At 37.9% G+C, this 72,089-nt stretch overlaps 1 protein-coding gene across 3 annotated transcripts; it reads right to left on the minus strand.

The window, feature by feature from the left end:
• Positions 1-23,931: 23,931 nt before the first annotated feature.
• LOC132167513 (basic helix-loop-helix (bHLH) DNA-binding superfamily protein) lies at positions 23,932-26,714 on the minus strand. 3 transcript variants are annotated; one of them, XM_088513814.1, is made up of 7 exons: positions 26,398-26,714; positions 25,621-26,140; positions 25,332-25,481; positions 25,170-25,235; positions 24,943-25,008; positions 24,635-24,673; positions 23,932-24,223 (listed from the first exon to the last, which is right to left on the minus strand). In XM_088513814.1, exons 1-7 carry the CDS (start codon positions 26,685-26,687, stop codon positions 24,056-24,058), a joined length of 1,299 nt encoding a protein of 432 aa, XP_088369940.1. In that variant the 5' UTR covers positions 26,688-26,714; the 3' UTR covers positions 23,932-24,055. The 3 variants fall into 3 exon arrangements, with proteins under 3 accessions (XP_088369940.1, XP_059434493.1, XP_059434494.1); XM_059578510.2 differs by having other exon boundaries at positions 25,170-25,241; XM_059578511.2 differs by lacking the exon at positions 24,635-24,673 and having other exon boundaries at positions 25,170-25,241.
• Between the last annotated feature and the right edge of the window lie 45,375 nt (positions 26,715-72,089).

A 72,089-nucleotide genomic window follows, 5' to 3' on the forward strand; every position in this document is an offset into this window, starting at 1 on the left:
ACAGTGTAACTCATGCTTAATCAACAACATAGCACAATTTTTTTTTTTTTTTTTTTATTTATTTATTTTTTTAACAAAACAAATAGACAAAATAAAACAAACAAACAGACACAAACAAACAAATAGAGTGTTGTTCCACACCCCTAAACTTAAATGATACATTGTCCTCAATGTGTCAAGAGATACAATACCGTGGGATGAGTAAACCTGAGTGTGCAAAGGCCAGGCCATCCCCCAAACTTGAACACCAAAACACTATTTTCTCACAGAAACACGAATCACAAGGTTAATTGCCGTTAGAAAGAAAAAGAAAATGACAAAGGAAAAAAGAATTCTAAAAATGAAGTGCGAAAAAAAAAAAATACCGCACTTTCCCTGATCATTTGGATGTCCGTATTGTTCCATATTACCTACCTAAATTAATAGGCAAATAATTGTGTGTTCTACCCACAAGTGCACGAGGTAAACACAGTAGTATACTGTGCAAATACAGAATCATTCCCACGAGGATTGCTGAATCTTGCTTAAAATCAATTCCAAAAGTAAACTAAAACAAAGATTGGGTTGAGTTGATAATGATAAAAAGGTAGGACTTTGATATCCACCACTAATTATATTAAGCTAATATATCAATATGCCAATGTTTTGATCAAGTTATGTCTATCTAATGTTTGTCAACCTAAGGGCATGGGTGTATACTCCTTAAGCTATAGATTTCCCTAAGCAACGAGTTACGCATGGGTGTATACTCTAACTCTTTTCTTTCCTAAAGGATTTAGCATGGTATATACTGAGTTGTTCTTGAGAAAAGCATATGTTCTATGTAAATCGACAAACACATGAGGCCTAGGGCATGAGTGTATACTCCTAGTTCCCCATGTTGATTAACCCAAGAATCCGGTGTGGATCTCTTTTGTTACTTATGTTAAACCCAGGACTCGGTCATCCAAATTGATTTAACTAACTAGTCCATACGACATGCATATGTTGATCAGACACACACATATGAGGAATTCATGCAAGCAGGTAATAATTAAGTTAAATAGCACAACAAGATCATCACAAAGGCGCCAATATTGAAATATTAACAAAACATAACTAGGGCTTCAATCAAGCCCTACTAATTAAATTAGCTACACATAGATTTGATGTTAAACATCTTCATAAAAGAAAAGAAAAGAAAGGAAAAGAATAAACCCGAGACTTGAACTTGAAGAGCTCCTATTCTTCTCCTTACAAAGCATATCTATTCTAGAGGCTTAAGGGTCTATTTATAGGCTTTAGAAGTCCTTGACAAAGTAGTAAACCTAGGGATTTCATAGGGTTTCAAAACCTATTAAAATTGGGAGTTGGAAAACCCTAATATGGAAAGAGAGACATTCTGGCCGCCACCGGATATGTCTCCTGCGCACGGGTGCGATCGATCGCAACCCGTGTGCGCTCGATCGCAGGTCTGCGATCGATCCTTCTCTCATGTGCTCAATCGCTCCTGGCCTAAATTGTGCTTTGTCTTCTCGGGTACTGCACTTGATCGCAGGTACCCTGGGATCGATCACAGTGTCAGAGAGCTCCCAATTTTCCCATCTTCTCTCTTTGAGCCCAAATCATCTAGATTTACTTCATTTTCTTCCAAAAGCCTACAAAAGTATGAAAAACACAAAAAGGAATTAAAATGACCTAATTAACCAAAACCAAAGGGTTAAAACATACAAGTTAAGGGCTAAAAATATGAATATTTTAGCACTTAACAATGGTTAAGTTGGTATCGTAGCCTTTTTGACTCGAGTTAGTAAGTCCTTAGGCGTGTTTACACCTTATGCCCTAAAACCATCTGGTTTGGGAGTCATTGACTTAACACTCGCTACATGGGTCAATTAGAAAGCTTAAGGAAACCAAACATTGCACTGCCTAACCAAAAAGAAAAAAAAATAAAAAAGAAAATAAAGAAAATAAAAAGAAAAGAAAGAAAAAGAAAAGTTATGCCATAGATATTCATTCTAATGGAGATTTCAATGAACTTTGAGATATTGAGACTTTGCACATTATAATTAATTGGAAGCTTCATATTTATGTGCTAGTTCACTTTACATTATGTCGAACTTGTGATGCCTTAGCCTGTCTTTTGTAAGTGATAAGACTTTAAAATTCCAATTCATTATGAAGATGGAATTTATCTTTTTAAGCTTGCTAATGAATGAGAATCATGATTTTGAATAACACTTGAGTTTTGGATAACATGAACTCTTGCATAATGTTTGTGGATAATATTCCTGGAAAGCCCTCACGAGACTTCACTCGTCCTCTAGGGAATTCTGAGGGGTTTAAAAGGCTTATTGCATATGTTAAATGCAATCGTACATTTCACGGAAGATGGATTTATCTTTTTGTTTTTCATTTTGTTTTTAGTTTTGTATTTACTAAGGGACTAGCAATATGTAAGTTTGGGGGTGTGTTAAGTGTCAAAATGTTCATATTTTAGCCCTTAACTTATATTTGTTAATTCCTTAGTTTTGTTAGTTTATGCTATTTTAGTTCTTTTATGTGTTTTCTATGTTTTTGTAGGCTTTTGGAAGAATATGAAGCATTTTTGGAAGTCTGAGGCTTAAAAAGCAAAATTGGGAAAAGCTAGAGGTTCTAGCAGCGCACTACCAGCGAAATGACCAGACAAGCGCAAGGCGTGCACTCATGCACACAAGAAGCAGCCTCGATCGCACCTGCGATCGAGCACTTTAATGAGTGCCAAATATTTCATAGTTGAACCTCTTTATTTACATTAGTTAATCCCTTAGCTATGTCGTTATCTAATGTTTTGTTTTAGTTTTGTGTTTTTAGTGTTTTATAGGTCGTTGAAGAAAAACTATAAATTTAAATTGCAAAGTTTGGAAGAAAGCACACTTTGAGAAGACCTAAATGATGTGGTTAAGTTTAACCAGATCTAAGAAAAGATTAAATTGGATTAAATTTCAAATTGGATAAAATTTCAAATTGGATTCAAATTCAGATTCTGCACATGTTTCAGTATTTTCACCATAACTTTCCACTAAAGTATCTGATTGAGGTGATTCAAGGGGCATTGGAAATCTGACTCAAAATACTACAGTTCATTGTGAAATAGAATTTTTCTAATTGGGACTATTACTATGCCAAAATATACAATATTTGGCACTCATCAAATACCCCCAAACTTACATTTTGCTAGTCCCTTAGCAAAACAAAATGAAAACAAGAAACATAAGTCCACTGTCGTGGGAGAGACGACTGCATTTAGCATATGCAACAAGCCTTTTAAACCCCTAGGCATCCCTAGTGAACGAGTGAAGTCTCGTGAGGGTTTAACAGAAATGATACCCACAAACATTTTTAGCACTATGTCATTGACAAACACAATTTCCACACAAACACATGGTTCTCACATCATGAGCAGGTTTAACAAAGTAAACACTACAATCAAATCATCAAGCCAACCACAAATCATTTAACTCAAAGGTGGAAATTTGAGACAACACAAGCTCTAATAGGTGCAAAGTGAGACTAACACAAAGTTAAGAGGCTTCAATTTTTTTCAAAGTTTGGTGTACCTCAAAATTCATAGGAATTCACATAGATGAAAACACCAAAGGCTTAAATCAAGACATGCATTTTTTTCTTTATATATATATATATTTTTTATTTATATATTTTTTTTGTATAGGCTGTGCAATGTTCAGCTCCTTTAAGCTTTCTAATTGACCTATGTAATGAGTGTTGGGCCAGTAACTCCCAAACCAGATGGTTTTAGGGCACTAGATGTAAAACATCCCTAAGGCTTAGTTACTCAAGTCAAAAAGGCTACGAAGCCAAACTAGCCATATAGTCAACCAAGTTGAATTTCTCATCTTTTTACGCGAACACTCAATGCTTAGTGAGGCATGAGGTGCGGTTACTCAATGAAAAGCTCAAACTGATGATGACACTTTTTTTTTTCTTTTTTTTTTTCTACCTTCAAGCCAAGGTTTGATCAACACTTCTTCCTACAAATCACAAGGCACACCCTAATCAATCCAAATCTCATACCTCACAAACTTTATGCTAGTGTGATTGTGATAATCAACTCAGACATGTGAAGTCTCTCTAATCCACCAAATGAGTCAAATGACTCAGATTTCTAATGACATGCAGTGTTCAAAAAGTTAAACACACTAATGACATGCAAACCATAGTTATGATGTAACTCATGCCCAATCAACAACATAGCACAATTTTTTTTTTTTTTTTAACAAAACAAACAGATAAAAACAAACAAAAAGACACAAACAAACAGATAAAAACAAACAAAAAGACACAAACAAACAAACAGACAGTGTGTTTGTCCACACCCCCATAACTTAAATGACACATTGTCCCAATGTGGCAAGAGATACAATACCGTGGGATGAGGAACCGGAGTGTGCAAAAGGCTAGGGCGTCCCCCAAACTTGAACACCAAAACACCTGTCAAAATCTAACAGCAATATTTCCTCATAGAAACAAACATCAAAAGATTAATTGCTGTTAGAGACAAAAAATGAAATGACAAGAAATGAAATAACAAAAAGGAAAAGAAATCAAAAATAAAGTGCGGAAAATAAAAAGAAAGAAAAAATACCACACTTTCCCCGATCATTTGGGTGTCCAACCAATCCCTTCCACCCTTTCTTCTCAAGAATTTGATAGCCCTCTGGAAGGATGTTTAGCCGTCTCAGGTAGCCTAGTTGCTTGCTTCGAAGGATCTTCTTAGGAACATGGTTCCTAGATTTGTAACCTTGTGCGCATAGATCCTGGAGACGTTCAAAATGAGACAGCTTTTTGAGACATTGATAAGATGAAGCTTGGGGTCCATGGAGTGTCTCAAGTGGGATTGTGACAAAGGAGTGAGCTTCAGTACTCACTTCATTGTCATTGAACAGATTTTGGGGCTTAATTTGCTCACGGTGCTCAACTTACTCCAAGTGCTCCTCTTTCTCTTCCTCTTCATTGTTATCCATAATGAAAGGTTTCGCTGTTGATGAAGATGAGTTAGGGAATGATATCTCAGTGGTTTCCCCATTCTCAGTTCGCATCTTGGGAGTGGAGCCCAATAAAGCATCAGCTTGCTCAAGTAACTTGTCAAGGTCTAGGTCACATCCAAATTGAGCAAAGCACTTTCCCAATGGGTCCTCCAAACTTGGCTCATCAACAGTGTAACATCCCCAGCCCGTTAGGGTTAGGTTTGTTAATGATTTTCTTACTCGCAAAGATCCATAAGGTTTATCAACTAAACAATACTAGTATAACAATGAATGCATGAAAGTCTAGAATATCGTGTCTAAAAATAATAACTAAACTGAAATATTCTTGTTTAACAGAAATATGTCTCACAACGAGATAGATATCCTTATTAAAATAAATCTATCAATTTCTGAAAGAAAACTGTGCCAACGCACTTATTAACTTGACTAATATGAAATCATAAGAAATCCTAAATACGCCCGCCCCCATTCCGGCCTCCTAGTGCAGCCTGGTCACCACCTGAAACAAGAAATAAAAACTGATGAGCCCAAAGGGGGCCCAGTAAGTGAAATCCACAGCCATGAGCAGTTTTACTCCTTGTCCCGTTTTGAAAAATGGAACTCATAACTACATATGTTCCCAATATATTTTTAAAGAAAACAGAAAGCAAATAAAATATATTTTCATCAATAAAATTTATGATAGTCTTTATCTCATACTAGGGCCCATGTATACTGTTACTCCCATATACTAGGGTTGCGCGGTCCTTGCGACCTGGGATGAGATACTGTGGCCGCAGCCCTGTCCCCTGGCCAGCCGATTAACTCTGGGTGCACTCAGCATGGCAAAAATAAAACTATGATGGAACCACCTTCTGGCAAAGCCTCCTTCAGCGGTTGCGCCTCCATCCTTAGCATCGGTACCGAGCTTTTCCCTTGTTTCTCTTGGGCCAAAAATACACTCCTCCCTACATGTGCCCTCATTTTATAACATTCTTTTCTCATTGCTTGTACTTCTCTAGGGCAACATGTAGGAGGGTTTATGATCATTGTCTCAAAATTCTCTTTATAAACATCACTATTTTCACAATATTTCTTTTTCTCAAACTTGCCATGCATGTAGCAAAATTTCATAATATAAACAAAATAATCATTTGCAATTGAAAACAAAATTGCATAAATAGCATGACATGATAATTTTTATGGAAGGGATAACAAATTCACTTACCTCTTGACTGCAGTAAAATTTTCCTCTGACTGCTAACAAATCTCCTGAAGGAAGTACAGACACATTACTACCCTCATACGCGTCACAACAAAACGTTCTACTACTATTATGAGTTGGCTTGCTAATCAATTTAGAATGAACTTACTTAGGTATTTAGGTATATTTTCTCATAAAATTTTCAGAATTTATTTTATTTAGTAATACTCCTTTATATATATATATATACTTTAAGTTCTTCCATACTATATATATATATATATATATATATATATATATATATATATATATATATACACTGCCCACTACCCCATCTATATATATAGATGAACAACTTGAATACCATATATATATATATATACACGTCCGTTAGCATGCTATGTATACATATATATATATATATATATATATATATATATATATATATATATATATATACCATGCGTGTATATAATATACAGTACTACTATATATATATATATATATATATACCTTGAATCATTATAAATATATTGAACAATCAGATGTACATATATTTGAAATCCTTCAACTCATTATATATATATATATATATATATATATATATATATATATAGCTGCACATGAGGTGTAAAACAAGAAGACAATCTCTTTCCCACTACAAGGCCACACGGCAACCAAGGTAAAATGCTGAAATTTGCCTCACAATTGTGCTATTAATGAGTATATATATATCAGATGAAGAAAAGCAAATATGTGAGGCCATACCTAACACACACAAGGAGAGCAACGTGACGAGGGAAAAGTGAGCGGCAAGAAAAATCCCTTTTCTCTTTTCTTTTTTTGTTTTTCTTTCTTTCTTTCTCTCTTGGTGTGCGGCAAGCTTGTTTCACTCCCTTAAATAGGCTGAGTAGAAGATCAGAGGAAATAGGTTTTCAAGGAGCTTAGGTTTTTTTTTCTTTTGGTAGTCGGCGCCTAGGGCCGGGCTTCAATATATATATATATATATATATATATATATATATATATATATATATATATATATATATATATATTATTACTATTATTATATTTAACTCTTTTATTTTATTTACTTATTATTATTATTATTATTATTATTATTATTATTACTATTATTATTATGTATTATTATTATATATTTTTAATTCGTCCATTCTCATTGTTAACCTAAGCCAACCCTTTTTTTTAAAAAAAAATCTACGAGTCAACTAAAAATACTCTAAAGGGACTTAGGATTGTCACAATCCTCCCCCCTGATAAAAATTCCGTCCTCGGAATTTGGTGAACAACTAACCCACTGACCATAGGAATTACCTGATGTGCCAGAGTCGCTTTGAGGCCTGTCAGCTTTCACTCAAACAGATACGGGTACTTCTCCCGCATGCTCTCCTCCAATTCCCATGAAGCTTCTTCCACGGAGTGGTTACTCCATAAGACTTTCACTAAAGAGATAGTCTTGTTCCTGAGGACTTGTTGCCTTCTATCCAGTATTCTTGTTGGTGTCTCCTCATAAGTCATGTTGGATTGAATCTGCAGGGGCTCGCTTTCCAATACGTGTGTGGGATCCGGTACGTATTTCCTTAGCATGGATATATGAAATACATTGTGAATTCCTGTCAAGTTTGATGGTAGTGCCAAACGATATGCCACTGTGCCAATCTTCTCGAGAATCTCGAAGGGGCCCACAAATCTGGGGCTCAGCTTTCCTCTTCTTCCGAACCTCATTACTCCTTTCATAGGGGCGACCTTGAGAAAGACCTTTGTGCCGACTTCGAATTCCAGTTCTCGTTGTCTAACATCGGCGTAGCTCTTCTGTCGACTCTGAGCTGCTGCTAATCTCTGCTTAATCACTGCTATCTTCTCACAGGTGTCTTGAATGATCTCTGGTCCGAGTAATTTTCTCTCTCCTACTTCGTCCCAGTATAATGGCGACCTACACCGCCTCCTGTACAAGGCTTCATAGGGTGCCATCTCAATGCTAGCGTGATAGCTGTTGTTGTAAGCGAACTCTATCAATGGAATGTACTGGATCCAGCTTCCTTTGAAGTCCAAAACACATAGTCGCAACATGTCTTCCAAGGTTTGAATTGTCCGTTCAGTCTGTCCGTCTGTTTGAGGGTGAAACGCTGTGCTGAAGGTTAGCTTTGTTCCCAATGCTTCCTGTAAACTCCTCCAAAATCTAGAGGTGAATCTTGGATCACGATCCGACACAATCGACACAGGAATCCCATGTAATCGTACGATCTCCTTGATGTAAAGCTCGGCAAGTCGATCCATACTGTAAGTCATCTTGATGGGTAGGAAGTGCGCAGTCTTAGTCAACCGATCAACAATGACCCATACTGCATCTTGGCCACTAGGAGCTCGAGGAAAGCCTGACACAAATCCATCGAAATACGTTCCCATTTCCACTCAGGAATAGGTAGGGGTTGCAAAGGTCCCGCAGGTCTCTGGTGCTCTGCCTTAACTTGCTGACAAGTGAGGCATTGTTCTACATACCGTGCGATATCCTTCTTCCTTCCTTTCCACCAATAATTTCTACGTAAATCCCGATACATCTTGGTGTTACCTGGATGGACTGTATATAAGGACTGATGGGCTTCTGACAAGATGACTCTCTTCAGTTCTGCGTCCTTGGGAATGCACACTCGGTGGCGAAACTTTAATATCCCATCTCCACCAATGTGAAAATCCGATTGTACCCCTTTTTCAACTTCTTCACGACTTCTAATAATTTTGTTATCTGATAACTGGGCGGTTCTAATTTGCTCCATTAAGGTTGGCTCCAAGCTTAGGCTACTCATGTAAGACTGGATTTCTCCCACCATCATCTCTACTCCGGCCCTCTCCAAGTCAAGGAGTAGTTCCTTTTGCATGGTGAACATGGCAGATACGCTTCCAACAATAGTTTTTCTACTGAGAGCATCAGCAACTGCATTCGCCTTCCCTGGGTGGTAGTTGATCGTACAATCGTAGTCCTTTAGGAGTTCCAACCAACGTCTTTGGCACATATTGAGCTCTTTCTGGGTGAAGAAGTATTTCAGGCTTTTATGATCTGTGTAGATTTCACAACGCTCCCCGTATAAGTAGTGTCGCCATATCTTAAGAGCAAAGACTACCGCAGCAAGCTCAAGGTCATGAGTCGGATAATTGCGCTCGTAAGTCTTCAACTGTCTCGAGGCATAGGCGATTACTTTCCCTTTCTGCATTAGTACGCAACCCAACCCTTTGTGTGAGGCATCACTATAAATTACAAATCCATCCGATCCTGATGGGAGAGTGAGGACCGGTGCGGTGACTAAACGTTGCTTCAATTCTTGGAAACTTTGTTCACACTCCTCCGACCACTGAAATTTTTCGTTCTTCCTTGTAAGTCTGGTCAATGGTGCTGCCAACCGAGAAAACCCTTCAACGAATCTCCTATAATAGCCGGCAAGACCCAGAAAACTTCGCACCTCATGGGCATTCGACGGCCTCACCCAATTGACCACCGCTTCCACTTTCCCTAGGTCTATTGCAATTCCATCCTTGGTAACAACGTGCCCCAAGAACGCCACATAGTCCAACCAGAATTCGCATTTCTTGAATTTCGCGTAGAGTTGGTGTTTCCTCAAGACGCTCAACACCGTCCGCAAATGCTCTTCATGCTCCTCCTGACTCTTTGAGTAGATTAAGATGTCGTCGATAAATACCACCACACACCGATCGACAAGCTCTCGAAAAATCCGATTCATCATATCCATGAAAGCTGCCGGAGCATTAGTTAACCCAAAAGGCATGACTAAGAATTCATAATGCCCATACCTTGTTCGGAACACCGTCTTTTGTACATCCTTCTCTTGAATCTTGAGTTGGTGATAGCCGGAACGAAGGTCAATTTTTGAGAATACCTGTGACCCTTGGAGCTGGTCAAAGAGGTCATCAATCCTTGGTAATGGGTATCTATTCTTGATTGTCACCTTATTCAGTTCCCGATAGTCGATACATAGTCTCATCGACCCATCCTTTTTCTTCACGAATAGGACCGGTGCTCCCCATGGAGAAACACTAGGGCGGATAAAACCCTTGTCCAGAAGTTCTTGTAACTGATCCTTGTGTTCCTTGAGCTCCAACGGTGCCATTCTGTACGGAGCCTTGGATATGGGTGCAGTGTTTGATAATAAGTCAATGGTGAATTCGATCTCCCTGTCCGGCGGTATCCCTGGCAACTCTTCTGGAAAAACGTCCGCAAATTCTCGTACTATAGATATTTCCTCAAGCTTGCATCCCAATTTTTCTTCTGTCACGCAAGCCAAGTATCCTGAACACCCACTTCTCAGTAGTTTGGTCGCCCGTAGTGCAGATATCAATTTGACTGTGCCGGTATTCTGATTCCCCCGAATCTTGAACTCTGCTGCTCCCGGTGGTCTAAACACGATCTCCTTGTGGAACCAGTCCACGCAAGCATCATACATGGATAGCCAATCCATGCCTAAAATAATATCAAACCCGCTCATCTCAAAGATAACGAGATTCGCGGGCATGACATGGCCTTCAACTAAAATAGGACAATTCTTAACTACTAAGGTGCATAAAATTGTACTCCCTATCGGTGTAGCAACTGCTAAATTTACATCTAAGGCTTTAGACTCCAGACAGCAGGCTTTAACAAAGAAATACGACACAAACGAGTGTGTTGCCCCTGAATCAAAAAGAACAGAAGCTATACCAGACGAAATAGGAAGAGTACCTGTTACTACGTCGTTTGACGCCGCTGCATTGCTTGGTGTCAAAGCATATACCTGAGCAGGTGCCGTGGTTCTCTGTCCCTCTGAGCGGTTCTGATTGGCTTGGTTGTTGGCAGGAGTCCTACAGTCTCTCGCGATATGTCTAGGTTTCCCGCACTTAAAGCACCCTGCTTGCCCGTAGAGGCAATTCCCACTATGCATCCTACCGCACTTCTGGCAGGAAGGGCGTTGCTCGCCCTCTCTTTGGTTATGGAATTGCTGAGGTGTGTAACTCCTCTCTGCTAGTTGGTTAAGTCTCCTCTTATTGGCATTGAATGATTGTCCCCCTGAACGGTTTCCTTGCAGTGCAGTTCTCTTCTTCTGATTAAAGTATTCCGAGTTCATTCTCTGTGTCCGCTCAATTACTGCCGCCTTGTTGATCAAGTCTGTCAATTTGCAAATCTCGAATCCCACAATCTGATTCATGATGCGCGGCTGTAACCCTCGTTCAAACTTTCTTGCTGTGAGCTCTTCTGTGGACACCAAGTAAGGCGCGAAGCGAGAAAGTTCAATGAACTTGGCAGCATATTGCTCCACCGTCATTGATCCTTGAATCAAATCTGTAAATTCCTGGGCCTTGGCCTGTCGAGTAGTTTGTGGAAAGAATCGCTCCAAGAACGCCTCCTTGAAGTCCATCCAGGGAATGATTGCTCCTAGTCGTTGTTGCAGGTGTTCCTTCTGAGCGGTCCACCACCGTTCAGCTCCCTCAGTGAGGTAGAAGGTAGCATACTTGACCCTCTGTTCTTCGGTGCAGTTCATCACATCCATCAGCTTCTCTATTTGTAAGACCCAGTTTTCGGCAGCTATTGCATCGGGTTGTCCATCAAAAACAGGAGGGCGTTGCCGATTAAAGTTTTCGAAAGTACACCCTTGCTGCCTTTCACTGGATGTTCCTCCCTTGGTATTGGTACCCATTGCCAGTAAGCTCACAAGTTGGGCCGCCAACGCAGTCAAAGCTTCCGGTTGCTGGTTGGCAGTGGTGTTTCCTCCGTTCCCAGCCTCGTTGCCCTCGGTATGACCCTCCTCGATGTTGTTAGTACGGCTGCGAGTCGGGGGTGCCATTGCTCTACGATCGAGGCAAAAGAGAAGAAAATAATAAGCAATTAGAATGTATTCATGTACTATCTATAAGTGACTACAAAGACAGACTCTACTTGGCCGGAATGTGGCTTCCCATTACCCCACTACTTCTATCAATAGTTCTAATTCTTAAAGTCTACAAAACCTTATAACCTTTGCTTTGATACCAAAATTGTAACATCCCCAGCCCGTTAGGGTTAGGTTTGTTAATGATTTTCTTACTCGCAAAGATCCATAAGGTTTATCAACTAAACAATACTAGTATAACAATGAATGCATGAAAGTCTAGATTATCGTGTCTAAAAATAATAACTAAACTGAAATATTCTTGTTTAACAGAAATATGTCTTACAACGAGATAGATATCCTTATTAAAATAAATCTATCAATTTCTGAAAGAAAACTGTGCCAACGCACTTATTAACTTGACTAATATGAAATCATAAGAAATCCTAAATACGCCCGCCCCCATTCCGGCCTCCTAGTGCAGCCTGGTCACCACCTGAAACAAGAAATAAAAACTGATGAGCCCAAAGGGGGCCCAATAAGTGAAATCCACAGCCATGAGCAGTTTTACTCCTTGTCCCGTTTTGAAAAATGGAACTCATAACTACATATGTTCCCAATATATTTTTAAAGAAAATAGAAAGCAAATAAAATATATTTTCATCAATAAAATTTATGATAGTCTTTATCTCATACTAGGGCCCATGTATACTGTTACTCCCATATACTAGGGTTGCGCGGTCCTTGCGACCTGGGATGAGATACTGTGGCCGCAGCCCCGTCCCCTGGCCAGCCGATTAACTCTGGGTGCACTCAGCATGGCAAAAATAAAACTATGATGGAACCACCTTCTGGCAAAGCCTCCTTCAGCGGTTGCGCCTCCATCCTTAGCATCGGTACCGAGCTTTTCCCTTGTTTCTCTTGGGCCAAAAATACACTCCTCCCTACATGTGCCCTCATTTTATAACATTCTTTTCTCATTGCTTGTACTTCTCTAGGGCAACATGTAGGAGGGTTTATGATCATTGTCTCAAAATTCTCTTTATAAACATCACTATTTTCACAATATTTCTTTTTCTCAAACTTGCCATGCATGTAGCAAAATTTCATAAGATAAACAAAATAATCATTTGCAATTGAAAACAAAATTGCATAAATAGCATGACATGATAATTTTTATGGAAGGGATAACAAATTCACTTACCTCTTGACTGCAGTAAAATTTTCCTCTGACTGCTAACTAATCTCCTGAAGGAAGTACAGACACATTACTACCCTCATACGCGTCACAACAAAACGTTCTACTACTATTATGAGTTGGCTTGCTAATCAATTGAGAATGAACTTACTTAGGTATTTAGGTATATTTTCTCATAAAATTTTCAGAATTTATTTTATTTAGTAATACTCCTTTATATATATATATACTTTAAGTTCTTCCATACTATATATATATATATATATATACACTGCCCACTACCCCATCTATATATATAGATGAACAACTTGAATACCATATATATATATATATATATACACGTCCGTTAGCATGCTATGTATACATATATATATATATATATATATATATATATATATATATATACCTTGAATCATTATAAATATATTGAACAATCAGATGTACATATATTTGAAATCCTTGAACTCATTATATATATATGTAGCTGCACGTGAGGTGTAAAACAAGAAGACAATCTCTTTCCCACTACAAGGCCACACGGCAACCAAGGTAAAATGCTGAAATTTGACTCACAATTGTGCTATTAATGAGTATATATATATCAGATGAAGAAAAGCAAATATGTGAGGCCATACCTAACACACACAGGGAGAGCAACGTGACGAGGGAAAAGTGAGCGGCAAGAAAAATCCCTTTTCTCTTTTCTTTTTTTTTTTTCTTTCTTTCTTTCTCTCTTGGTGTGCGGCAAGCTTGTTTCACTCCCTTAAATAGGCTGAGTAGAAGATCAGAGGAAATAGGTTTTGAAGGAGCTTAGGTTTTTTTTTCTTTTGGTAGTCGGCGCCTAGGGCCGGGCTTCAATATATATATATATATATTATTACTATTATTATATTTAACTCTTTTATTTTATTTACTTATTATTATTATTATTATTATTATTATTATTACTATTATTATTATGTATTATTATTATATATTTTTAATTCGTCCATTCTCATTGTTAACCTAAGCCAACCCTTTTTTTAAAAAAAAAATCTACGAGTCAACTAAAAATACTCTAAAGGGACTTAGGATTGTCACAAACAGTCTCCTCAACAATCTTCTCTCTCCTAATTGGGGTGGTGGCTTGGACATGCTCATGATAAGGATTGCTGGAATCATCCTCATCAATCATGTAGTGCCTTTTAGCCATCAACTGACTTTGAAGCTCTTCTTCCTCTATTCTAGTGAGTTCAGCAACTAAATGACCAAGTTGTCCTTCCAACTTTTCAATTGCTCGAGTGTTGGGCATGGCTGCATTCTTCACTTCATTTATGGCTTGGGAGTTGACCACAGTGGCATTTTTAAGCTCTTGCAAGGTTTGGCCATTAGACTGTATGAACACTTTGAGGGTGTTTTCCAATGATAAATCTTGTAGAGGATAATTGCAGGGAGAAGGGGTAGAGGATTGGTTGTCGAACTGCGGATATTCAGGATGGTGCAGTTCATGAAATTGGGGAGCATAATTTCCCGTAGCATTAGCTTGCCACGAGAAATTAGAATGGTTGCTCCAGTCTGGGGTGTAGCAACTGAAATTTGATTCAGACCTCGAACTGGAGAAGTTGGGGTTCATCTGCTCATGTGAAAAAATGGAAAATTGTCCATAGGATGGACAATTACCTGAACTATGATAATGGTTAAAGCAGTATGAACATGGTCCATGTGGGTGAAAATGGTGAGGATAGTTGGTAGGAACAGGTGTCCTACAACTACGGGTAGCATTAAAATTACCTAAAGCAAAATTCATACTTATCCTAACTCTTTAAACAAAACACACTTCCATGTGAAACATTAACCAAAATTTTTGTTTTTTTGTGTTTTTTTGTTTTTTTTGTTTTAAATAAAATAAACAAAAATACCAAAAATTAAAAACAAAAACTCACAAAACAGACCAAACATAAGTTTGGCAAAATTCAAGGGGCCGGCCCGTTTTGGTGCAGTCTACGAAGGTGCGCTCGAGCGCAGGTGATGTGCGATCGAGCGCTTTGGTAGGGACTAGTTCCTTCAGCAGAACTGCAACAGAAACAACAAAAACAAACAACTTTTTTTCTTTTTTCTTTTTTTATTTTATTTTTTATTAGTAACTGTAAACAGAAACAAATAAAAAAGATAAAAATGAAAAATAAAAAGAAACAAATTGTCAAAAGAAAATAACTAGTAGAAAAATAAAATCAATTTAAACAAAAATCAATTTTCACAAAAACAGACAACTTGTACTCGCAAGCGCACTAGTCGTGTGTAGTAAAGTGTGTGTGCAAGTGCGAGGTCGAATCCACAGGGAGTCGTGTCGTGAAAACTAATTCTTATCTAAACTAATTCTATTTTAACCTAGTTCCGAAGTTTGTCGTGCATTTGAAATTGAAAACTAAAACTAAAACAAAATGAGATAATTAAAAGATAAAAAGGGCACTAAGGTTTTGAGAATCCACCTCACCAAATTAAAGCATATATTCTCATGTTTTAGTTCATAAATCCGGCAAACAATTAAACCCTATGCATGTTCTATTGTTCCTATTAAAAAATTCAATGAATCCATCCATTTGACAAATGACAATGCCTATCTAATTTAGTTCAAAAGATCCAATGTATCCATGCTTTGCACAAAAGACAATGGATATCCAAAGTAAATCAAAAGTTACAATGTATCCGTCGGATGAAACACAATGAATATCCAACTTCGGCACAATCAAACACAATTTTGTCACATAATTGAATTTGAAACGAACATACGTTACATTAAGGTCGGATTGTACGAACAAAACATGAAAACATAAAACTTATCAATGGTAAGGCTTCATCTTCAACCTTAGTTGAAGAATTAGCCTCTCATGACAAAAGAAATCATAAAGAAACTAAATTACTTCATTAAAATTAAAAACTTACAAAAGAATTCGAGTTCCAAGCTTCAAAAACCCAGAAAACACGAAAAAACGACCAAGAACGGCGCCTCCGGCGCGTCTCCGTACATTTACAATGGAAAAGAATGCTATTTATAAGCTAATTTTAGGGTTTCAGTGCTGCCAGGTCGGCCGAGTTCGCTCGATCGCACTCGTGCAACATGTCTCCTATGGGCTGGGTGCGAGTGCGCTTGATTGCATTAAACGTGCGCTCGAGCGCACTTCCAGTCAGAATTAGCCTACCCTTGTGAAATATGAATTTGAAGATCTTTGAGTTAGCTTTCCAATGACACCAAGATCGCTTCAATCGAAGCTATAAAACTCAAGCTATGGCCTTTTTAGTGGGACTCGTCGGGTGAAAATATCTCTCGATCCCAATTTGCTGCCAATGCTCCATGAAGTGTCTTAAGCCGCAAATATCACCTTAAAGCCACATTTTTCTATTAACAACCTGCAAATCACTAAAACACTAAAACTAACCAAAAACATCATAAATTAACACAGCTAAGAGCTTAACAAACATAAGTTAAGGGGCCCAAATATACAATATTTGGCCCTCATCACTGTTAAACCCTCACGAGACTTCATTCGTCCATTTGGGATGCCTAGGGGTTTAAAAGGCTTGTTGCATATGCTAAATGCAATCGTTTCTTCCACAATAGTGGACTTATGTTTCATGCTTTGATTTTGTTTTTATTTTGTTTTGTTTTGCTAAAGGACTAGCAAAGTGTAAGTTTGGGGGTATTTGTTGAGGGCCAAATATTTCATATTTGGGCCCCTTAATTTAGATTTGTTAAGCCTTTAGCTTTATTATTGTCTGATGTTTTGTGTTAGTTGTGGTGTTTTAGTGTTTTGCAAGTTGCTAAGCGAAAACTGCTGTCTTAATGTGAAAGATGCAAGGAACTTGAGAAAAGAGCATTTCTAGACGTGTGCTCGAGCGCACATGTCCTGCAATCGAGCGCACTCGAGCCCAACATCAAGCCAGCAGCGCCCAAGCATTGCACCACAGGAGACTTGATGCACGAGTGTGATTGAACGCACCTAGTGTGCGATCGAGCGCACTCGTCCTACCTGGCAGTGCTGAAACCCTAATTAACTCTATAAATATCACATTTTTTTTATTGTAAACGCACCAAAAGGGCGCTATTTAGTCCTGAACTTCGAACTTTTGTCGTTTTTGAGCTCTAAACTTGATTTCCATTTGTATGTTTTTAGTTTTCATGTTATCAATACATTTAATTATGTTTTGTGTAATCATGAGAGGCTAAATCCTTCGACTAAGGTTGAAGATAAAGCCTCACCATTAATTAGTTTTATGTTTTCATGTATGTTCGTACAATTCTGACATTTATATATGTTCTATTTCAATTCAGTTGTTAGATTAAACTCTTCTAACTAATTGCTTATTTATTTGTTTGATTAAATGTTGGATTTTCATTGTGTTTCATCCAACGGATACATTGTATCTTTTGATTTAAATTTGATATCCATTGTTTTTCAATAATCAAACGGATACATTGGATGATTTTGATTTAATTTGGAAATGCATTGTTTTTCGTAAATACGGATGGATTCATTGAAAGTTTTAATAGGTTAATTTTATAAAAACAATAGAACATGAATAGGGTTTAATTGCTAGTTGGATGTACGAACAAAAACTTGAAAATGTATGCTTTAATTTGGTGAGGTGGATTCTGAATACCTTAGAGTCTTTTTATTATTTGATTAAATTTCATTTTTAATTTTGTTTATATTTTTTCACCAAAAAATCACAAACAATTCAGAACTTGGTTAAAATAGAAATTGATTTTCACAACGCAATGACCTGTGGATTCGACCTCGCACTTGCATACACTATATTGCAAACGACTCGTGTGCTTGCGAGTACTTTAAAACTCACAACACATGTCACGATGTTACAAACTACACCCTAGGCTCTAAACAAGTTCATACAAACATGGTGAAACATGATATTTAAGAACACCAAAGAAAACAATGAGCTCTTCTAAAACGTTTGAAAATCCCTACTTTCATCTTAAGGATAAAGGGTATACAAGTCTAGCGTGGCATCTTTAAAACTTGAAGAAAACAACAATAATAACAAAATAACATAAATGCATGGGAAATGGTCAAGAGCTACTTTGAAGATAGCAATAAGCCCCCTGAAGCTTCTCCTTCATCTCAAGAAAATCTCCTCACTTTAGGGTTAGGGTTTCAGGTGTAAGGGGAGGCTTAGGGACGAAGGGAGGTATTTATATGGGTAGGGAGATGTGCTCCCTCCTGCAAGGTGGAGAATAGGTTAAAAATGTTTTTCAGATTGTCATCGAACGTTCAGTGTACAATTACACATTGGTTCAAGGGTTGTAGGTGGAACGTTTGGTCAATACCCAGTGGTCAAACTTTGGTCAACGAATGTTCGATGTGGTCCCCTATCGAACGTTTGTCCAAAGAGTTTGGGTTGGGTTTTTAGGGCTATTTTTCAAATGACAGCTTGATTAAGGATTAAGACACTTCTTAGAAGGTTTAAAAAGTGTTTAATAGGCTCAAATGAACTGTTGTTTTTGATAAATCAATCTTTTTGTAATTTTGGGGCATCATAGACTAACCCTAACACTCAATATCTCAAAAGCTCTCTTAGTACATGAAATTTTAATGTAGAAATCCTTACAATTTCGTGCATAGCAGCTCCCTATATTGTGACGTCCCACATCGCCTGGGTATGGAGATGAGGATGTGCTTAAATGTATACTACACCCTTAATGACAACAACGCGTTTTAAAGCCGTGATGGTCATGATCCCATTAGAACTCCGCAGTTAAGCGTGCTTCTGCTGGAGTAGTACCAGGATGGGTGACCTCCTGGGAAGTCTGGTTCGTGGGGAGCCAAAAGCGGACAATATTGTGTGTCATTGGGGTGAGATGTTACATATATATGGCTACAGTAAAATCTAATACAAGTTGAAATAGGAAGAAATCCTAGTACAAATCAGAATAGGATTCATCCAGATTTTTCGTCCATATATTGTGGGACGTTTTTGACATAGTAACGATCTGAATTAGGAAACTCTTATTTCAGAAAGATTTGTATTATTTTGAGTTAGCTTTTCACTGTCGCTAGTTTAACCTTAATCTGATACTTAAGCCGAAAGTTATGGTTAAAATACTGAGACATGTACAAAATACTGAATTTAATCAAATCGGATTTTAACTCGAATTAAAGAAATTCCGATTTTCTCATTTCCTTGATTTAATTAAACTTAACCAAATCATATAGGTCTTCTCTAGCCTCACTGATGTAGCATGACTTAGTGGGCTGCAGCGAAAAACTACAATAAAGCAGTGGATAACTAATTCCAGATCTTGAGTCTATCAATGATTTAAGAATTCTTCTAAAAATAATAGATTCTATCTAAAGTTTAAAGGAAAAAAGAGGAATAAACTCAACTCTGAGTATTCTCATTAATCAAAATCAATAATAAACAACAACCCCCTTTCTCTAGAGGCTATAAGCATATAGTTATAGCCCAAAACTCTAAACCTAATAAAATATGAAATAAATACCCCCAAAACCCTAAACCTAATAAAATAACAACATAAAGTCAGCTTAAGCTAATAAAAGACGAAAAAATAACATAATGTCTCCCGCGTACGCTCGATCGTAGGCACAGGAGTGATCGATCGTAGTTCCAGGGACCAAGTGATCGATCGCAGTCCAGCATGCGCTCGATCGCAGTACTAGGGACCCAATCTGCATCATTCTCCCCTGGTTGGAAAGAATTCCTCCTTGAATTCGGCCGGTTCTTTCCATCGTCCTTCGGATGCCCAATCAACTCATTCCACTTGCCGTTCCTCAAGATCAAGAGAAAACACCACCCTACAATAAATGCGATGCTCTTCACCATCGGTATACCTCGATGTTTGTCGTGAAAGCCCCACACACCACTTGGCAATTCTTCGAATTTGCCGTACTTTTCTTGTTCCTTTTCCCTTCCACTTGCAATGAAAATACTCAAGAATGGATTAGTCATTATTTTCCTTGTGAACATATAATTTTCCTCATGCGCATAAAACTCACCACAATCATTGTTTGGCGAATTTAAAATACTTTCAACACCAAGGAAATCAACATAATTAATTGGCTTAACACTAAACTTGAAGACTTTATCCTCCGGGATCTGATCAAGCACATGATATGTAGAATTGTCATAAAAATTGCAAAAATATCCAAAAGATTTACCTCTTCCAAGAGTTCCTCTTCTTCATGAAAAATTGCAATACTCTCTGAAAGGCCCCCCAATTCTTCAAGCTCTTTAGGGTTCTTGATGTGGAGTGGATGATTAGGAAGTTTAGACCCCGGCACCAACTCAAGTTGATGTAGAATATCTCGCAATGGTGGCACCTCCTTCTATAATTCTGCTCGGAACACGTCAACAAATCTCTCCACTAGCTTCTTTATTGGCCCTTGTGCCACTCCCTTGATGCCGCTTTCCTTATCCGTCAACTCTTGCATTGCTATGAAGGATTGACCATCCCCTCGTGAAGGTTTTGGTTCTGTCTCTTGGCTATGTAGCAATGTGAACTTGACTTTATTAACCATGAAGCTGTACGTGTTATTTTCTTCATCATGGGTAGCAGCTTTATCATATTTCCATGACCTTCCCAACAATAGGTGACATGTCTCCATGTCAACCACATCACACCAAACAATATCCCTATACTTAGCTTCAATGGAAAAGGACACTAGACAACATTTAGAAACCATTACCTCGTTTCCTTTCATGAGCCATTCCAACCGATAGGGAGTAGAATGTCTCTTGGTCTCAAGCCCCAACTTGCGAACAATATTCTCATGACTCCTTTGGACCCCTTGCCTCCCATGGTGCATATAGTTTGAAATTGTCGGAACGTATGTTTGTATCGGGACACCGAATGACACTTGATCTCCGTCCCCTCCTTAGGCACCATCTCCGCCATCTTCCTAGGTACTTCTTTTTGTGAAAATTTTCTATTTTTTTCTTTCACCATGAACTTTTTGGGTTGCAAGCAACCTTCGAATTCCGATATATCGATTTTGAACCTACTCACCCGTCGATTGGCATGAGCTTGCGCAAGGTGTTGATGTCCGTGCGTTCGGCGCTTCGCAAATGGGTTTCTAGATCCACTCCCTTTGTGACCACACATGTTGGATATTCCAGTAGTGAGGTCTTCAATTTGATCCCTCGTACCTGTGAATTGATCCTCCATGTGTTGCCAACGTTCAGCGATAGATTTGCCTTCCGCCTCCGCAAATCACGGTATTGGTTGGCGACGACAATTGTTTGGCCCACCACCCATGTGCCGCAATCAAATCGCTGGTTGCTCCTTACGTGTTGTCTCCATGCACACATGAACCTCGTTCATGTTTGCCAGACGGTCGCTCCTCCCCATTCATGGAAAGGAACTTCAGTTCTGATACCAACTGATGCAGCGTGACTTAGTGGGCTGTAGTAAAAAACAACAATAAAGCAACAGATAACTAATTCCAAATCTTGAGTCTATTAATGATCTAAGAATTTTTCTAAAAACATTAGATTCTATCTAAAGTTTAAAGGAAAAAAAGAGGAATAAACTCAACTCTAAGTATTCTCATTAATCAAAATTAATAATAAACAACAACCCCCTTTCTCTGGAGACTATAAACATATATTTATAGCCTAAAACTCTAAACCTAATAAAATATGACATAAATACCCCCAAAACCCTAAACCTAATAAAATAATAGCATAAAGTCGGTTTAAGCTAATAAAAGGCGAAAAAATAACATAATGTCTCCCGCATGCAATCGATCATAGGCACAGGAGTGATCGATCACAGTTCCAGGGACCGGGCGATCTATCGCAGTCCAGCATATGCTCGATCGCAATACCAGGGACCCAATCTGGATCACTCACACAACACCTCGTCTGTACGCTCTTCAAACGCCATTACAGATGAGCTTCTCGGGAATTCCTTCACAACTATGCCTTGATCAAATTGTTCACAAAGCAACTTGCATCCATAATTATTTTATCATTGAATTAGCCAATTAAATAACCGAACAGTTATCATCTCGTCATCATAATGTCTTGACGGAACTCAGATATGAATTTTTGTTATCATTTCATCCTGACAAAATGCCCCGCAAATGAACTATACGGCATAATTTCTTACAGTGTTGATAGGAAAGGTATATATATTTAATTGAGGCTTCTTTCTCAAGTTAAGCTAGACTATTGTATTTAGGCTAAATTGGTTGTAAGTTTTCCTTGTGTCTATAATCTGGGTCTTTGTTATAGTTATTTCTTGGGTTTAGTTGTCCCATAGTGGTTTTTCCCTTTAATTAGTTCAAAGGGTTTTCCACTTCATAAACAAAAAATCTGTTGTGTTATTTGTTTTGCTTTTAATTAATTTCTTAATTATAGTGTTAAGTGTTTATCGAATAGGTAGAACCGTCTTAAGGGTTCTTTCAGAAAAATTTATTACATGGTATATTTCCGGCACGAGTATTTTGCAAGTAGTAGCACAAAGTGAAATTTAATTAGATAATTCCACTATTCAACTTTATATTTAAGCCAAGGCGTTACACTCTTAGTTTATTCCTCTTCATTCAAATCACAAAAAAAAAAAAAAAACTTTTAGCCATCAGAGTAATGATTTAAAGCAGACGAGGTTTGTTCCGTGATCCATATAAAAGAAATGCTGAAGGTTTTGGAACCATTGTGGTGGGAGGTGAACTTGTTGTTTACCATGTTACAAGGTTGGGGCTTCAGGTTTACAAAGGCTTTATAAGTATAATTGTTGAGATAAAGCAATTATAGGATCACCAATGAAGCAGAAAAATAGGAGAATAGAAAAATAACAAGTAGTTACATAAGACACTAAAATTTTAGTGGTTTGGCTTAACAAGCCTACATTCACTAGCGGAGATGATCCGAGAAATTCACTAGCAAAATGATGGAGTACAAAGAGTAATATAAACAAAACTACTCAAACTTAAAAGCCCCAATACATCCAAGCTCACAAACACACAAAAGAGAATTAAATACAAAAGAGAAATTTATCCCTTAATTCTCTAAGTGAGGGCTGTAATTTTTCTTCTTTCTACTTTTCTCTCTTTTCTCTCTTTTCTTCCATCCTCACCTCACACGGAGCTGCTGCCTCTCTACCTTGCTGCTCTCTTTTGCTCTCCTTTCAAATACCAAATAATTGGCCAAGTAATTGAAGGTCGGTCAAAGTACTTCACCATGAAGTAAAGTAACAAAATACTTCACTGAGAAGTAAACTAAAAGAGGTAAAACGTGGCTCAAGGATAAAAAACCACAAAGCTGCAACCAAAGGAATAAAACGGGTGGGGCCCACCATAAGACTTGTGAAATACAAGTCATTATCCAACAATAATAATATGCAACTTTTAAAGTTGGTTGGCTCTCGGAGTAATTTTACTATTTGAAGAGTTCTTGAAATAAGTTTTTACTTCGTCACCGGATCTACGCGTCAATTTAATTTTTCGCATATTGTGATTGTAGTGTTTTTTATATGTGGAATTAGATTAATTTTTAATTAATTGGGATTAATTGAAACTTGGGGTCTTAGCTAGAAGTTTTTCCATGTCATCTGATCGTATGGATTATCGATGACTATATTACAACGCAGCCAAACGCAAACATTAAGTGACTACTTTATTGGCTGCAGCCAAGTAAGCTATTCATCATTAACCAATACATTTTATTCCAACTCTCTTGACAGATTATGACTAAGACCACTTCTGTCAACAAAGTTACATTAGATTGTAAGAAATGTAAAAGAAAGCATGGACTTATTTCACCTATACAAACATCCTCTATATGCTGGAGTACTCCAATAGTCTGATCCTGCATTCTCACGGTAAATCTGAGGTGTAAATGATATAGGAACTAAGCAAAGACCTCTGCTCCCGAGGTCAGGCTTTGTGTCTCCCTTATCTTTCCTATCCAAACCTCCCCATGGATCCTGGAAACCAAGAGAAGAATGATTCCAGTTCTATTTCAAGTCTTAATTGGAAGTTGATTAACATGTGCATTGTTAAATTAGTGATTAAATGATTAAATTTACCTCTTCTTATAAGCTTAAACTTTTGGGATAACTGGCAATTTAACATGGTATCAAAGTCAAAGATCCTAAGATTAAACATTGACTCCGTCAATTCACCCCCATTTAAATTAAATATTTTACGTGTTGGACCTCACCTATTAAAAGGGAGTTTGAGCCCACACATGAGGGAGAGTGTTAAGCTAATGATTAAGTGATTAAATTTATCTCTTCCTATAAGCTTAAGCTTTTAAGATAAAAGGTGATTTAACATGGTAAGAAGAGGTAAATTTAATCACTTAATTATTAGTTTAACATGCATTTCCTAATTACCTTGTGTGAATTAGTCTTCATGTATGGGTTACTCAATAGCTGCAAAATGCATCAAAAGATAAACCACAGCTAATCAGGATCAATATTGAAAAAAGAATTTTATCACTAAGAATGCATATATATATATATATATATATATGACTTTTATAGCTTCCTGTCCCCCATTTTTATTTCATTCAAACAAGGATAGAAATCTAGAAGTCACCATCTCTTCACTGCATGTGTCATTAATATTTTCTTCCTAAATATTTATATGGTAATAATATAATGAACTTAAAAGGAAGACTTGAATTGATTATATCGATCACCTGTACTTGTTCTTGTAGAAACTTTATGTATTGAATTGCTTCAAAGAGTACAGATGCTGTATCAGTCTGAAAATCAATTGAAACCCAAATGAGTAAGAAACTAGTGTTCGAAAAATGAACATTAAAGGGAGAAAAAAAAAAAAAAAAAAAAAAAAAGGGACAACAAATGAAAAAAAAAAAAAAATTAAAAAAGAGACAAAAAAAGTCGGTGTACTTGTCGTGTTAACCTTTCCAAAAGGTGACACAATTTGCTGAAGGGCAGTGATTCTGTCTCCAAGCTTGACTTTTGGTGCCTGTACCTATTCAGTATGTAAAAGATTTTCTTACAAATAATGATCAACATGAGTCTTTTTCTTTTTCACTTGAAGATTAATGTTTTTGTTTTACACCTTGACTGATGATGCTATTGGACTCTCATGCTTTGCTTTTTTCAGGACTGACTCTGAGCCATCTTCGAACCTTTTTCTTTTTCCTTCATTTGCAGTTCCCTGTCCTTTTCCATTGATTCTAGTCTGCTTGGAGCAAGTTGAGTTTGTCAACTGAGAAAAAGAAAAAGGAAAAAGAAAAATTGTGATAAAATAAAAAAAGAAAAAGAAAAATTGTGATAGAGGAAGTCACAAAATAAAATAAATATTAAAAAGCCCTTGCATGGATACTCAAAAAGATGGAAGTAATTACCAGAGAAGAAGTTTGAAGCCCTTGCTTCTTATGAAGAGATGAATTAATTGATTTAAAAGAGTGATTAGGTGAATGAATATCGACCAACGGCTTGGCTATACGACTAGTGAAAGAAATAATGTCTGCAAAGCTTCTGATATCTCCCACCAAAGAGCTGTTGAATGGCCTTGGTAATAAAGCTGCACTCTCACGAGATTCATTGCCAACTTTGAAATCATCACCATAACATGAATATAAAGTGGTAGGATCCATGGAAGAATTCAAAGATGCATCGCATGCTGGAGGGGCAATAGACCAAGTGCTGACCAGATTAGACAACTTGCTTAACCTTTCGTTATCAACAAGGCTCTCCCCGAACCCACCACATATGTTCTTGTCAAAATTATTGGAAGATGAACAAGAGTTTGTGAATTTCTTCAAGTAGTTGCAGGCAGGTTCGAACATCCCAGTTGACATACTCTTGGATGATAATGCATCAACAAACTTCTCTTCCACATCTTGATTGCTTCCAACACTACTCCTGCAATTAAGGTTCAATCCTAAAAGTCAATTAATTAAGGACAATATTTAGAAATTTTTTCCTATGACACTGTACGTGCACCTACCCATTAAAGCACTTTTTCTCTTTTTCTTGTGCTAAAAGATTCTTCATTCCACTCAACCCAATCAAACAAGCATCAAGATAAGTAGTGGTATTTATGAAAATATTTTCGTGCACTAGCGTATGATAATATATATATATAAATGGTGCAACATATATATTAATAATAAACTTACAAGAAAACATGGCTCCAAAGATGACTATCGGAGGCATGTTCTGGAATCAACTCGTTGGATGAAGCAGGCTCAAAAAATGGGCGAGAGGATTCAACGGTCAAGGCGGAGTGGTTGGAGGCATTAGTAAATGATGTAGAGATTGAAACATCCTCGTCACAAGAGGAGTTGGAGTTAGGGTCTTGGTTGTGCCATGGGTTGGAATTATTCCATGAAGATAGATCCCACCAGTTGGGTGCAGGCGTAGAGGAAGAGGTAGCAACGGAGCTCTCTTCTGTGCATTCTTCACCCATGTCTATCTCTACACTACTCTAGCTAGCTAGTGGTGCCTGGTGCTCTCTTTTCGTTTCTGCTGGTGGAGATTGGAATATAAGGAGAATACATCCGTTGGTGGCGTGACGTACGCGTTCGTAGGTGTTATCGATTATACGGGAGACAATAAAATATGCAACCTGCGTTTTTCCACTAACCTTCGTGGGCAATTATTATACACGAGGCTGGGCCAGCCAGAGTTTGGTTTTCAATTCCCAATATGTGTTTCTACAAGAATGGTTTACGGTTGCAAATTTTGCTGCACTCTCTCTCTCTTCGCGTGCATAATACCAATTCTTTTCATGTGGATAAGGTGCATGACACTATTGGTTCGTAAGCCATGGGAGGTGATGGAAGACGGAACCAAGAAATTTTATGGGAAGGGGTTAGCCAAATTAATATTATTATTATTTTTTCGGTTCTTTAGAATTTTTTTATTTAAAAAAAATATATTTTTGTAGTTTTTTATGAACTAAAAAGACTACCGTAAGGGCAAAAAAAGTAGACATTTAAAAGTAAAGGCCAAAAAAAAAAAAAAAAACACTTAATGGGTATGGCTCAAAAAATTAAGAATATGGATATGGCCAGAAAATTAAAAATAGGGCCAAAATTTTTTCGGGGGACCAAATGACAAATTAAAACTTTACTTTACTATTTTTTTTTTTTTACTTAAATTTTTTTTTTCCTTTTTTTTGGGGAGGGGCCATGGCCTACCCTGGTCCCCCTCCCTTCGTCACTGGGTGGATGCTTCTCTTTTTAATAATTTTAATAATTTAAGGGCCTAAATGTCATTTTGGTACTTGGGTTTTAACAGTTATTTTTTTTTTTTACCTATGTTTCATTTTGTATTATGGATGGTACATTTCTTATGGATAACTACGGAAACAGTACCCCATCTATCATTGTCATTTAGTTGTCACTTTCATTCTCCATATCTTTAACCCTTGCCATATAGTTATTATTTTCATTATCTAGATCTTTAACTATAATACCCCAAATAATAATAATAATAATAATGTATTTAATCCATTTCAGTCACGTTTTATAGTTTTATAGAAAACAATACATATAATTTAAAATGTCTTAAACCAGTTTACTAAAAAATTCCAAAATAATAAAATATTTTTATTTATGGTCAAACGTTCAAAGTTTCCCTAGAACGTCTAAAGTAAACCCTAAACTCGAACGTTCGATGTTTCTTTGGAACATTTGAGTAAAACCCTAGGACCGTTGGTACAACAGCACACTGAACATTCGAAAGTAGTACACCAGATGTTCGACCTTACTTGGAAAACCAATTTAACCAATTAGCAACCTCATCCAGCCTTATCCACTCTACCTACTCCTATAAATACAACTCTTATGTCCTTCAAACATCAGTCATCACCCATACACCTTAGCCACCCCAATCCTAGAGAGAGAGAGAGAAATTCTAGAGAGAGAAGAAGATGAGTTTGGTGTTGCTCTATCTTCATTAAGGTAAACTTTGGGCCATACCTCTTTTTTTTTTTTTTTTTTTTTTTTTTTTTTTTTCATGTTGTGCATATTCTAGCTATAACATTTACCATGTTTTTTACAAGTATTAAGTATAACGTGATGAGTATATAATTTATCCCTCTTTAAAGTCAATGATTTTCTAAAAAGACTACGAACTTACTCTTGTTTGCTATGATTTATCACCTTGATATTACCATGTTTCTATTAAGTTGCTCTAAGCTTTGGTTGAGATATTTAAAGTAATGAGTAGAAGTTTAGGGGTTTTCACGCATTCTGGTACCTCTTGAATATTCCACGATACCTAGTTGAACGTTCGACCCTTGCTTATCGAATGTTTGATATCGTGACCGAATGTTCAACCATACCCAAAATAGATAATTAGGGTCTTAATGATAGTTTAGTATATCTAATTCATGACTAGGGTTTTTACTGTTTGACATTCAATGTTTATAATGACTATAAGTTGTTATTCAGTCATTAAATTATTTGAGTATACGGCATATAGTAATTTTACATGTTTGTTACTGTTATATATGTTGTGCATGATACCACTTGCTGGGAATAAGATTGTAAATCAAATATTTGTGTAGCGAAAAAATAAAATTTTCATGCCTAAGAATTTTTTTATGAAGAACATGTGAACAACAGTTACTATTTAAAATTAAATCGCAAGAACAATGAACATTATTTGGATATCAACAGCCACACCTGACTTTGGGCAAAATAATTTTGCTTCTCCAAGAACAAGTTCTTCCTTCTTTAAAAACACGAATAACAAGTTCTTATTTCTTCAAAAACACAACAGATCTCAGGAATGATGATACCTCTAGATTTTCTTACCAATGACTAATAATAACCAAGAGAGTGTAAGCTCTTACATGGCTCTTCAAATCTTAATTTTTTGTTGTTCATGATTTAATACAAGAACTAACAATTCTTAGAGTATTTCTAAAAATTATTTATTACGAGAACTTGATAAGTAATTTGAGAGCTCGGGCTCTTCTCTATTGATAGGCATAGCATGCAAGCAAAGTTTGAGAAATAAGCAGTGTGGGACAAAGTAGCATTAGAAGAACTAGTCCAATAAGGACTACTAATGGGGAGTGGGTGCCTAGGGCTTGGAAAACCCTAGCCTCCACTCCTCTAGTGACTGCATGGAGCCAAGGGTTATTTCCCTGGCCCATGCGTTTTCTCCTTGCCTTTGGGCCTGGATTTCTTTTTTCAAGCCCAAATGCTTTTTATCTAACTGTAGAGCAAAGGGCCTAAGAAATTTTTCCTTGGCCTAATGCATTCTACTCTTTGTCCACTAGGGTTCTAGGTTTTATCCCAAGCTCAATTCTCCATACATACATCTCTGCATTATATCTTTCTAGCCTATGTTATAAATAAAGAAAAACGTTCATCCAATAAATAAGAAAGCCTTATTATGGTTAAATTACATCAGCTTGGTGAGGGACCTAAAGTGTAACACCCCGGTCCCATATTGGGAAGTTGAGAAGAAGTCCACATAGAGTGGGTGGTTTATAAAGATAGTCATAGGTGCTAAGTCCTACATTGCCTAGTTACTAGGTGAAACTGGGTTTTGTAATAAATTCTAGGAAAGCTCCAAATTGATTATTCCTTTTGGGCTGATTGCGTAGATGTGGCTAGTGCTTTTCCCTTAGTCGTTACAAGTGGTATGAGAGCCACCTAGTAACGTCAAGTCATGTGGTACTGGAGCACTGCATGACATTGCCCAGACGAGGACGTCAGGAATTTAAGAGGGGGAGTTTGTAACACCCTGGTCCCATATTGGGAAGTTGAGAAGAAGCCCACATAGAGTGGGTGGTTTATAAAGATAGTCATGAGTGCTAACTCCAACATTGCCTAGTTACTAGGTGAAACTAGGCTTTATAATGAATTCTAGAGAAGCTCCAAATTTACTAGTCCTTTTGGGGTGATAGCGTCGATGTGGCTAGCACTTTTTCCTGGGTTGTTACATAAAGGGAAAATTGCTATTGGCTTAAATATATCTATAACCATGTCTCCCTGACATTTATTATGCAACAATATTTTAATCACAATTAATTCTATTAAATAGTTGTGACTACACTCCATTAAATATTTTTTACAAGACAATTAATCACTTGAACTTACCTAATGTTGACTTATGATTCCTCCATTAAATATTCCCTAGCAGAATTAAGGCTAAGGATACTGATACTTAATTCTCTACCTCTTTATCCTTGGGTCATTCATTTTACGTTATTCTCATACATGTGAAAAACACATGTATATATTTTCGTATGCCAACAAAATATGCCCCAGCTAGAAACTCTGAGAATAATCTCTATAAAATCTATCTCAACGGAAAAGTTCTTATCTCTTTGTTCTTCGACAAAGGATTTGGATCCCCTCTTGGAAAAAGCTTTCCGACAATGTTACATGTGGTTAGCCAATTTACCGAGGCTATTTTGACAGATGATAGGTCTCACTCTTTAATAGATCAAAGTAACCTACATACAACATCTGAGTCCACAATCTCCTCAAGATTTAGAACCAAAGTCGTAAGTAGTTTTTAAGGAGTTATTGTCTTTCCTTATAGATAGTATTTGTTATGAAAATTTTAATTACTCATAAGTACACGAATCATTTGCAATAAAGGGTTGCAAGTGTGAGGTCGATCCCATAGGGAATTGTGTTTATGAAAACAAAATTTATATCTAAACTAATTGAATCTTAACCTAATTCTGAAAAAAGATTTGATTTTTGAATTGCAAATAAAAGAAAACAAAAACTAAACAAGATAAACTTAACCAAAAGATAGATTACTAAGGTTTTGGAATCCGCACTCACCAAATCATAGCAACATATTTCATGTTCATCAATATTAATCCAAAGTTCTCACAAATAAATCCTATGTATGTTCTACTATGCTTCAAAGATTAATTAAATCATTCATTGAATCCGTTCTTTGCACAAATCACAAAAGATATCCGGTTTAAATGGAATCATCATATGTATCCGTAAATCATAAAAGATATCAAATTTAAACCAAATCATCAAATGTATCCGTAGAACGAAACACAATGAATATCCAATATTTTGACAAATAAAAACCCAAGCTATCAACTAAGTGAAACTATCTCAAATGATCAAATGTATCCGTAAATCATAAGAGATATCCAAGAATCATTCCACTAATTGAATTGAAATAGAACAATTGAAATATTAAAACTGATTAAAATCAGATAATATTAACTTACATGAAAACAATGTTGCTCTTCATTGGTGAGGCTTCATCCTCAACCTTAGTTGAGAATTTAGCTACACATGATTATGAAAAATAAATCCTAAACCTAAAGAAAAACTAAGCTAAAAGGGAGAAAATGTGTGAAACTTCGTTCTTGGTCTCCAACCCCTTTTTCTTGAGGCTTAGTAGTCTATTTATAGGGGTTTCTAGGGTTTTAAATCCTAAAATAAGCTGAAAGCGTGAAACGTAAATCCCTTTTCGTGAGAGAGATGATTGCATTTAGCATATGCCATAAGCATTTTAAACCCCTAGGCATCCCTAGTGGATGAGTGAAGTCTCGTGAGGGTTTCATAGAAATGATACTCATAAACATTGTGGTACTATGTTGTTGGAAAGAATGAAGTTTCAAACAAACAATGGTTCTTATTCATGAGCAACCTTAAAATGACAAACACCATTATCACAATCATTAGGGCATCCAAAATCAAATCATTCCTAAATGGACAATTGAGACATCATATGTTCCGATAGGTGAAAAGTGAGCTTATCATATAATCATGAGACTTTAATTTAATCTCAAGATAAGTACCTCAAAATTTGTAGGAATCCCTATCAAATGAAACAACCAAGGCAAGATATGCATTTTTTCTTTTTTTTTTTTGGTTCCTTTTTTTTTTCTCACTTTGTGTAGGCCATGCAATGCATAGCTCCCTTAAGCATTCTAATTGACCCATGTAATGAGTGTTAAGCTAATGACTACCAAGCCAGATGGCTTTAGGGCACTAGATGTAGAAACATCCCTATGGACTTATTAATTCAAGTAAAAAAGGCTATGAAACCAAGATAGCCATACCATCAACCAAACTGAACTTCACACTTTTTTACGTGAACACTCAATGCTTAATGAGGCAAGATGTCCGGTTACTCAATGAAAAACTCAAAATGGTCTCTCTCTCTCTCTCTCTCTCTCTCTCTCTCTCTCTTTTTCTTTTTTTTTTCTTTTTTTTTTCCCTCTTGTTGCAAGCCAAGGTTATTCACCAATAGGTCATCCAACAAATCTCAAAATGTTAAGCTCAAATATCATACTTCACAGAATATATGCTAATGTGCTTGTGAAAGTTATACTCAAAACAATTGACGTCTCTTTTGCCCAAAAATAAGTTAAAGGACTCAGATTCCTAATGACATGAAGATGTGTTCAAAACTTTAAGCAAGCCAATGAAATGCAAACCACAGTTACAGTTTAACTCAAACTTGCCAACGACAAATCACAATTTTTTTTTAGGCACTACAATGAAACAAATAATTAAAAGATAATAGGAAATACACAATAAAAAGATAACAAAACTTGGACAATGGTGTCTTTCCATACCCGCAAACTTGAATCAAACATTGTCCTCAACGTGGGTAGAAATACAATACCGAGAGGTGAAGAAAACCAAAGTGTACAGAGGGAGAACGTCCCCCAAACTTACTTGTAAAAACACTTGCCCTGAAAATCACAACAACACAAAAACAAGAACAGACAAAACAAAATCAAATGACAAGAAATAAAACGAAAAATGGGTTGCCTCCCTCATGCGCTAAGTTTACCATCTTTAGCCAGCTCTCCACAGCAGATGATCAGTTCGGATAAGTAGTGTCCTCCAAGGGCATTTCTTCAATCTCTGGGATCTTTAATTCCAGGAACAGTTTTAGCCATTGACCATTGACCTTGAAAGTATTTCCATTCTTGGGATCGTCGATCTCGATGGCTACATGAGTGGAAACTGTACGAACTATGAATGGTCCAGTCCATCAAGACACGAGCTTGCCTGGTAACAGATGCAGTCGTGAACTGTACAGGAGGACTTTCTGACCAACTTCAAAAGATCTTCTCAAAATGTTTTGGTCGTGGGCCTTCTTCATCTGAGCTTTGTACAGCTTGGCACAATCGTAAGGATCATTTCTTAACTCCCCTAATTCATTGAGTTGGAGCTTCCTTTGAGAGCTAGCCTTGGTGAGATTGAAGTCCAGCTGCTTGATAGCCCAATATGCTCGGTGCTCCAATTCCACAAGAAGATGGCATGCCTTTTGATGTTGGGCAGAACTAAGATTGTTCTGACAGCGTATGATAGTAGCAGAAACTAAGAATTGAAGATTGAAAAGGGAATTCAGAAAGAGAGAAAATAACAAGTAGGGAAGATAAAGTCCCTAATTGCCCCAAATAAGCAAACAGAGAAATAACTCTAAAGACGTAAATTTAATTAATAATATAAACTGAATTCAAAAAACAACAAAGACTAGATGCCTTTACATAGGCTAGGCACCTCCTAAATTAAGAAGGAAAAGGAAAAGCAAACCTAATTGGAAAAGGAAAACAAATCCTAATAGGAAAAGGAAAACAAATCCTAATAGGAAAGGAAAATCCCAATCCTTATTGAAAAAGGAAAACTAACACACATGCATAATTAAAATAACACTTTTCTCAAATTCCTCCTGCATCACCTTTCTGTACACAAGCCGACAGGGAGACATGCCAATCAGAGTCTGAAATGCTATCTGATACACCCATAGTGCATCATTGAGTTGTAGAGACCAATCCTTTCTTGTCGGGTTCACCGTCTTCTCTAGTATCCTCTTGATTTCCCTATTGGATATCTCAACTTGACCTCTTGTCTGAGGGTGGTAGGGAGTTGCAACTTTATGGGTGATACCATATTTCTTCATGAGTTGCTCAAAATATCTATTGGAGAAGTGCTTCCCCCCATCACTGATAATGGCACATGGTGTCCCAAAATGTGCAAACACATTGTCTTTTAGAAATTGCAGCACGACTTTATGATCATTGGTTCTGCAAGCAATGGCCTCCACCCACTTGGAAACATAGTCAATAGCCACAAGGATGTAGAGGTACCCATAAGAGTTTGGGAAGGTGCTGTGCAAATATTTACCTAAATTAATAGGCAAATAATCGTACGTTTTACTTGCGAGTGCACAAGATCAATATAGTTGTACATGGTGCAAGTACGAGATCATTCCCACGAGGATTGCTAAATTTTGCTTAAAATAAATTCCGTAAGTAAAACAAAACAAAGATTGATTTTGCGTGATAATAATAAAAGGTAGGGCTTTGATATCCACCACTAATCATATTTAGATAATATAACAATATGCCAATGATCCAATCATATTATGAATACTTAATGTTTGTCAACCTAAGGGTATAGGTATCTACTCCTTAAGCTATTGATTTTCCTAAGCCACGAGTTAGGCCTCATGTATCGACAAACACATGAGGCCTAGGGCATGGGTGTCTACTCCCGGTTCTCCATGTTGATTAACCCAAGAACCCGATGTGAATTTCTTTTGTTACTCTTATTAAACCCAGGACTCAATCATTCAAATTGATTTAATTAACTAGTCCATACCATATGCATATGTTGATCAGACAAGCACATATGAGGAATTCAATAAAACAGGAATGAATCAAGTTAAGTAACACAATATGATTATCATAAAGGCGCCAATATTGAAATATTAAATAAACATAATTAGGGCTTCAATCTAGCCCTACTAAGTAATTTAGTTACACATGGGTTTGATGTTAAACATCTTCATAAAATAAAATAGAAAGGAAAAGAATAAACCCGAAACTTGAACTTGGAGAGCTCTAATTCTTCTCCTTGGAAATTGTGTGTCTATTCTAAAGTCTTAAGGGTCTATTTATAGGCCTTAGGAACACTCAAGCAACCCTAAAAAACATAGGGTTTGAGCCCTAGTTTGCATAAGGCTTCAAAACCTTAAAAGAAACACTTTCCATAAAAAGGTTGCAGTTGGCTTGCTCCTCACGTACGGGTGCGCTCGATCGCATCCCGTGTACGATCAATCGAAGGACTGTGATCGATCATTTGTGTTGGGTGCTCGATAGCAAATGCGATCAAGGCTGCTTCTTGTGCGCACAAGTGCACGCCTTGCGCTCGTCTGGTCCTTGCTTGTAGTGCGCTCGATCACAGCTCCACTGCTATCGATCGCACTACCAAAGCCTCCAGCTTTTCCCAAAATTGCTCTTTAAGCCCGATACTTCTAAAATTTCTTCATTTTCTTCCAAAAAGCCTACAAAAACATAGAAAGCACATAAAATAACTAAAATGGTATAAATTAACAAAACTAAGGAATTAACAAATATAAGTTAAGGGCTAAAATATGAATATTTTGGCAGTTAACACACCCTCAAACTTACATATTGCTAGTCCCTTAGCAATACGAAACTAAAAACTAAATGGAAAAATAGAAAACAAAAAGATTAATCCATCTTTCGTGGGATGTACGATTGCATTTAGCATATGCAACAAGCTTTTTAAACCCCCAGGAATTCCCTAGAGGACGAATGAAGTGTCGTGAGAGTTTTCCAGAAATGTTACCCACAAACATTATGCATCAATTCATGTTATCCAAAATTAAGGTATCTGTTAAGTGCCAAAATATTCATATTTTAGCTCTTAAACTTATATGTGTTAATTCCTTAAGTGTTGTTAATTTATGCTATTTTAGTTCTTTTATGTGTTTTCCTTGCTTTTGTAGGCTTTTGGAAGAGAAGGTAGTAAATCTAGAAGATTTGGGCTCAAAGAGAGAATTTGGAAAAAGTTGGAGTTTCTAGTAGTGCGATCGATTGCAGGAGACCTGTGATCGAGCGCACTGCGATCGAGTTCACACGGGCTATGATCGATCGCACCCGTTCACTGGAGAACAATGAGCTGCGGCCACCTTTCCTTCCATATTAGGGTTTTCCAAGTCCCACTTGTAATAGGACTAAACCCAAATTTTCTAGATTTACTAGTGTGTCAAGGACTTCTAAAAGCCTATAAATAGACCTCTAAACCTTGAGAATAATCAACCTTGGATAGACATAATTTTGGGGAGAGGAATTGGAGGCTACTTCTAGTAGCGGTTTTCGGCTCTTTCTTTACCTTTTCCTTTTCTTTTATTTTAATTATGTATAACTAACTCTTAAGGAGGGCTAGATTGAAGCCCTAATTATGTTTATTTAATATTTCAATATTGGAGCCTTTGTGATAATCATATTGTGTTACTTAACTTGATTAATTCCTATTTTCTTGAATTCCTCATATGTATGTGATTGGCCATTATATCCATGTGGTATGGATTAGCTAATTAAATCAATTTGGATGACCGAGTCCTAGGTTTAATAAGAGTAACAAAAGAAATCCACACCGGATTCTTGGGTTAATCAACATGGAAAACCGGGAGTATACACCCATGCCCTAGGTTTCGTGTGTTTGTCAATTTCCATAGATTTATGTTTTTTTAAAGAACAACTTAGTATACACTCATGCTAAATCCTTTGAGAAAGAAAAGAGTTAGAGTATACACCCATGCCTAACTCGTTGCTTAGGGAAATCAATAGCTTAAGGGAGTATACACCCATGCCCTTAGGTTGGTAAACATTAAGTATTCATAATATGATTGGATCATTGGCATATTATTATATTATTTAAGCTTGATTATTGGTGAATATCAAAGCCCTACCTTTACCTTATCATTATCTTTATTTCCTTTCCTTAGTATCAATATCAATCTCATGACAATTTTGGTATTTTAATTAATTTAAAACAAAATCAACAATCTCCGTGGGATCGATCTCGTACTTGCTGCACTATACTATCGTTTGATCTTGTGCGCTTGCGAGTTAAACGTACTAAATATTATCTATTAATTTAGGTAGTATTTGGCACAACAAGTTTTTGGCGCCATTGCCGGGGATTGTTTGATTTTGTTTGGAATTTTTGTTTTTCATTTAATTTATTTTTGTTTAAAATTTTTCTATTTTTCTAGTTTTTCCCGCAGTTCCTGTTCTGCCTCTAGAGGTATGCTTGAGCGCCCAACCAAGGCGATCGAGCGCACATCACAGTGCGATCGATTGCACATCTGGATAGTAGCACAGTTACTGTACTAATTATAGATCTGATTTTTTTTTTTTCTTTTCTTTTCATGTAGGGTCAGTTGTGTCTACATCTTCGTAAGTTTTAATTTTAATTTTGTTTTTATTTTCCCTTTTTATTTTAACCTTTTGTTATTTTTGTTTTCACACATGTGGGGCGGCATTCCGACACCCCATAGACCATGTTCATGTTGCCATGACCCTTATCACCATGTTAGAGGATGTCCTACAATGAAACAAATTTCTAACAAATTTTATGGGCACATGAACACATCGTTCTCTAGACCGGGGAACGACCGCTATTTTGACTCCTGTTACCCATCATGGAGCCAACAGTCCAATCTCTCATGGCAAGCTCAAGATCCCGGAATTCATGCTCCACAATCTCATGGACAGCAACATCACTCATATCAGTGATCATGCATATTCCTCTCAATTAACTCCACAATAGCAATATTAGGATGAACCACCTCCTCTTGAGTTTTCTAAGAAAACATTAGCTATGATCAGTTCAGCAATTGAGGAGATAAAGAACTGTCATTTGAAATCAGTTAAAAGGACGGAGGCCCACTGTACACAAAGAACATATTTTCTCAAAAAGGAAGAGCCCCAAAAGTTAGTCAGTTACCACTCTTCATGGACATTATATGGAGGAAGAGAGCATTTGCTATCATGAAGAGGAGCCATCTCCACAGTTTTATGATCAATCTTCGCCCATTGATTGGCCTCAACACTACCAAGAGCAACAGCAATACCAAGAAGAACCACTTCCTCCAAAAAGGCCTACTTTAGAAGAAACAGTGCCAGCTTTTCTTAGCCACAGTAAGGCCTGTAATCAACGGTTGCAATTCACCATGGCTAAGATAGAGGATCACTTCAAGCAAATATCAGTTATCCTCAAAGAAGAAAAGTGTCAAAGTCAATTCATGGCAAATCCTAATGGACTATACATGGAAGAAGAGTGCACCTACTATCATGAGCAAGCTGTCACATTGAGGAGTGAAGAGGTGGTTGAAAATCAAGTGGAAGAGGGGAAGGAGGAGCAAACTGAAGTTTCACAGGAGCCACATCAGAAAAGAGAAGAAAGCACTAAGATTTTTTCACCTTTAGCTCTTATTCCTGAAACACTAAGAGGCTAGGAGAGAAGTCTGTTAGAGCTACCACATGAGCGAATTGAGGACATCAAGATAGAGAAGCTCTCTGAGTTTTCTTCCTACTTTATTCCAGTTCATGATTCCCCACCGGATGAGAAATTGTTTGAGAAAACTCAAAGTGGTCCTCCCCGATTTATAGACATTCGGAAGCATCTTGCAATAGGAAGAATTCATTCCCTTTGCTGCAAGAGAAGGACAGACTGGTGCTTCAAGTTTAAAGTGCCACAGTCTGGCTGAAGACGTTAAACTTAGTGCTCATGGGAGGCACCCCATAGCATATCCTTTTTATTTCCTAATTGTTTTATCTTTCTATTGGTTATTTTTTATTTTATTTTATTTTTTTAAATTTTTTTAGTTTCGTTTTGTTTCCCTTTGTTACTTTAGTATTTTAATTTTCAGGACCAAGTGTGCTTCAGTTCAAGTTTGGGCGTGTGCTACGAGCCATGCCATTCCAAACATGTCATCCATCTCCCGGGTAAGATCTTTCCATGTTATACACACATTGGAGACAATGTGTAATTTAAGTTTGGGGGTATGGGAGACACCTTACACAATCTTTGTCCCATTTTTAAAAAAGAAAAAAGTATATATAAATATATGCATGTTCATGTTGTCTTAAAATTTTGGATGATCTTAAAAATTGTGATTTGATTCTTATTGGTGAGCTTATAATTTTGAACACATGATCTGATGATAGGATTTTTTTTTTCTTCCAGTTTGGTTACTTACTTTTGGCAGTTGAGAATTCATATGTTTGATCTGATATACACAAGCACATTAGCACATGATTTGTGGGGTATGACGTGAAAGTCTGATGTGTGTGCTTCTATGCTTGGGTGAAACTGGATGACTTATTAGATGGATACTTTGGCATATTTATATATATAAAAATAGAAAAAGAGTATAGAAAAAAAAAAAGAAGAAAAAAATGATGATCATTGATAAGCTTTTCACTAAACAGCTGGACCTCTTGCCTCAAAGCATTGAGTGTTCACGTCAAAAGGTGAAGAATTTTGATTTGGTTAATGTCATGGTTAGTTTGGTTTCGTAGCCTTTTTGACTTGAGCTAGTAAATCCTTAGGGGTGTTTTACACCTAATGCCCTAAAACCATCTCGTTTGGGAGTCATTGACTTAACACTCGCTACATGGGTCAATTAGAAAGCTTTAGGGAACCAAACATTGCACAGCCTGACGAAAAAAAAAAAAAAAGCAGAAAGAAAAGAAAAGTTATGCCACAGTTATTCATTCTAATGAGGATTTAGTGAACTTTGAGATATTGAGACATTGCACATTGGAAATAATTAGAAGCTTCATATTTATGTGCTAGTTCACTTTACACTGTTTCGAACTTGTGATGCCTTACCCTGTCTTTTGAAAGTAATTAGACTTTAAAATTCCAATTCATTGTGAAGATGAAGTTTATCTTTTTAAGCTTGCTAATGAATGAGAATCATGGATTTGAGTGACACTTGAATTTTTGAATGACATGATTTTTGCATAATGTTTGTGGGTAACATTTATGGAAAACCCTCAAGAGACTTCACTCGTCCTCTAGGGAATTCCTAGGAGTTTAAAAGGCTTGTTGGATGTGCTAAATGCATTCGGACATCCCATGAAAGATGGATTTATCTTTTTGTTTTTTGTTTTTCATTTTGTTTTTAGTTTTGTATTGCTAAGGGACTAGCAATATGTAAGTTTGGGGGTATGTTAAGTGCCAAAATATTCATATTTTAGCTCTTAAACTTATATGTGTTAATTCCTTAAGTATTGTTAATTTATGCTATTTTAGTTCTTTTATGTGTTTTCCATGCTTTTGTAGGCTTTTGGAAGAGAAGGAAGTAAATTTGGAAGATTTGGGCTCAAAGAGAGAATTTGGGAAAAGTTGGAGTTTCTGGTAGTGCGATCGATCGCAAGAGACCTGTGATCGAGCACACACGGGTTGTGATCGATCGCACCCGTTTGCTGGAAAACAACAAGCTGCGGCTAAACTCCCTTTCCTTCCATATTAGGGTTTTCCAAGTCCCACTAGTAATAGGACTAAACCCTACGAATTTTCTAGGTTTACTAGTGTGTCAAGGATTTCTAAAAGCCTATAAATAGACCTCTAAACCTTGAGAATAATCAACCTTGGATAGACACAATTTTGGGGAGAGGAATTGGAGGCTACTTCTAGGAACGGTTTTTGGTTATTTCTTTACCTTTTCCTTTTCTTTTATTTTAATTATGTATAACTAACTCTTAAGGAGGGCTAGATTGAAGCCCTAATTATGTTTATTTAATATTTCAGTATTGGCGCCTTTGTGATAATCTATTGCGTTGCTTAACTTGATTAATTCCTATTTTCTTGAATTCCTCATATGTATGTGATTGGTCTATATGCATGTGGTATGGAGGAAAAACCTTGGCAGTTATATAATTAACAATATCTGCATACCATGGAAGTTGGACCTCAACTGCAAACAACTGCTCATTTGGAAAATTTTCATTCAATGGAAGCTCATCTCCTTCTTCCTCATGAAGTAGCCTGGATAGGTGATCTGCCACCACATTCTCACTGTCCTTCTTGTCTCTAATCTCAAGGTCAAACTCTTGTAGTAATAATACCCATATGATTAATCTAGGCTTTGCATCTTTCTTTGCAAACAAATATCTCAAAGCAGCATGATCAGTGAATACAATAACCTTAGAACCAATCAGGTATAATCTAAACTTCTCCAAAGCAAATATGACAGCTAATAATTCTTTCTCAGTAGTAGAATAATTTAGCTGAGCATCATTCAATGTTCTAGAAGAGTAATAAATGGCATGAGGTACCTTATTGATTCTTTGACCTAAGACAGCTCTTAAGGCAAAGTCACTGGCATCACACATGAGCTCCAATGGTAGATTCCAATCAAGTGCCATCATTATTGGTGCAGATGTGAGCAGCATTTTTAGTGTGTTGAAAGCAGTCATGCATTCTTCAGTCCATTCAAACTTGGCCTCCTTGCCTAGCAATGCATAGAGGGGTCTAGAGATCTTGGAGAAATCGTTGATGAACCTTCTATAGAACCCGGCATGTCCAAGAAAACTTCTGACCCCCTTCACTATCATAGGAGGGGGGACTTTGGAGATGATGTCAATCTTAGCCTTATCTACCTCAATGCCCTTGCTGGAAATAGAATGACCCAACACAATGCCTTGTTGAACCATGAAGTGACATTTTTCCCAATTGAGCACTAAATTGCATTCTTCACATCTCTTGAGGACAGTCTACAGATGATTGAGGCATTCATCGAAAGTAGACCCAAAAACACTAAATTCATCCATAAATACCTCAATGAATTATTCCACCATATCTGAGAAATTACTCATCATGCATCTTTGGTAGGTGGCTGGGGCATTGCATAATCCAAATGGCATCCTTCTGTAGGCGAATGTGCCAAAAGGACATGTGAAGGTTGTCTTCTCTTGGTCCTCTGGTGCTAATGCAATCTGGTTGTAGCCACTGTACCCATCCAAGAAGCAGTAGTAGCTATGGCCAGCTAACCTCTCTAGCATTTGATCAATGAAGGGTAGGGGAAAATGGTCTTTTCCTATCACCTTGTTTAGTTTTCTGTAATCAATGCATACCCTCCAACTAGTGGTTATTCATGTTGGTATCAGCTCATCATCTTCATTGTTCACCACTGTGATCCCACTCTTCTTCGGAACTACTTGGATTGGACTTACCCATTTACTATCTGAGATGGGATATATAATGCCCACATCCAATAGTTTCAATACCTCTGCCTTCATTACCTCCTTCATGTGTGGGTTGACTCTTCTCTGTGCATCCCTGGTTGGCTTTGCTTCGTCTTCAAGGAAGATTTGATGCATGCACTTGGCTGGACTTATCCCCTTGATGTCAGGAATGGTCCATTCCAAAGCAGTTTTATGCTCTCTAAGAACTCTCAACAGCTTTTCTTCTTCCCCAAAACTTAGATTTGTAGCAATTATGACTGGTAGTGTCTTGTTTTCTCCTAAGTAGGCATATGTCAGGAGTTCTGGCAATTGCTTCAATTCCAATCTTGGTGCCTGGACAATAGAGGGGACAAGAGTAGTATTAGTAGGCTCAAGAGTCTCAAAGGGAGGGGTGTACTTACTTCAATGCTTTGGAGAGGCCTAAAGAAGGTGCACGGTTCAATGATGTCATTAGTAACATCTTTAGATTCTGGCTCAATGTCCTGCCTTGTGAAACTATGGGTGAGGGTGGCCTCCAATGGATCAATGTGATGGACCTGAAATACTTTCTCAACAACACCGTGAATCATACAGACATTAAAGCATTCCAGATCATCTTGAGGTAATTTCAATGCATCAAATATTCTAAATTCTACCTTCTCACCATTTACCTTCATACTTACAGTACCTTTTTTCACACAAATTTTTGTATCAGCAGTTCTGATAAAGGGTCTTCCTAAAATGATGGGTAAGGGCAATGGCATAGGAGATTCTTCTATATCCAATACAATAAAATCAGCAGGTAAAATAGATTCACCTACCTTTACCAAGACATCCTCAAGTATACCTCTTGGTCTTTTGATGCTTCTGTCTGCCAATTGCAAGGTGATAGAAGTTGGTTGAAGCTCCCCCCAACCTAGTGTCTCAGATATAGTGTATGGTAGCAAATTGACCCCTGCTCCTAGATCCAGCAATGCATGCTCAAAAAGATGGTCTCCTATCCTGCAAGGGATTGTAAAACTTCCTGGATCTTTTAGCTTTGGTGATAGTTTTCTTAACAGCACCGCACTTACCTCCTCTGTTAGAGCAACTGTTTTATGCTCCTGAAACTTCATTTTATGAGTGCAGCAATCCTTTAAAAATTTAGCATATGAAGGAATTTGTTTAATTGCATCTAATAAAGGAATGTTAATTTTTACTTTTCTCAAGGTCTCAAAAATGTCAAGAAGTTGTTTTTCTTTCTTTGGCTTTACTAACCTTCGAGGGAAGGGTGGTGCATTCACCTTCTCCATTTTACTTACCTTGGATGTTGAGGCTTCCTCTGAGGATGCTTGAGCTGTCTCATCTGTTCCTATGATCTTGCCATTTCTGAGAGTTGTGACAGCTTTCAATTGCTGGTGACCTCCTGGATTAGGTATTGTTTGTGATGGAAATTCACCCTGCTTTCTTTCACTCAGCTCCTTAGTCATTTGCCCCATTTGTACTTCCAGTCTTTGAATAGCTTCCTCGTTCTTTGCATTAGATTGTTGTTGTGCAAGCATAAATTGTTGTACCAGACTTTCCAAGTTATTCTTCTTTGGCTCCTAAACTGGTTGGACTACTTGTTGGGGACTTCTCTACTGCCCTTGAGGGTTTAGAGCATTCCGATAGTTACTCCATGAGAAATTGGGGTGAATGCACCACCCTGGATTGTAGGTGTTGGAGTATGGATTGTTCTTGGGAGGATAATTGTTTTGTCCCACATAGTTTGCTTACTCTTGATTTGCAAATGGATACAAAGGACAAGTCTCAGTGGTGTGATCAAAATGAGAACATATAGTGCATACTTGGAGTTGTGCATCTTGTTGACTAGGTGAGATGTTCTGAGCAGTCACGGCTTTGACAATCATATCTAGCTTTATTTCCATAGTAGCCATCTGATTTTGAGATCCACCATTTAGGTTCACTTCATACATGCCTTTACTTTTTACTCCTCGTCTTCCTCTGGAATATAATTGTTGGGAGTGCTCACTGAGTGTTTCGAAAAGCTCCATGGCTTCCTCCCTGCTCTTTTCCATAAGTGCACCTCCACAAGCTGAATCAATCATCCCTTTGTTAGTGTCATCTAACCCTTCATAAAAAATTTGTACCTGATCATCTTGAGGGATGTTGTGATGTAGGCACTTCAGAAGTAGTGCATTGAAGTGGTCCCATGCCACAAAGAAAAGATCTCCATCTCTCGTTCGAAGTTCCCTTTTAAGCTGCCTTGTCTTTTGAGCTGGGAAAAACTTCTTTAGGAACTTAGTGGCTAACTCTTCCCAAGTATGAATGGAATCTGTAGGCAAGGAATTATACAACAATTTAGCATTCTCTTTCAAAGAGAAAGGAAAGAGGACTAACCTGAGTCTCTCCGGGGTTAGGCCCTGTAAGTGCTGAAGCTTGCATATATCAAAGAATTCCTTAAGATGCAAGTTAGGTGTTGTGCAAATTGATTTAACTCGCAAGTTTACGAATCAATTGTAGTTTATGGATTGCAAGTACGAGGTCGAACCCACATGGAATTGTATTCTTGAAAGCAATTTTAAATCTAAATTAATTAGACCCTAATGTAGTTCCAAATTTTTGAGAGAATTTTCTTGTTTGAATGAAAAAGTAAAAACATAAGTAATTTAAAGTGATTAAAATCTTATGACGAAGCACTAAGGTTTCGGAATCCGCACTCACAAATTCATAACAACATAATTTCATGATCTATACTATTCCCCAAAGTTCTCACATATAAATCTTAAGTTTGTTTTACTATTGCTTCAAAGAATTAATCAAAAGATCCCACGTATCCATTCATAACCCAAATCACAAAAGAAATCCAATATTCGATCAAATTGTATCTAGAGAATAAATCACAGGGGAAATCCAATTTTTAACAAAGAAAACAAAGCAATCAATTGTATTGAATAATCTTAAATCATTAAGTGTATCCTTGAATCACAAAAGATATCCAAGAATTATTCAATCCAATTGATTAGAAGTAAAACAATAGAGCAGTTAAACCATTAAATTGGGAAATATTACATACATGAAACAAAGTTGCTAATCATAAGTGAGGCTTCATCTTCAACCCTAGTTAAAGGTTTAGCCTCTCATGTTATTGAAAGACAAAACAAGATTGATTGAATTTATAATGTAAAATTGAGTACTTACAAATAAGAATCACAAAGTTGAGATCCAAAAGCCAGGAAAACCTTAAACTCTCTTCTTTCTCCACTGCAATCTTGAAATTCGTCTCCTCCCTAAACTAATCTGATAATTCTCTATTTATAAGCCTAAAACTAGGGTTTACAATTTGAAATAGACTTAAATTCGCTGCCAGATCGGACAGTGCGCTTGATTGTACACCTTCTGTGCTTGAGCGTACTCGGCTTGCCACGCATGCGTATTCGCGCGCTTAGCTTTCAAGAAGGCACGTTTACTCTCGATCATGGGGCGCTAGCTCGAGCGCATGTGCTCTCGAGCGTAGTGATCTATGCTCGATCATGCTGACAGATTTGCAACTTCCTTCCAAATGACATAACCTTCCATCCAACAAACTCCAATATCTCCCTAATGGCCTCGACAGACAACAGGTAGCGCCACCACAAAGGCTACACCCCCCCATTGTCCCCATTAGTTTCTGTAAAATCAAAGCCGGGACAGGTTTTCAGTGTAAATTATTAAAACTCTGACCTCTAGAGCAGTTTGCTCCAAACAAATAATTTCCTTAAGGCAATTAGGCGTTTCATCACGCCAGGTCCTGTCTAAAGCATATGAATCTGCAAATCGGGAAAGGAGGTGAGCTGCTTGATTCCCATCCCTACGCACAAAAGTGAATTTCCAGAGAGAAAATCCTTGCACTTTAGTTCGTATGTCGTCCACTGCATGACCCAGGCTACTCATATCACAATCCAAAGAATTATAGCATCTATAGCCACCTTTGCATCCCCTTCAAAGTGGACCCTCTCTAGCCCCATAGATCTACAAAAGTGGACGGCCAGAAGGGCCCCCATAAGCTCTGCCCCCAAAGGAGGAAGCAAACCCAATCGAGAAACACACTTTGCGGCAACTGGATGCCTCGTACAGTCACGGAGGACTAGCCTAAAGCCGGTGCAGCCCTATGAGCGATTAAGGCCAGCGTCCCAATTAATCTTCAACCACCCTACTTGTGGAGCCATCCAGCGAGATGGTTGCTCAGCTAAAGTGGTAGAATGTTTTTCGTTCTGCACAGTAGCCATATGGAACTTAGTGATAGCATTGGTGGTCAGCTGCAACAGCACGGATAGATGGGTAAGAAAACCCCCATGCACTACTTCGTTTCTCCTCAACCAAATCCTCCTAGCCAGCCCAACAAACACTTGCATTTCATCAGGAGAACACTTGGCTAAGACACCCTCAACTACCTGAATGAAATGAGGCCCTGTGAAGGTACTCTTTTGGAGTTTTATACTTCCTATGCTCCAAACGTCCATGGCAGATGGACATTGCCATAGATTGTGAAACCCCGTCTCTGCCTCTCGCCCACATATTGGTAATAAGACCTCTAAACATTTAGAATGATCATTCTGGAATAGACACAACTTTGGGGGGAGGAATTTGGAGGCTACTTCTAGGAGCAGTTTTCGGTTCTCTCTTTCACTTTTCTTTCCCCTGCAACGGCACCAAAACTTGTTGTGTAAATATCTACCTAAATTAATAGATAAATAATTGTACGTTTTACTTGCAAGTGCACAAGATCATACGATAGTATAGTGCAGCAAGTACGAGATCGATCCCACAAGATATAAAGAAAGCACGTGGGTGTCTACTCCTTAAGTTATTGATTTCCCTAAGCAACGAATTAGGCATAAGTGTCTACCCTAATTCTTTTATTTCTTAAAGGATTTAGCATGGATGTCTACTAAGTTGTTCTTTAAGAAAGCATAAATTTGTGAAAATCGACAAAAACATGAGTCCTAGGGCGTGGGTGTCTACTCCTGGTTCCCCATGTTGATCAACCCAAGAACCCAGTGTGGATTTCTTTTGTTACTCTTATTAAACCCAGGATTCGATCATCCAAATTAATTTAATTAACTAGTCCATACCACATGCATATGTTGATTAGACAAACACATATGTGGAATTCATGAAAACACGAATTAATCAAGTTAAGCAACACAATGTTATTATCACAAAGGCGTCAATATTAAAATATTAAATAAGCATAATTAGGGCTTCAATCTAGCCTTCCTAAAGAGTTAGTTACACATAATGAAAATAAACTAAAAAGAAAAGGGAAAGAAAGAACCGAAAACCGCTCCTAGAAGTAGACTCCAATTCCTCTCCCCAATGTTGTGTCTATTCCAGGATGATTATTCTCAGGGGTTAGAGGTCTATTTATAGGGCTTTAGAAGTCCTTGTTACACTAATAAACCTAGAAAATTCGTAGGGTTTAGTCCTATTACAAGTGGGACTAGGAAAACTCTAATATGGAAGGAAAGGGAATTCTGGCCGTCTGTCATTTCTCCAGTGCACAGGTGCGCTCGATCGCATGTGGTAGGCGCTCGATCGCAGGTGCGATCAATGCTATTGGTTGCGCGATCGAGTACACGCCTTGCACTCATCTGGTTCTTTTGCTTGAAGTGCGCTCAATTGTAGGTCTCCTGCGATCGATTGCACTACCAGAGACTTCAACTTTTCCCCAAATTTGCTCTTAAGCTCAATACTTCCAAGTTTTCTTCCTTTTCTTCCAAAGGCCTACAAAGACTCAAAAAATACAGAAAAGGAATAAAATGTCATAAACTAACAACACTAAGGAATTAACACATATAAGTTTAAGGGCTAAAATTTGAATATTTTGGCACTTAACACAAGCTGTGGCACTTGGGTGGTGGACTAATAAACAGGCAGTTAAGCTTGGTAAGATGGGCGATATTGATTCTGAGTTTGAGTGGAGGTACCTCCCTGGTTCAATGGCTGATTCTGCTTCCAAGGGAAATTGGGTGATTTCGCCACCCTGGATTGTAAGTTTCAGAAAACGGTCCAGTTGTGGGTTTCCTGTACTCATTGAAGGAATTGACTTGTTCAGTTGGGTACTCTATTGACAAAGTTGGGTAGTTTTAAGTGAAGAGCGTTTGACTATCACATAACCTGCATGCATCCATTTGGTAAGTATCTGTTGCATTTACTGGTTTATTTAAGACCATCGTATCAAACTGACACCTGAGAACCTTCAATTCCTCCCTTAATTCAGCATTGTTCCTCACCGCGTAGATGCCTCATGTATTGGGAGCGGGTTGTTGTCTGTCCCAACTATTTTGACTATTTTGAAAATCCCATTTTTGTGCTCGTTTAGCCATTTCGTCCAAAGTTTTATAGGCTTTATCCATAGTAAGACTTAAGAATTGTCTACCATTCATAGTCTCAAGCGAGTTTCGCTCACTTGGTGTTAGTCCCCTGTAGAAAATTTGAACAAGCACCTCATTCTCAAACCTGTGGGGTGGGCATTTTATAGTAAGCTCTTTAAACTTCTCCCAGCTACTGGTGAGTCTTTCCCCTTCTTTCTGTCTGAAATTGGTGATCTATAGATGGAGGTTATTGATCTAGGAAATTGGGAAGAACTTGTGGTAAAACTTGCTTTGTCGCATATCCCAAGAAGTGATAAATCCAGGTCTATTGTTTAGTAGCCAAGATTTTGCCCTATCATGTAGGGACAGAGGGAATAACCGAAGACACATTGGTTCTGCTGGGGCATTTTGCATATTAACAATGTCACACATTTCCGAAAAGGTCCTCACATGAACATATGGATCCTCATTCTCTAATCCTCTAAATGCAGGAAGGTGACTTATTGTACTCGGCTTTAGCTCGAAGCGAGTATCTGGCAACACTATACACGACGGTGTGTTGGTAATATTGGGTACAAACAGCTCCCCAAGGGATCTAGGTTGATTTCGTTCTCCCATCTTAACAGACTTTCCTGAATCAGACTCGGAACTTTGAGAATTGGTGGGTGAGTTTGGTGGCAGTCTTAGATTCTCTCTCGCCGTTCTTTCAATTTCGGGATCAGAAGTGTTTAACTCCCGATTTAAAGATCTACGACCGAACATGTAAAAAGGAACTAACAAACTAAAAATTGAAATGAATTGAACTAAATTAAATTATATTAAACTAACTAAACACAATTGCAAGCAAAAATTAATTTAAACAGAAACTAAAAACTCACGAAAAAGGACTAAAAACTTAAGTGTATCTAATTTATTTAGTAGGGCTAGATTGAAGCCCTAGTTATGTTTAGTTGATATTCAATATTGGCGCCCTTGTGATGATCTTGTTGTGATATCTAAATTGATTAATTCCTGTTTTCATGAATTCCTCATATGTGTGTGCCTGATTAACATATGTATGTGGTATGGATTAGTTAATTAAATCAATTTGAATGACCAAGTCCTGAGTTTAATAAAAGTAACAAAAGAAATCCACACCGGGTTCTTGGGTTAATCAACATGGAGAACCGGGAGTAGACACCCATACCCTAGGCCTCATGTGTTTGTCGATTTTCACAGTTTCATGCTTTCTTAAAGAACAACTTAGTAGACACCCAAGCTAAATCCTTTAAGAAAGAAAAGAATTAGAGTAGACACCTATGCCTAATTCGTTGCTTAAGGAAATCAAGAGCTTAAGGAGTAGACACCAATGCCCTTAGGTTGACAAACATTAGATATTCATTACATGATCAAAACATTGGCATATTGATATATTAGCTAAATATAATTAGTCGTGGATATCAAAGTCCTACCTTTTTATCATTATCAACTCAAATCCAATCTTTGTTTTATTTACTTTTGGAATTGATTTTGAAGCAAAATTTAGCAATCCTCGTGGGAATGACCCCGTACTTGAACCCTATACTAGTTGTTGACCTTGTGCACTTGCGGGTAAAACATCCGATTATTTGCCTATTAATTTAGGTAGACATTTGTGACAACAAGTTTTTGGCGCCGTTGCCAGGGATTGCGGCGAATTTCGTTTAAAATTAATTTCCTTTAGTTGTTTGATTTTAATTTTTAATTTTCAATTTTGGTTTTTTTCCTTTAATCTATTTTTGTTTTAAATTTCTCTATTTTTCTAGTGCTTCCCACAGTTCTTGTTTTGCCTCTGGAGGTGCGCTCGAGCGCCAACCAGGGCGATCGAGTGCACCAGTGCAATCGAGCGCACCTCATGGTACGATCTATCGCACACCTAGAAAGCAGCACAATTACTGCACTAACTATATAGATCTGATTTTTTTTTTTTTTTTTTTTTTTTTTTGTTTCATGCAGGGTCATTCAAGTCTGCATATTAGTAAGTTTTCTTTTCAAATTTTGTTTTTAACTAACCTTTTTAATTTTTTGTTATTTTATTTTTAATTTCACATATGTGGGGAGGCATTCCGATGCTCCATGGACCATGTTCTTTATGCCACGAACCTTATCACCATGTTAAAGAATGTCCTTCAAGAAGACAAATTTCTAACAAAATTTTTGGGCATAAGAACACATTGTATTCTAGACTGGGGAATGGCCGCTATTTTGATTTATGTAACCCAACATGGAACCAATAGTCCAATCTCTCATGGCAAGCTCAAGCTCCCGAAATTCATACTCAACAATCTCATAGACTGCAACATCACTCATATCAGCAATTCTATGATCATGAATATTCCTCTCAATCAGCTCCACAACAATAATGTCAGGGTGGATCACCTTCTCTTATAGAAATGATAAATACATTGATTAAGACTACACAGAAAGCATCTGACGACATGAAGACCTACTTCAAACCGAAAGGCAATTTTCTCAAAGAAGAAGAAGCATATCAAGAGGAGCCATCTTCCACCTATTGGTATCCACAATACCAAGAAGAGGAGCCATCTCCCATATATGATCATTCGGATTCTTCTCCACTTCAATAATATCAAGAAGAACTACCTCCTCTGAAAGGTTTGCCTTAGAAGAAGTAGTTGCTGCCTTAGAAAAATAGTGTTCAAACTTTACAAAACATGTAGTAGCTCATCTTAGCCACATGGAGAAAAGAGAGTAATCATTTGAATGGATGGAGGTCCACCTCATGCAAAAATCAGATACACTTAAAGAAGAAGAAGAAGAAGAGTGTCAATCAGTTGGTGGCCAATCCTAATGAGCGTTACATGGAGGAAGAGTGAACCTACTATCAGGTGCAAGCTGTCACACTGAGGAGTGAAGAGGTGGTTGATAATCAATTGGAAGAAGGGAAGGAGGAGCAAACCAAAGTTCCACAGGAGCCACATCAGGAAAAAAAAGAGAGCATTGAGATTTCCTCATCATTAGCTCTTATTCTTGAAAAACCAAGAGGCCAAGAGAGAAGTCTGTAGAGCTACCACATGAGCAAATTGAGGACATCAAGATAGAGAAGCTCCCTGAGCTTTCTTTTTACTATATTCCAGTTCATGATTCCCCACCAGATGAGCAACAGTTTGAGAAAACTCAGAGTGGTCCTCCTCGATCGATAAACACTTGGAAGCATCTTGCAACTTAAAAGATTCATTCCCTTTGGTGCAAGAGAAGGAAATATTGGTGCTTCAAGTTTAAAGTACTATCGTCTGGCTGAAGATGTTAAACTTAGCACTCATGGGAGGCACCCCATAGTTTATCCTCTTATTTTGTTATAGTGTGTTTTCAGTTAATTTTTAGTTATCTTTAGTGCTTTGTTCTTTTTACTTGTCTTTATTTTTCTTATTTTGCAGGGACAAGTGTGCTTCAATTCAAGTTTGGGGGTGTGCTATGAGCCATGCTTTTCAAGACTATGTCGTCCATCTCGCGAGTACACTCTTTCCTTAATTTAGACACATTGGGGACAATGTGTCATTTAAGTTTGGGGGTATGGGCACACATGTTGTTCACACACACTTTGTCCCAAATTTCATGTTATTTGTTTTGTGTGTTTGTTTGTTTATTTGAAAAAAATAAAAAATAAAAATTTGCATGTTCATGTTTACCCTAAAATTTTAAGTTAATCTAAAAAATATTGTGGCTTGAATTCATCAGTGAGCTTAAAATTTTGTACACATGATTTGATGAGAGAATTTATTAGTTGGGTTACTTGCTTAGGACAGTTGAAGAATCACATGTTTGATCTGATCACACAGCACATTAGCACATAATTTGTGAGGAATGACATGAAGTTTGATGTGTGTGTTTCTGTATCTTGGATGAATTGGATGACTTATTAGATGGACATTTTGGCATATATATATAAAGAAAAGAAAAAAGAGAAAAAATATATATATATAAATAAATGATCATTGATAAGATTTTCACTAAGTAACTAGACCTCATGCTCAAAGCATTGAGCGTTCATGTCAAAAGGTGAAATTTTTTGATTTGATTGATGTCATGGTTAGTTTGGTTTCATAGCCTTTTTGACTCGAGTTAGTAGGTCCTTAGGGGTGTCTCTACACCTAATGCCCTCAAACCATCTGGTTTGGGAGTCATTGACTTAACACTCGTTACATAGGTCAATTAGAAAGCTTAAGGGAACCAAACATTGCACAACCTGACCAAAAAAAAAAAAAAAGAAATATGCCATTGTTGTTCATTCTAATAGGAATTTCAGTGAACTTTGAGATATGGAGACATTACACATTGGAAAGATTTGGAAGCCTCATAATTTTGTGCTAATTCACCCTACACTGTTTTCAAACTTGTGATATTTTAGCATGTCCTTTGTAAGTAATTGAACTTTGAGATTCCAATTCATTGTGAAGATGGAGTTCATCTTTTTAAACTTGCTAATGAATGAAAATCATGATCTTGAAGTGATACTTTAATTTTTGGGATAACATGAACTGTGCATAATGTTTGTGGGTAACATTTCTGGAAAACCATCACGAGACTTCACTCGTCTTCTAGGGAATTCCTAGAGGTTTAAAAGGCTTGTTGCATATGCTAAATGCAATCGTACATCCCACGAAAGGTGGATTTATCTTTTTGTTTACTGTTTTTCCATTTAGTCTTTAGTTTTGTATTGCTAAGGGACTAGCAATATGTAAGTCTGGGGGTGTGTTAAGTGCTAAAATATTCATATTTTTAGCCCTTAACTTACATGTTTTAATCCTTTAGTCTTAGTTAATTTATGTCATTTTAGCTCTTTTATGTGTTTTCCTTGCTTGTGTAGGCTTTTGGAAGAAAATGAAGTAAATCTGGAAGATTTGGGCTCAAAGAGAGAATTTTGGAAAAATTGGAGTTTCCGGTAGTGTGATCGATCGTAGGAAACTTGTGATCAATCGCACTTGTGATCGATCGCACACGGGTTGCGATCGATCACACCTGTGCGCTGGAGAATTCTCGAAGCTAGGGATAGACTCCCTTTCCTTCCATATTAGGGTTTTCCAACTCCCACTTGTAATAGGACTAAAACCCTACGAAATTTTTAGGTTTACTGGTGTAACAAGGACTTCTAAAGCCCTATAAATAGACTTCTAAACCTTGAGAATAGAAAAGCTAAAAGATATACTTTCCAAAGAGAAGAATTGGAGCTCTTCAAGTTCAAGTTTCGGGTTTATTCTTTTCCTTTCTTTTATTTTATTTTATGAAGATGTTTAACATCAAACTTATGTGTAACTAATTTATTTAGTAGGGTTAGATTGAAGCCCTAGTTATGTTTAGTTGATATTCAATATTGGCATTCTTGTGATGATCTTGTTGTGATATCTAAATTGATTAATTTCTGTTTTCATGAATTCCTCAAATGTGTGTGCCTGATCAACATATGCATGTGGTATGGACTAGTTAATTAAATCAATTTCGATGACCGAGTCCTGGGTTTAATAAAAGTAACAGAAGCATTCCACACCAGGTTCTTGAGTTAATCAACATGGGGAACTGGGCGTAGACACCCATGCCCTAGGCCTCATGTGTTTGTCGATTTCCACAGTTTCATGCTTTCTTAAAGAACAACTTAGTAGACACTCATGCTAAATCTTTTAAGAAAGAAAAGAATTAGAGTAGACACCTATGCCTAATTCGTTGCTTAGGGAAATCAATAGCTTAAGGAGTAAACACCAATGCCCTTAGGTTGACAAACATTAGATATTCATAACATGATCAAAACATTGGCATATTGATATATTAGCTAAATATAATTAGGGGTGGATATCAAAGTCCTACCTTTTTATCATTATCAACGCAAATCCAATCTTTGTTTTATTTTACTTTTTGGAATTGATTTTAAGCAAAATTTAGCAATCCTCGTGGGATTGACCCCATACTTGCACCCTATACTACTGTGTTGACCTCGTGCACTTGCAGGTAAAACATTGATAAGTGCTAAAATATTCATATTTTCAGCCTTTAACTTGCATGTTTTAATCCTCTGGTTTTGGTTAATTAGGTCATTTTAATTCCTTTCTGTGTTTTTCATACTTTTGTAGGCTTTTGGAAGAAAATGAAGTAAATCTAGATGATTTGGGCTCAAAAGAGAGAAGATGGAAAATTGGGAGCTCTCTGACACTGCAATCGATCACAGGGTACTTGCGATCAAGTGTAGTACCTGAGAAGACAAAGCACAATCCAGACTAGGAGCAATTGAGTGCATGCCAGAAGAAGGATCGATCGCAGACCTGTGATCGAGTGCACACAGGTTGCGATCAATCGCACCCATGTGCAGGAGACATATCAAGGGGCTGCCAAATGGTCATTCTTTCCATATTAGGGTTTTCCAACTCCCAAATGTAATAGGTTTTGAAACCCTATGAAATCCCTAGGTTTACTACTTTGTCAAGGACTTCTAAAGCCTATAAATAGACCCTTAAGCCTTTAGAATAGGTATGCTTTGTAAGGAGAAGAAGAGGAGCTCTTGAAGTTCAAGTCTCGGGTTTATTCTTTTTTCTTTTCTTTTATTTATGAAGATGTTTAACATCAATTTTATGTGTAGCTAATTTAATTAGTAGGGCTAGATTGAAGTCCTAGTTATGTTTAGTTAATATTTCAATATTGGCGCCCTTGTGATGATCTTATTATGCTATTTAACTTGATTAATGCCTACTTGCATGAATTCCTGATATGTGTGTGCCTGATCAACATATGCATGTGGTATGGACTAGTTAGTTAAATCAATTTGGATGGCCGAGTCTTGGGTTTAACATAAGTAACAAAAGAATCCACACCGCGATTCTTGGGTTAATCAACATGGACAACCGGGAGTATATGCCATGCCCTAGGCCTCATGTGTTTCTCGATTTCCATAGAACATATGCTTTCCTAAGGAACAACTTAGTATACACCATGCTAAATCCCTTAGAAAAGAAAAGAGTTAGAGTATACGCCATGCCTGACTCGTTGCTTAGGGAAATCTATAGCCTTAGGAGTATACGCCATGCCCTTAGGTTGACAAACATTAGATATGCATAACCTGATCAAAGCATTGGCATATTGTTATATTAGCTAAATATAATTAGTGGTGGATATCAAAGCCCTACCTTTTATTATCATCACTTAGACAATCAACCTTTGTTTTACTTAAGGAATTTATTTTTAAACATAAATTCAGCAATCCTCGTGGGAATGATCCTGTACTTGCACCATATACTACTATGTTGACCTTGTGCACTTACAGGTAAAACGTACACTTATGTACATATTAATTTAGGTAGATATTTTGTACATCAAACATCCAATTATTTGCCTATTAATTTAGGTAGATATTTGTGACAACAATCGGGCAGTGCGCTCAATCACACACTTTCTGCGCTCGAGTGTACTCGGGCTTGCCACGCATGCGTATTCACGTGCTTAGCTTTCAAGAGGGTGTGTCTGTGCTCAATTGTGTTGATAGATTTACAACTTCCTTCCAAATGCAACTTTCACATAAAAATCCCAGCTTTCCTTCAGCAACCTATAAAATGCTAAAAACAGAGAACTAACCCAAAACATCAGATAATAACACAGCTAAAGGATTAGCACAAGTAAATTGAGGGGTCCAAATATGCAATATTTGGCACAACTCATTAGGATCCTCAGTAGCTGTGCCCAAAAAGTGAGTTAGCGCATTGAGTATCTACGGGGATATATAGTAATTGCCTTCCACCTCCGGTTGATAGGCTATGCTTGATAGCTGGTTGAGTTTTTTCGGGATGAAAGCCTGTTTCATCGGTCTTTGCAGTGGTGGCGGGTTCTGCTGCCGATCTTCCATTGTTTCCTCAACTTCTTCCTCTTCTTCTATGTCGGAGTTGTCTCTAGGCCTTTGTCGAATTGTCCGCTCAATTTTGGGATCGAGTGGAAGGATGATTGAGTCTTGAGATTGACGGCCTTGCATAAGTTGATTTGCCTCTGCAGTCATAGCAACTTCAATGCTGATGTCCGGATGCTTCCTGGAACTGTGCTCGTTTGTAGATTAGTAAGCTTGATCGCACTGCGCTCGATCGTACTCGGTCTCCGTTTGATCGCAGTAACAGAATGCAGGTGCTGTAGACTGAAACAAAACAGAAAACATAAAAATAAAAAAACAAAAAATATTTTTGATTCTCGATAAAAGCAGAATTTAAAATAACGAAACAAAAGGAAAGTAATTCTAAACAAAATTTGCCACAATCCCCGGCAACAGCGCCAAAAACTTGTTCAAATATCTACCTAAATTAATAGGCAAATAATTATACGTTTTACTTGCAAGTGCACAAGATAAATATAGTAGTATATGGTGCAAGTACGAGATCATTCCCATGAGGATTTCTAAATTTTGCTTAAAATAAATTCCATGTTAAGTGCTAAAATATTCATATTTTAAGCCCTTAACTTACATGTTTTAATCGTTTAGTTTTAGTTAAGTTATGCCATTTTAGTTCCTTTATGTGTTTTTCTTGATTTTGTAGGTCATTGGAAGAAAAAGAAGAAATCTCATAAGTTTTGGAATTAAAAAGAGCTATTTTGGACATTTGAAGGCTCTGGTAATGCAATCAATCGCAGGGGAGCTGCGATCGAGCGCACTACAGGCGAGAACCACAATGCACAAGGCACCCATGATCGAGTGCAAGCACAAGCAGGATCGATCGCAGACCTGCGATCGAGCGCACCCATGCTTGATGGCCAAGACAGCCGCCAGCCTTAATAAGGAAAGAGCAACTTTTAGGGTTTTGTAACTTAGTGCGAACTAGGGCTCAAACCCTACGATTTTTAAGGTTTCTAGAGTATTTCAAAAAGCCTATAAATAGACCCTTAAGCCTCTAGAATATATATACTTTCCAAGGAGAAGAATTGGAGCTCTTCAAGTTTAAGTTTCGGGTTTATTCTTTTCCTTTCTTTTATTTTATTTTATGAAGATGGTTAACATAAAACTTATGTATAACTAATTTAGTAGGGCTAGATTGAAGCCCTAGTTATATTTAGTTGATATTCAGTATTGGCTCCCTTGTGATGATCTTGTTGTGATATCTAAATTGATTTATTCCTGTTTTCATGAATTCCTCATATGTGTGTGCCTGATCAACATATGCATGTGATATGGACTAGTTAATTAAATCAATTTGGATGACCGAGTCCTGGGTTTAATAAAAGTAACAAAAGAAATCCACACCGGGTTCTTGGGTTAATCAACATGGGGAACCGGGAGTAGACACCCCTAGGCCTCATGTGTTTGTCGATTTCCACAGTTTTATACTTTCTTAAAGAACAACTTAGTAGACACCCATGCCTAAGTCGGTGCTTAGGAAGATCAATAGCTTAAGGAGTAGACACCAATGCCCTTAGGTTGACAAACATCAGATATTCATAACATGATCAAAACATTGGCATATTGATATAGTAGCAAAATATAATTAGTGGCAGATATCAAAACCCTACCTTTTGATCATCATCAACTCAAATCCAATCTTTGTTTTATTCTACTTTTGGAATTGATTTTAAGCAAAAATGAGCAATCCTCGTGGGAATGACCCCGTACTTGCACCCTATACTACTGTGTTGACCTCGTGCACTTGCGGGTAAAACATCCAATTATTTGCCTATTAATTTAGGTAGATATTTGTGACAACAAGTTTTTGGCACCGTTGCTGGGGATTGCGGCGAATTTTGTTTAGAATTATTTTCCTTTAGTTGTGTTATTTTAATTTTCAATTTTCAATTTTGTTTTTATCAAAAATATTTTCTGTTGATTCTTAACTTTTTTTGTTTTTTGTTTCAGGTTTGCGGACTAGCATTTTGTTATTGCGATCAAGCCCACCAACCTGCGATCGAGCACAGTTCCAGGGAAGATCCAGACCAGCAGCACTAAAGCTGCTTTGGCTGAAGAAGCAATTCAATTGATGCAAGGTCATCGATCTCATGATTCAACAGTCATTCCACTCGATCCTGAAATTGAGCGTACAATTCGACAAAGTGCTAGAGACAAAGAAGAAGAGGAACAAATTGAGAACACAATGGAAGATTTGCAAGAGATTCCACCAATGGTGCTGAGACCACTAGAGGCAAATCCACCACCGGTGTAGAGACTGATGAAGCAGGCGTTCGTCCCAACGAACCTCCATCAACCCTCATGCATAGCATATCAACGGGAGGTGGAAGGCAACTATTATATTTCTCTTCAAACCCTTAATGCACTGACTCACTTTAGGGGCACAACTACTCAGGATCCTAACTTGCATTTTAAGGAGTTCTTTTATCTATGCAAGTTGCAGCACATCCAAGGCTTAACGCCAGAGAGACTCAGGGTAGTCCTCTTTCCCTTCTCTTTGAAAGATAATGCTAAACTGTGGTATAATTCTTTGCCTGCCGATTCTATCCATACTTGGGAAGAATTAGCCACCAAGTTTCTGAAGAAGTTTTTCCCAGCCCAAGAGACAAGACAACGTAAAAGGGAACTTCAAATGTTCCAACAAAGAGATGGAGATCTTTTCTTTGAGGCATGAGATCACTTCAATTCATTGCTTCTAAAGTGCCCACATCACAACATCCCTCAAGATGATAAGGTACAAATTTTCTATGAAGGTTTAAATGATACTAACAAAGGGGTGGTTGATTCAGCTTGTTGAGGAGCATTTATGGAAAAGAGTAGTGAGGAAGCAATGGAGCTTTTTGAAACATTAAGTGAGCATCCCCAACAATTCTGCTTTAGAGGAAGGCGAGGATTAAAGAGCAAAGGCGTGTATGAAGTGAACTTCAATGGGGGATCTCCAAATCAGATGGCTGCTGTGGAAAAGAAGTTAGACATGATTGTCAAAGCCATGATTGCTCAGAAAATCTCACCTTTTCAAAAGGACACACCAATCCAGGTATGTGCTATATGTTCCCATTTAGATCACACTACTGAAATATGTCCTTATCTCCATTTGCAGAGCAAGAAGAGGTGAATTATGTGGGACAAAACAATTACCCCCACAAGAACAATCCGTACTCCAACACCTACAATCCAGGATGGCGCAACCATCCCAATTTCTCTTGGAGTAACAAGCAAGGACAGCAGAAGGGGCCCCAACAAGCAAGCCAGCCAACTCAAGAGTCAAAGTTGAACCAACTGGAGAATATGATACACGCCCTAGTGACTTCACAACAGCAATTTATGGCTGATCAAAAACAATTCAATACAAAGACCGATCAAGCCATCCAAAGACTGGAAGTGCAAATGGGGTAGATGGCAAAGGAGCAGAGTGAAAGGAAACAGGGAGAAGTTCCAACCCAAACAATACCCAATCTAGGGAGTCACCAACAGCTGAAAGCAGTCATAGTTCTCAGGAATGGCAAGGTCATAGGAAATGAAGAGCCACCTCAAGCATCTCCAGAGGAAGCATCAACTTCCAAGGTAAACAAAATGGAGAAGGTGAATGCACCACCTTTCCCTCAAAGGTTAGTCAAACCAAAGAAAGATAAGCAACTCATGGATATCTTTGAGACTTTGTGGAAAGTAGAAATCAATATTTCTTTATTAGATGCAATTAAACAAATTCCTTCTTATGCTAAATTTTTAAAGGATTGTTGCACTAACAAAAGAAAGTTTCAGGAGCATGAGATAGTGGCCCTTACAGAAGAGGTAAGTGCAGTTTTATTAAGAAAATTACCACCAAAGCTAACAGATCTGGGTAGTTTTACCATTCCTTGCAGGATAGGAGACCATCTTTTTGAGCATGCATTGCTAGATCTGGGAGCAGGGATCAATTTGCTGCCTTACATGGTATATGAAAAGCTAGGTTTGGGGGAACTTCAACCAACCTCTGTCACCTTGCAATTGGCAGACAGAAGCATCAAAAGACCAAGAGGTATACTTGAGGATGTATTGGTAAAGGTAGGTACATTTATTTTACCTGCTGATTTCATTGTGTTGGATGTGGAAGAATCCCCTATGCCATCACCCTTGCGTATCATCTTAGGCAGACCCTTTCTGAGAACTGCTGATACTACAATAGGTGTCAAAAAGGGTACTGTAAGTATGAAGGTTAATGGTGAGACAATAGAATTCAAAATATTTGATGCAATGAAATTACCTTATGATGATTTAGAGTGCTTTAATGTTTGTATGATCCAAGGTGTTAGTGAGCCAGTTTTGTAGGAACAACATAAAGATCCATTGGAGGCCACCCTCACCCATAGTCTCACAAGAAAGGACATTGAGCTAGAACCTGAAGATGTTACTGATGACATCATTGAAACAGTTCACCTTGTTAAGGCCTCTCCAAAATATTCAAGTAAGTATACTCCTCCCTTTGAAATTCTTGAGTCTACTAATACCACTCTTGTCCCTTCTATTGTCCAGGCACCAAAGCTGGAATTGAAGCAATTGCCAGAACACCTAACATATGCCTACTTAGGAGATAACAAGATACTACCGGTCATAATTGCTGCAAATATGTGTTGTGGGGAAGAAGAAAAGCTGTTGAGAGTTCCTAGAGAACATAAAACTGCTTTGGGATGGACCATTGCTGATATCAAAGGAATAAGTCCAGCCAAGTGCATGCATTAGATCTTCCTTGAAGACGAAGCAAAGACAACCAGGGATGCACAGAGAAGACTCAATCCTCACGTGAAGGAGGTAGTAGGTAGTTAAGGTAGAGGTATTAAAACTGCTAGATGTGGGCATCATCTATCCCATCGCAGACAGTAAATGGGTCAGTCCAGTCCAAGTAGTGCCAAAAAAGAGTGGGATCACAGTGGTGAAGAATGAAGATGATGAGCTGATACCTACAAGAGTAACCACTGGGTGGAGGGTATGCATTGATTACAGAAAGCTGAACAAGGAAACAAGAAAAGACCATTTTCCATTACCCTTCATTGATCAAATGCTAGAGAGGTTAGCTGGCCATAGCCACTATTGTTCCTTGGATGGGTACAGTGGCTATAATCAAATTGCAATAGCACCAGAGGATCAGGAGAAGACCACCTTCACATGTCCTTTTGGCACATTCGCCTACATAAGGATGCCATTTGGATTATGCAATGCCCCAACCACATTCCAAAGATGCGTGATGAACATTTTTTCAGATATTGTGGAGAAAACCATTGAAGTATTTATGGATGACTTAGTGTTTTTGGGTCTAGTTTCGATGAATGCCTCAACCATTTGAAGAATGTTCTCAAGAGATGTGAAGAATGCAACCTAGTGCTCAACTGGAAAAAATGCCAGTTCATGGTTCAACAAGGCATTGTATTGGGTCATGCTATTTCAAGCAAGGGCATTGAGGTGGATAAAGCTAAGATAGATATCATCTCCAAACTTCCCCCACCTCTGATAGTGAAGGGGTAAGGAGATTTCTTGAACACGCCGGATTCTATAGAAGGTTCATCAAGGATTTCTCCAAGATCTCTAGACCCCTCTGTGCATTGCTAGGGAAGGAGGCCAAGTTTTAGTGGACTGAAGAATGCATGACTGCCTTCAACACACTGAAAAAGCTGCTCACATCTGCACCAATAATGTGGGCACCTGATTGGAGTCTACCCTTTGAGCTCATGTGTGATGCCAGTGACTTTGCCTTGGGAGCTGTCTTGGGTCAAAGAATCAATAAGGTACCTCATGCCATTTATTATGCTTCTAGAACGTTGAATGATGCCTAGCTAAATTATTCTACTACTGAGAAAGAATTATTAGCTGTCATATTTGCTTTGGAGAAGTTCAGGTCGTACCTAATTGGTTCTAAGGTTATTGTATTCACTGATCATGCCGCTTTGAGATATTTGTTTGCTAAGAAAGATGCAAAACCTAGATTGGTTAGATGGGTACTGCTACTACAAGAGTTTGACCTTGAGCTTAAAGACAAGAAGGGCAGTGAGAATGTGGTGGCAGATCACTTGTCCAGATTACTCCATGAGGAGGAAGCAGATGAGCTCCCATTGAATGAAAATTTTCCAGATGAGCAGTTGTTTGCAGTTGATATCCAACTCCCATGGTATGCAGATATAGTGAATTATATAACTGCCAAGGTGTTTCCTTCAGGTATGTCTAGTCAAGAAAGGAAGAGGTTAATATCTATATCTAGACAATACCATTGGGATGACCCCTATTTGTTCAAATTTTGCCCTGATCAAATCATTAGAAGGTGTGTCCTAGAAGAAGAGCACTTGAGTATTTTGCAGCACTGTCATCAGTTTGCTTGTGGTGGACACTTTGGGGCCAAGAGAACAGCACTTAAGGTATTACAATATGGTTTTTATTGGCCTAATGTGTTTAAAGATGCTTTCTTGTTTTGCAGCTCTTGTGATAGATGCCAAAGGACAGGAAACATCTCATCCAAAAATCAAATGTCGCTGCAAAATATTCAAGTGGTAAAGCTCTTCGATGTCTAGGGTATTGACTTCATGGGACCATTTCCTAACTCATTTGGTTATTTATATATTCTTGTGGGTGTGAATTATGTGTCTAAATGGGTCGAGGCTGTCCCCTCAAGGACTAATGATCACAAAGTGGTTGTGAAGTTTTTGTAGGAAAATATCTTTGCTAGATTTGGGACACCAAGGGCAATCATTAGTGATGGGGGGAGCCACTTCAACAACTATGCCTTTGCCTCTATGATAAAGGAGTATGGCATCACTCATAAGGTTGGCACTCCATACCACCCCCAAACCAGTGGTCAAGTGGAGATCAGCAACAGAGAGATCAAAGGTATCCTTGAAAGGACAGTGAATCCCAGTAGGAAGGATTGGTCACTATGCTTGAATGATGCACTATGTGCTTATAGGACCGCTTACAAGACACTTATCAGTATGTCTCCATATCGTTTGGTTTTTGGAAAGGCATGTCATCTACCAGTGGAATTGGAACACAAAGCGTACTGGGCCACCAAGAAGTTTAATTTTGATATGAAGCAAGCTGGTGACAAAAGGAAGCTCCAACTAAATGAACTGGAGGAATTGAGGCATGATGCATATGAGAATGCCAAGCTCTACAAGGATAGAACAAAGGCATACCATGACAAGCAACTGGTCAGGAAGGAGTTTCAAGTAGGCCAAAAGGTATTGATCTATAATTCAAGATTGATCATATATATATATGATCATTGATAAGCTTTTCATTGAGTAACTGGACCTCTTGCTTCAAAGCATTGAGTGTTCACGTCAAAAGGTGAAAAATTTGGATTTGATCAATGTCATGGTTAGTTTGGTTTTGTAGCCTTTTTTACTCGAGTTAGTAGGTCCTTAGGGGTGTCTCTACACCTAATGCCCCAAAACCATTTGGTTTGGGAGTCATTGACTTAACACTCGTTACATGGGTCAATTAGAATGCCTAAGGGAACCAAACATTGCACAACCTGACCAAAAGAAAAAAAAAAATATGCCTTGGTTGTTCATTCTAATAGGGATTTCAGTGGATTTTGAAATATGGAGACACTACACATTGGAAAGATTTGGAAGTCTCATAATTTTGTGCTAGTTCACCTTACACTGTTTTCAAACTTGTGATGTTTTAGCATGTCCTCTGTAAGTAATTGAACTTTGAGATTCCACTTCATTGTGAAGATGGAGTTCATCTTTTTAAGCTTGCTAATGAATGAAAATCATGATCTTGAAGTGATACTTTAAATTTTGAGATAACATGAACTGTGCATGATGTTTGTGGGTAATATTTCTGGAAGACCATCACGAGACTTCACTCGTCCTCTAAGGAATTCCTAGGGGTTTAAAAGGCTTGTTACATATGCTAAATGCAATCATACATCCCACGAAAGATGGATTTATCTTTTTGTTCTTGGTTTTCATTTTTGTTTTAGTTTTTGTAATGCTAAGGGACTAGCAATATGTAAGTTTTGGGGTGTGTTAAGTGTTGTTACAATTACCTACCTAAATTAATAGGCAAATAACTGGATGTTTTACCCGCAAGTGCACGAGGTCAACATAGTAGTATAGTGTGCAAATACGGGGTCATTCCCACGAGGATTGCTGAATCTTGTCTTAAAATCAATTCCCAAAGTAAAATAAAGCAAGAGATTGGATTTAAATTGATAATGATAAAAAGGTAGGGCTTTGATATCCACCACTAATTATATTAAGCTAATATATCAATATGCCAATGTTTTGATCAAGTTATGTCTATCTAATGTTTGTCAACCTAAGGGAATGGGTGTATAATCCTTAAGCTATAGATTTCCTTAAGCAACGAGTTAGGCATGGGTGTATACTCTAACTCTTTTCTTCCCTAAAGGATTTAGCATGGTGTATACTAAGTTGTTCTCTAGGAAAGCATATATTCTGTGGAAATCGACAAACACACGAGGCCTAGAGCATGGGTGTATACTCCCTGTTCCCCATGTTGATTAACCCAAGAACCCAGTGTGGATTACTTTTGTTACTTATGTTAAACCTAGGACTCGGTCATCCAAATTGATTAAACTAACTAGTCCATACCACATGCACATGTTGATCAGGCACACACATATGACGAATTTATGAAACTAGATATTAATCAAGTTAGATATCATAACAAGATCATCACAAAGGCGCCAATATTGAATATTAACAAAACATAACTAGGGCTTCAATCTAGCCCTACTAATTAAATTAGTTACACATAAAGTTGGTGTTAAACATCTTCATAAAATAAAAGAAAAGAAAGGAAAAGAATAAACCCGAAACTTGAACTTGAAGAGCTCCAATTCTTCTCCTCACAAGCATACCAATTCTAGAGGCTTAAGGGTCTATTTATAGGCTTTAGAAGTCCTTGACAAACTAGTAAACCTAGGAATTTCGTAGGGTTTCAAAACCTATTACAATTGGGAGTTGAAAAACCCTAATATGGAAATACTAGCATTCTGGCCGCAGCTTTGATGTGTCTCCTGCGCACGGGTGCGATCGATTGTAACCCGTGTGCGCTCAATCGCAAGTCTGCGATCGAGCCTCTTCTGATGTGCGCTCGAGCGCTTATGGCCTGCTTCATGCTTTCACTTCTCTAGTACTGCGCTCGATTGCAGGGAACCTTTGATCGATTGCAGTGTCAAGGGCTCCCACTTTTCCCATCTCTCTTTGAGCCCAAATCTTCTAGATTTATTTCATTTTCTTCCAAAAACCTACAAAAGTATGGAAAACACAAAAAGGAATTAAAATGACCTAATTAACTACAGCCAAAGGATTAAAACATGTAAGTTAAGGGTTGAAAATATGAATATTTTAGCACTTAACACATTCCCAAACTTACATATTGCTAGTCCCTTAGCAATACAAAACTAACAACAAAAGTGAAAAACAGAGAACAAAAAGATAAATCCATCTTTTGTGGGATGTATGATTGCATTTAGCATATGCAACAAGTCTTTTAAACCTTTAGGAATTCCTAGAGGACGAGTGAAGTCTCGTGAGGGTTTTCCAGAAATGTTACTCACAAACATCATGCACAGTTCATGTTATCCCAGAAATTAAAGTATCACTTCAAGATTATGATTTTCATTCATAAGCAAGCTTAAAAAGATGAAGTCCATCTTCACAATGAATTGGAACCTCAAAGTGTAATTACTTACAAAGGACATACTAAATCGTCACAAGTTTGAAATTTGTGTACAGTGACTTAGCACAAAATTATGAGGCTTCCAAATCTTTCCACATGTAATGTCTCCATCTCCCAAAATTCACTGAAATCCCTATTAGAATGAACACCCATGGCATATTTCTTTTTCTCTTTTTTTTTTTTTTTTTTGGTCAGGTTGTGCAATGCTTGGTTCCTTAAAGCTTTCTAATTGACCCCTGCAGCGAGTGTTAAGTCAATGGCATCCCAAACCAGATGGTTTTAGGGCATTAGGTGTAGAGACACCCCTAAGGACTTACTAACTCGAGTCAGAAAGGCTACAAAACCAAACTAACCTACTAACCTTGACATTGATCAAATCAACATTTCTCACCTTTTGACGTGAACACTTAATGCTTTGAGGCAAGAGGTCCAGTTACTCAGTGAAAAACCATCAATGATCATTTATATATATATATATATATATATTTTCTTTTTTCTTTTTTCTTTTTTCAACATATATGCCATAGTGTCATCTAATAAGTCATCCAATTTCATCCAAGATGCAGAAGCACACATATCAGATCTCATGTCATACCTCACAGATTATGTGCTAATGCTTGTGTGATCAGATCAAACATGTGATTTTTCAACTGTCCTCAACAACTAACCAAACTAACAAATTCACTCATCAGATCATGTGTTCAAAATTTTAAGCTCACTGATGAATTCAAGCCATCATTCTTTTAGATCAACTTAAAATTTTAGGGCAACATGAACATGCATAAACTTTTGTTTTTTTTTTTAACATTAATAAACAAACACACAAACAAATAACTTGAAATTGGGACAAAGTGTGTGACCAATCATATGTGTCCATACCCCCAAACTTAAATGACACATTGTCCCCAATGTGTCTAAGTAAAGGAAAGAGTGTACCTGGGAGATGGTCGACATGATCCTGGAAAGCATGGCTCATAACACACCCCCAAACTTGAAGTAAAGCACACTTGTCCCTGCAAAATAAGAAAACACACAAACAAGTATAGAGGAACAAAACTAAAGATAAAGAAAAAGATTAACTTAAAACATATTTTTTTTAAAAAAAAACAAAATAAAAGGATAGACTATGGGGTGCCTTCCATGAGTGCTAAGTTTTACATCTTCAGCCAGATGGTGGTCCCATCTCAGTGCTGTCCAGAAGTAGATACTCCAGATGGTGGTGGCAAACGGCTAAGTATGGACCGCATCAATTCTTCCAAGGCAGCTAGTCGTTGATCCATCAGTTGTTTATCTTCCCGAGCCTCCCTTCTTTGATCAGCGAGTTCTCTCCGAAGGCCAGCCATCTCTTCACTAAGGGGTATTGGGCGGCTTGAAAAATGATCGTGGCCTCCTCCTCCTCTACTGCTGCCGGCTCAGCTGCCAGTTCATCTTCGGCCATTGGCTTGGCCTCACTCTCTTCTTCACCAGCTGTTGGTGCTGGGAGTACCCAGGGCATATGGGAACAGCTCTTGTTCCATTGGCAAATGCCAAATGTAGGAGTAGTAGTAACTGGCTCGTCTGCTGCAGTGCCCTTGATGCCCTTTTTCCGAAGAATATACGTGATTATGTATGGGAAAGGCAACCCCCATGAATGAGTGGACTCTGCTCCTCCAATGTGCACTCCATTCCAAAATTTATGTATTTGGTTCCAAATGATGTCGGGAATGGAGTACCAGGCATCTTTGTGGAAGGTGTAGAGGGTCTGGAGAAATTGATCACACCTCTGAGTTTTGTGTCCTAAGGAGAAAGCATTACGGTGCAATATGGAGTCCACAAACCAAAGCCTTTGAGGTAGCTTGGATCGGTTGCCGGCCTTATGGTGGGCATCGGCATATTGCCCTTGGCGCATGTCCTCAATGATTTCCGCCACATAGAACCGGGGCAGTTGCTCGACAAGATGTTCGGTTTCTAGAGGATGCTCATCATTGCATTGAAGAGCAACGGCAATGTCAGCCCTTGTCACGTCAATGGCTTGGCCTTGCACCTTTGAAGAGAGAGCTCCCAATTTATTGTAGTTATGGGAGAGGTTGGCATAGAATTCAATTACCAACTTTCGGTAGGTGGTGGAGGTGACTGGTTTGAACAGCTTCTTGAGCCCCCTTCGCTTGAACTCGGCGACTGCCCATTGAGTCGCCTCAAGATTTTGGAAGTCTTCGTAAATGGCGAAGGAGGTCTCAAATAGCAGCTCTCGCTCTTCAAAAGTGGGCGGGGGAGAAATAGCTTGGGCCTCGGACCCCCGAGAGGATGAAGCACAGGTTCTTGCCATGTTGAGCTTGATTGGGGACTTTTATCGAATAGTTGGTGTGCAATTCTGATGACCACGGTAGCAAATTACGGCCACAAATGCCCAAAAACCCCTGCAAAGAAAAGAAACTCCCAACACAGAGGCAATGTGGGTGGATGAACACCCACAATTGCAAAAAGAATGAGAAAATTTGGAGGTTGGGGGAGTGATCGGGGATGGGATGTTGATGGGAATGGTTAAGGGGTGTTGTGGTTATGTGGTGGAAAAAATGGTGGTACGGTGGCCGGAGATGTGAACTGTGTGGTGGTTGTGTGGTAGAAATGGTGGAAAACAGTGGAAAAATGGGAGTAAGAGTGTGCCGGAGGTGGGTGTGGGGAGAGCTGTACGGTGCCGGGAAGAAAAAGATGTTGGGTAAGGGGGAAAATGACCTAAAGAAGATCACGTGATGTGCTGTCTGAGTGCACTCGATTGCACACATGGTGCGCTCGATCGCATTCGGGCAAGGGTGTGCGTGTGTGGGTGATGTACGCTCGATCGCACCCAAGGTGCGTTCGATCGCACTAACAGAATGTTTAAGGCCATCATTCGGTTACTGCGCTCAATCACATACTTGTTGCGATCGATTGTAGTAACAAAATGTTAACTTTTTTTTTTTAGTACATAATGAAAAAGAAACACAAAGGATAAGTGAGACACATGTAAAGTAAGGAAATTGATAAGATGAAAAAGAAGAGGGGAAAAAAAATGTACCGCCTTCAGTGGCCTCCGTACCACTGTTTCAAGTAGATGCGCTTGTGCTCCTGGATTGCTCAAACGCTTCTTCTTGTGACTGTAATGTCTCTAGTGTGGAGAGCTGCACTTGAGCTCTATAGAATGTGGCTCAAGTGCCCTTGGTGGTGTAGGAACAGGACTTTCTTGATAGGTTGACAATTTCAATTCCAAATATGACGTCTTCTTGATATGCTTTCTGTGGTAGTGGTCCTTGGGTCTTTTCTTGTGGAGTTTATTGTTGTCCCATTCGTCCAGCTGCAGCTTTCTTTTGGTACTTGGGTATGGTGGAATGGCTTGAAGAGGTTGCTTTGCTCCACAGATATCCTCAGCAACATATAAATAGATTGGCCCAGTGTCCTAACTTGTGGACTTATGAGTGAGGGGGTCCTTATTGGATCTTCCTGTGAATTCAACAAAACTAGCTCACTAACACTTTGGATGATACAAGCATCAAAACATTCTAAATCATCCTGAGGTAACTTCATTGCATCAAATATTTTAAATTCTATTGTCTCACCATTCATCTTCATACTTACTGTACCCTTTTTCACACCTATTGTAGTATCAGCAGTTCTCATAAAGGGTCTTCCTAAGATGATAGGCAAGGGTGATGGCATAGGAGATTCTTCCATATCTAGCACAATGAAGTCGGCAGGTAAAATAAATGTACCTACCTTTACCAACACATCCTCAAGTATACCTCTTGGTCTTTTGATGCTTTTGTCTGCCAATTGCAAGGTAACTTCAATTGGTTGAAGCTCCCCCAAACCCAGCTTTTCATAAACCATGTAAGGCAACAAATTAACCCCTACTCCCAGATCTAGCAATGCATGCTCAAAAAGGTGGTCTCCTATCTTGCAAGGAATGGTAAAACTACCTGGATCTGTTAGCTTAGGTGGTAATTTTCTCAATAAAACTGCACTTACCTCTTTTGTTAGGGCCACAGTCTCATGCTCCTGAAATCTCCTTTTGTTAGTGCAACAATCCTTTAAAAATTTGGCATAAGAAGGAATCTGTTTGATTGTATCTAACAAGGGAATATTGATTTCTACTTTCCTCAAAGTCTAAAAAATATTCATAAGTTGCTTTCCTTTCTTTGGTTTGACTAACCTTTGAGGAAAGGGAGGTGCATTTACCTTCTCCATTTTGTTTACCTTAGAAGTTGATGGTTCATCTGGAGTTGCTTGAGGTGGCTCTTCAGTTCCAATGACTTGGCCATTCCTGAGAACTGTGACTGCTTTCAGCTGTTGGTGACTCCCTAGGTTAGGTATTGTTTGAGCTGGAAATTCCCCCTGCTTCCTCTCACTCAGCTCATTTGCTATCTGCCCCATTTGCACTTCCAATCTTTGAATGGCTTAATCAGTCTTTGTATTAAATTGTTTCTGATTAGCCAAGAATTGCTGTTGTGAGGTCACCGGGTTGTGTATCATAGTCTCCAGTTGGTTCAATTTTGACTCTTGAGTTTGTTGGCTTTCTTGTTGGGGCCCTTTCTGCTGTCCTTGATTGTTACTCCAAGAAAAATTGGGATGGTTGCGCCATCCTGAATTGTAAGTGTTGGAGTACGGATTGTTCTTATGGGAGAAATTGTTTTGTCCCACATAATTCACCTTTTCTTGCTCTGCAAATGGAGATAAAGGACACGTCTTAGTGGTGTGATCTAGGTGGGAACAAATAGCACATACCTGGATTGGTGTGTCCTGTTGTAGAGGTGAAATTTTCTAAGCAGTCATGGCCTTGACAATCATGTCCAACTTCTTTTCCACAGCAGCCAACTTCTTTAGAAGCAATGAATTGAAGTAATCCCATGCCTCGAAGAACAGATCTCCATCTCGTTGTTGGAACATTTGAAGTTCCCTTTTAAGTTGTCTGGTCTTTTGAGCTGGGAAAAACTTCTTTAGAAACTTGGTGGCTAATTCTTCCCATGTAACATCCCCAGCCCGTTAGGGTTAGGTTTGTTAATGATTTTCTTACTCGCAAAGATCCATAAGGTTTATCAACTAAACAATACTAGTATAACAATGAATGCATGAAAGTCTAGAATATCATGTCTAAAAATAATAACTAAACTAAAATATTCTTGTTTAACAGAAATATGTCTCACAACGAGATAGAGGTCCTTATTAAAATAAATTTGTCAATCTCTGAAAGAAAACTGTGCCAACGCACTTATTAACTTGACTAATATGAAATCATAAGAAATCCTAAATACGCCCGCCCCCATTCCGACCTCCTAGTGCAACCTGATCACCACCTGAAACAAGAAATAAAACTGATGAGCCCAAAGGAGGCCCAGTAAGTGAAATCCACAACCATAAGCAGTTTTACTCCTTGTCCCGTTTTGAAAAATGGAACTCATAACTATATATGTTCTCAGTATATTTTTAAAGAAAACAGAAAGCAAATAAATATATTATCATCAATAAAATTTATGATAGTCTTTATCTCATACTAGGGCCCATGTATACTATCACCCCCATATACTAGGGTTGCGCCGTCCTTGCGACTTGGGATGAGATACTGTGGCCACAGCCCCGTCCCTTGGCCAGCCAAATAACTCTGGGTGCACTCAGCATGGCAAAAAAAACTATGATGGAACCACCGTCTGCTAGAGCCTCTTTCAGCGGTTGCGCCTCCATCCTTAGCATCGGTACCGAGCTTCTCTCTTGTTTCTCTTGGGGCCAAAAATACACTCCTCCCTACATGTGCCCTCATTTTATAACTCTCTTTTCTCATTTCTTGTACTTCTCTAGGTACATCTTAGGGCAACATGTAGGAGGGTTTATTATCATTTTCTCAAAATTCTCTTTATAAACATCACTATTTTCACAATATTTCTTTTTCTCAAAATTTTCATGCATGCAGCATAATTCCATAATATAAACAAAATA

Source organism: Corylus avellana, chromosome 2, assembly GCF_965113065.1.
Source record: "Corylus avellana chromosome 2, dhCorAvel1.hap1.2, whole genome shotgun sequence".
Taxonomy (NCBI): domain Eukaryota; kingdom Viridiplantae; phylum Streptophyta; class Magnoliopsida; order Fagales; family Betulaceae; genus Corylus; species Corylus avellana.

Coding starts and splice junctions, on each gene's coding strand:
- LOC132167513 (XM_059578510.2), bottom strand. CDS start 26,687: ATGGGTGAAGAATGCACAGAAGAGAGCTCCGTTGCTACCTCTTCCTCT. Junction 26,141..26,397: donor CTTTGGAGCCATGTTTTCTT/GTAAGTTTATTA, acceptor CCTTAATTGCAG/GAGTAGTGTTGGAAGCAATC. Junction 25,242..25,331: donor CAATAGCATCATCAGTCAAG/GTGTAAAACAAA, acceptor CATACTGAATAG/GTACAGGCACCAAAAGTCAA.